The 72,089-nt window shown below is 41.1% G+C and overlaps 1 protein-coding gene across 3 annotated transcripts; it reads right to left on the bottom strand.

Annotated features, from left to right (window-relative positions):
• Positions 1-34,750: 34,750 nt before the first annotated feature.
• PIWIL4 (piwi like RNA-mediated gene silencing 4) lies at positions 34,751-71,851 on the bottom strand. 3 transcript variants are annotated; one of them, XM_087434031.1, is made up of 21 exons: positions 71,765-71,851; positions 71,218-71,220; positions 70,524-70,602; positions 68,321-68,452; positions 65,938-66,152; positions 61,489-61,610; positions 59,756-59,836; positions 58,159-58,356; positions 56,621-56,732; positions 54,270-54,393; positions 53,071-53,188; positions 50,641-50,752; positions 47,758-47,942; positions 45,609-45,681; positions 42,808-43,008; positions 41,721-41,824; positions 39,471-39,541; positions 37,932-38,085; positions 36,151-36,276; positions 35,895-36,042; positions 34,751-35,190 (listed from the first exon to the last, which is right to left on the bottom strand). In XM_087434031.1, the coding sequence occupies exons 1-21, from the start codon at positions 71,849-71,851 to the stop codon at positions 35,074-35,076; spliced, it is 2,562 nt and encodes an 853-aa protein (XP_087290157.1). In that variant the 3' UTR covers positions 34,751-35,073. The 3 variants fall into 3 exon arrangements, with proteins under 3 accessions (XP_087290157.1, XP_004427489.1, XP_087290156.1); XM_004427432.3 differs by lacking the exon at positions 71,218-71,220 and having other exon boundaries at positions 68,321-68,446; positions 70,518-70,602; XM_087434030.1 differs by lacking the exon at positions 71,218-71,220.
• Positions 71,852-72,089: the final 238 nt, after the last annotated feature.

Here is a 72,089-nt window from a genome sequence, read left to right as displayed (position 1 = left end):
AATTACTATGTTTCAGTGAAACATTTACTCATTTATTTAAAAAGATATTTGCTAAGTACCCACCATGTATTAGACACTGTCTTGGGCACTGGGGATACAAAGTTAATGGGCCAGTCCTGTCTTCCAAGGTCTCAGGATCGAGTGGAGGTCACCTATAATTCAGTGTAGTCTGTGCCGTTACTGAGGGAGGTACCGGTGCTCCAGGAGCTTGGGTAAGGTTTTATCATGCCGACCTCTACTTCTTTCTCTGTGGAAATTTCTCCCTTAGTACACAGGGAACTTCTTGAGGTCAGAGTCTGTGGCTCATTCATTTCTCTATCCCCAGTGCCCAACACAGTGCCTGGAAAAAGGTAGGAGTTCCATAAACACTGGTTGAATTGGATTGAATTAATTTTCATACAGGGAAGAAGAAAACTAGGTTAGGAAGAAGGCCATAAGACAATGGAGATTAGTTTTGCCTGGCAGTCAGGAATCCCTGGTCCACCAACTCTACCAGCAGCTCTCTGTATGTATATGGCAAGCCACTCGCCCTGTCTGGGCATTGGTGGAGAGGTTGGCCTACATAACGCCTAAGGTCTCTTCCAGTAACATGTTCCTGTAGCTGAGTGTGATGCCACAGAGGATGAATGACCATAGCCCACCCTTCACGTCCCCATGTGCCCTCCCAAGGTTGCAGTACTGGGCCAGATAGTCTGTCAGACAAAACAAGGGTGGCTGTTCCTATGTCTGTCTCCCCTATTTTCTCCCATGGAGAAGTGTAGAGTGAAAAGGGTTTCCTGAGCTCCCTTGGCAAATGCCACAGTCTTTTCGTGCAGGACAGGGCAGCCAGAGACAGGAGTAATGTGAGGAAACATTTCTAGCTCCTCTTCCCCAGGGCCTGATCTGGCTGACCTGCTCTGTCTCCCACTTCTCCAAGCTCAGACTTTACTTTCCTGTTTGAGAAAATAATGCTGTCTCTATGGCAAGCACAATGCTTGTCCCAGCTAAAGCACGGGAAGGAAGCCAATTCCCTCGCCTCGTTTGGCTAAGTGGGGCTCCTCTTTCCAGACACCCATCTCTCCGTCTCCCTGGGATCTGGACATTCTCACAAAGGCATCCAGAGAAACAAGTGGACACAGAGTCACACTCAGCTGATTAGTGGGAGGGACCTGCACCCCTGAGAGAGCACCTGCCTCCAAAAGGCTCTGTCGAAGCAAAGTCTTGGCACAAAGGCAACAAGAGATGGTGTAAAGATCCATCCAGCTCACCTCCTTTTATGGATGAAAGACTGGGCCCAAAGAGGGCCGGTGGCTCTCCTGAGGCCGCACCCTGGATCTGCAGGATAGAGCATAGAATATAATGTCACAATGAGACAACTCAGCTGGTCCCCTGGCCTGGAGCATGGCTTGATTTCATTACTGAATCACACCACCAACTTTCAGGCCCCTTTCCCATTGCAGGTCCTGCATGCAGCAGGGCCACCCGCCATCCAGCGTTCCAGGGCCAATTCTCACCCAAAACAATGAAGTCAGCTGGAGGAAGCATTTGGACCCAATTACGTATTTCCAAACATAGAACTCCAGAGGTGGGAGGAGGCAGAGGAGGCAGCCAGGGTTGTTTTTGTGGATTATGCAGTTACTGACCTAAATTTCATATGGGGGGAGGGAAAAAAAGGGAAAGAACTGCCACAGGTAACACTGACATGTTGGAGAAAGTGCTGAGGAGATGAAATGCCCAACTGGAGTCTTTGAAAATGTTGTCTGTTTTAATTGGATGTGTCTCAGAAGTAGCTGGTGGCAGGCCCATCACAGGTTCCTTTTAATCAGTGGAGCTCACATTTCCCCACTGCACCTCCACACAGAATAAAGAGCAACGGGGCAGGGGCCAAGAGGGGAGGCTGTGATTCCAATTTGAAATATGATAATTTAAGAGAAGGATTTTATTTAAAATGAAATTTCCAGGCTCCTTCTGCTTTATCCCTTAGTGAGTACATTTTTCTAAGGAGAAAGAAGCTGTTCTTCTCTTGGAGTAAGAGCCATGAGTGATTTTCCGGCCCGTTTTCTTCTCTTTTTCCAGAATGTGCATGTGTGTGTTGGTGTTCCTCATTTCCAAGGTTTCCGGAAGCAGAGTTCGCTGTTCCCCAGCCCAAGGGGCAATGTAGAGAAGAGACAGATGGATGTTTGTGGCCAGGAGTGGAGAGGAGATGCAGTACGGGCCAGGCCTTGTCATTGCAAGGACCAGGTAGGAGCAGAGCAGCCACTGGCCTGGGACTCATACCAGGGTCCAGGCCTGTGCCTTCCTCATTTAACCTCAGGATAAAGAATCTCTGACTAGGTGAGGGGCCGGGGTTGTCCCTAGTATTCCTTCATTCACTCAACAAATGTTGGTTGGACAGAGCTACTCATTGCTAAACACTGAAACTCTCACCTTATGAGCCTTAAGGGCCCTATTTCTGGCCTTAGTCAGAAGTCTAGGTCCCAAGCTCATCTTGGGACCACCCTGGAGCAGACCCAAACACTCAGGAAAGTCTCAGGACCCAGAGAGGTGCCTGGAGCCTACGAAGACCCCAGCCATGGGGCACTGTCAAAACCCTGTGGACCATCCCAGCACTGTAGGCAGGCTCTAAGTTAGACCACATCCTCAGGGCAGCCTCAGAGCCACTCGAGATTGAGAAACAGAGGCAGGGAGAGGTAAGAAGAGAGAGACGTGAGATGGAGAGAGAGTATGCTGTTAGCTACAGTGTATGACCGAGGGGCAGAGAGACTCTTTTGGGCCTGTTCCCACAGCTTAATCTGTCAGGGGGGAATTGATACCTATCTCTGGATTTCCCATGTCTGGTTCAAGGACACTCAAACCTGATTCATTCAACAGTTATTTAAATAAGTACACATGGCACGTCAGGGACCGCACCAGAATTGGTGCCCCTGCCCTTAGCGGACTCACTGACAAGGAGACAGTCAGTCATTGTGCCAACGCATTTTTGTCAAGTGCTTCCTTTGAACCAGGCCTGTTCTGGGTGATGGGGATATAGCAATACATACAGCAGGCTTTCTGCCTTGAAGGTCTCTATATTCTGTTGTGGGAAGGGGAAAGCTGACTGTAAGCATGGAAATAATACATAACACAAAACAAGAAACAAAAGAATTTCAGATATTGATAAGTGCTAAGAAGAAAAAAATAAGATAACGTGTTCAAGAGAGAGCAATGGGGTAGGGACTGCCTTAGATAAGAAGGTGGAAGAAGGCCACTCTTAGGAGTTGATAATAGAGTTGAGTGATTAGAAGGTGCCGACAGGAGGACACCAGGGGGATTAGGCATGAGGAAGAGCCAGGACAAAGGCCAAGATGCAACCTGTTTAGCATGTTTGAGGGGCAGCAAGAAGGCCAGTGTGGCTGGGACAAAGTGAATAAAGGAGGAGTCTGCAAAGATGATATCAGAGTGGGAGGCAGTGGTCAGCTCCCGGAGCCTTGATTTGATTCTATCTACGATTCTATCAAGAAGTTGAGGATCTATGTCTCCTCCCCTTGAATCCGCGACGGCTTGAACAATAGAATTCAGCAGATGAGGTGCTGTGGCAGTTTCTGGGCCTAGGTCTTAAGATACTAGTCACTTCTACATCCTGTCTCTCAGAATACTTCCTCTTAGAACCCAGGCTACGAGGAAATCCAAACAGCCCCATGGAGAGGCCCACACAGAGAGGAGCAGAGATTCTAGAACATGAGCCCCAGCTGAGCTCCTGGACAACGGGCAGTATCAACATGTCAACCATGTGAGTAGGCCATTCTAGAAGCGGATGCTTCACCCCACTCAAGACATCCAGCTGACCCCACGTGGAGCAGAGAAGTGTTGTTTCTGTGAGCCATGCCGAAATTGCAGATTCATGAGTGAAATAAATGATTGCTCTTGTTTCAAGCCACTAAGTTTTGGGGTGGTTTGTGGTGTAACAATAGATAACCAAAAGAGAAGGGAAGCCAACAGAGAGGAGGTTGGCAAACTTTTTCTGTAAAGGTCTAAACAGTAAGTATTTGGGGCCTTGCAAATCAAAGGTTCTCTGTGGCAACTACTCAACTTTGCTGTTGCAGTGCAAAAGCAGTCACTGACAATACATAGACAAATGAACATGGCTGTGTTTCAATAAAACTTTATTTATAAAAACATGTGAAGGGCCAGACAACCAACCAATTGTAGTTTGTGAGCTCCTGCACTAGAGGGTTTTAAGCAGCAGAGTGATATGCTCTCATTTAGACTTAGAAAGCTTCTGACTGCCATGTGGAGGATGGGCTGTGGGGGAGCAAAAGCAAAAGTGAGGCTGTCACCAGATGGCTTGACCTAGGGTTTTGTGCAGCAGTGGAGTGATCTGGTCGGGATCTCTATTGGAGGTGGCACTGACAGAATTGCCAAGACAGCTAATAGCCAATTGATCATTGCTTTGAGAGAAGCAAGCAAAAGGAAGCTATGGGAACTCAGAGCAGGAGCGCCCAGGCTGAGGATCAAAGCAGGCTTCCTGGAAGAGGCAACTGCTGATTAGGAACTAGTCAGGGGAAGAGCTGAAAGAATTGTCTTCCACACAAGCAGAGCAGAGCAGCCGTTCATAATGGCTAAACCTGGGGGAGTCGGGAGTGGCAGAAATTAGATAATAAAAGGTAAAGACTTGGAAGAGTGAGCAGTGGCCAGATCTTGAGAGATCCAGAGACTATCCCCTGCAAGATCAAAGATGGACTAGACTGCTGAGTTACCTGTCCTTTTCTAGAGCTTCTTCCTAGCCATTCTTCCCAACAGTTCCCAAGAGCATCTTCCCACCATGAGTTTTGAAGCTTTCACCTACAATGGGAGCTCAGATTCTCATCAGGAGCCCTGGTTGTGTGGAGGTCAGGTCCTGTCTGAGGCACTTGCTGTGTAAGGGCTGGATCACAGGTCTCTCTGAGCCTCAGTGTCCTCATTAGTAAAATGGCAATGACAATGACCTCACAGAATGGTTGTGAGGAACAAATGGGAAAATGCATATGAAAATGCTTTGCAAAACCCACAGAAATGCCAGGGTTTGTTAAGGTGACAATGCTGATTATTAAAACTCAGCATCCTGCCTCTCCTACAGGTTTCTTTTGTTGTTTTTTCCCTCCCACCACCCTCAGAACGCTTCATCCTAATGGTTTTTCTGAGTCGTCGGGGGAGCTCTTTGTTCCTAGCTCTGAGGTTCTATGGGGACATGGCCACCCCTCTCCAGCTGAGAAGAAAGCCCTATCAGCTTTGTTCACTTCCCCAAGATGTCCAGGAACCAGCCTGGATGTTTCTCAAGCAGCCCTCTACTTGGCCTTGAAGGCATCTGCTGCAGGCTGACCAGCCCGAGGAGCAGTCCCCACTGCACCTTCTTGGCACCGCCTGGAAGTCATCATCCTGCAGTCAGTCAGCCTGCTAACAAGCCTTCCTGTTTTGCTCTCAGAGAAAGCACTTTTCCCTGAGTAGAGTAAATATGGCCTTGCACTTGCTCTGCAGAGCTCACTGTCCAGCCCTCTTCATCTTGTTCTGTTTTACTGACAGCATTTCAGAGAACAATTTGGAAGGCCCGTGTGAGGGTGGCATTTCAATTCCGTGGCTCAGTGCGCAATGTGGCTTGACCGTCCACTTGAGGTGACTTAGCCCTCAATGTCCCTCCATGACCTGCAATTGTTCCAGGCTTAGCCCAGGAGCACAGTCCTGGATTCAGCGTGGACCCCAGGCCCTGAGTCTATGTCACTGCATAAGGTCTGGGATAGCTGTTCGTGGGGACTATAATGTGAATGACACCTCCTGGGGTTGACAGTGTACATCCTGTGCAGCTGTCCATGATGGTCCTGCTTACTCACTCTTACCAATGTGCTGTTTGGTAACTAATAGAACTCAGAATCTCACAGCTCTCTTGAACTGACCAGGCCTTCAGAGTTTGGCAACTTAACAGTTCTAATAGAGGAGAAGGCACAGCCTTTGCGTCAGCCTGACCCAGGTGCTAATTCCAGGACCGGGCTTACAAGCTAAGAAACATAGACAATCTCTTTGAGCCTCAGTTTGATCATGTGGGAATAACAATACTTACTTTATGGAATCATTGTGAGAATGAACATTTTACAAATAAAGACAGAATAAGGACACAGAGGTTGAGGGCTAGCTTGAACCCAGGTGTTCTGACACCAAGTGGCATGTGACAGGTAATAAATGTTGATTAACTGAGGAATCACATCAACAACAGACCTTCAGATGGTGATTCTGTGGGAATTGTATTTTATCTATGTATTTCTGAATGGTCTCCAAATTTCCAACCATGAGTATGAATTACTTTTTTTGTGTGTGTGTAAGGAAGATCAGCCCTGAGCTAACATCCATGCCAATCCTCCTCTTTCTGCTGAGGAAGACTGGCCCTGAGCTAACATCTATTGCCAATCCTCCTCCTTTTCTTCCCTTTTTCTCCCCAAAGCCCCAGTAGATAGTTGTGTGTCATAGTTGCACATGCTTCTAGTTGCTGTATGTGGGACGCGGCCTCAGCATGGCCGGACAAGCAGTGCATTGGTGCACACCTGGGATCCAAACCTGGGCCGCCAGTAGCGGAGCGCACGCAGTTAACTGCTAAGCCATGGGACTGGCCCCCTGAATTACTTTTTTAATCAAAAAAAAAATCCAAAAAACATTAGTAAATAAGTGCAAGCAAAAGAAATTAATAATGATCAGAGATGAATTAGATCATAAGAATTATATACAAATTAGGAAACTGCAAGTAATTTGGAGTCCTTCTTTGTCTAACTTTGGCACAAGTTCTTATGGTTTTTCTTCCACCTGGCTATTTCCTGCCCAAAAGGAGCTTACTCTAAGTGGAGAAAACGCTCTACAAATCCAAATGTGTGGTAAGGGCGTGATTGTGAAAGGTAAGGGGACAAAGGAGAGGCCCTGACCTGGCCTGGGAAGCTAAGAATTGGGGGGGGCAGAAAAGGGCCCGAAGAGGAATCAACGTGTGAGCTAAGCCTCCATGAGTGACCAGGAATTATCCAGGCAAAGAAGGAGGGACAGGATGCTCTGGGGACAGGGATGGCACACACAGTGGCAGGGAGCTTGGCTTTTGGATCCTGGGCAAGCTACAAACCTCTCTTGGCCTCAATCCTCTTTTCTGTAAAATGAGAAGGTCGGACCAGCTCTCTGGTTCTCAGTCCTGGCTACAGGTTAGAATCATCTAGGGCACTTAAAAAAGTACCATAGCCCAAGCTCCATCTCTTATCAATTAAATTAGAATCGCTAGGCGTGGAACTCAAGTGCTGGTATTTTTAAAGGGCCCCGGGTAATTATGAAGTGCAGCCAGGATTGTGGACCACTAGACCAGAAGGTCGCTAGGTTGCTTTCTGAGTTTTTCTCTGGCAGTATGTCTTTCAGGTTGAGATAAGCAGCTTTCCCTTTAATTTTTTTTCCTTTCACTAATAAAAATTTAACATCGTAAAACAAGTTTTTAAAAAATAGCAAATTGTTTTTTGTTTTTTTTTTAACCATTCACAATTAAAGTGGAAAGAGAGTGGTGGGAGGAAAAAAGCAACAAGGATTTGCTTCCACACTATTGGTTAACTGCTACCTGCTCATTCAGGAACATAAATGGATGGGACCTTCACTCCAGACCACTCATTTCAAGGTTACATTGGTGTTTCACCAATCTTATGGACTTGTGGCCGTTCATTCATCAAACATAGAGAAATAAGTCATGGACCCCAACACAGTGACCAGGCCTACCCTAAATGGGCCTGTGGGATACTTGGCTGTCTTAGTTTGTTGGCACTGCCATAACAAAGTACCACAAACTGAATTTTACTCTCTCACAGTTCTGGAGATGAGAAGTCGCAAATCAAAGTGTCAGCAGGGCCACACTCTCTCTGAAAGCTCTAGGAGACAATTTGTTCCATGCCTTTCTCTTGGCTTCTGCTGTTGCTGGCACTCCTAGGCTTGTAAACGCATAACCCCAATCTTTGTGGTCACTTGGTCTTTCCTCTGGGTGTGTCTGTGTTTGTGTCTCTCCTCCTCTTTAAGGACACCAGTCATATTGGATTAGGGCTCACCTGACGACCTCATCTTAACTGGATGACATCTGCAAAGATCCTATTTCCAAATAAAGTCACACTCACAGAGACTGAGGGTTAGGACCTTAACATATCTTTTGGGAGGACACAATTCAACCCATAAAACTGGCCCACTTGCGAAACTTGGTGAAGCCCTTGGGTAATTCAGAAAATCATCAGTCTAAGCAGGTGCTGACCTGAAACACGTGGTTCTTTGAATAAACTGATCAAGTAAAATGACGAACCGACTAGACACAATTTCAGTTTTCACAAAACTGAAATGGTGATAAAAGAATAAAAATGCAAGAACAACAAAAATCTGGCCCAGGTTAGTATGTGAAATCCAAACATACAAGGTAGATAAATTATGTGAGGAGCATTTTGATTTATGAAAATGTTTTACTACTTAGTCACAGACCAGCATTTAGACATCAAGTCATACTTTACAAATCACTTTCATATATACTGACTGTCTCAGATCATCTCAACAACCCTGTGACTTAGATGCTATTGATTCTTTTTACCGAGAGTGTGAGGAGGCTCCCCCGGAAGTGGGAGACCCAGGACTTCTCACAGCCCTGCAGACGCCAGGAACTCCCTCCACCCCCAAAAACCCCTTCTCAGGGTCTTGTTAAGAGTAAGCTCTCCTCATTTTATGTAACTGAATTTATGGAATGTTGATTTGTGGCTTGCTGGGAACATATCTACCATGTAAAATAAAACTTATCTCTCCTTGTGGTCCATCCTGAAGCACCGAAAAGAAGAATCAGATTCTTTTGAGGAAAAAAAAAGAGCTTGGAAAATTTCACTCAGAGCTTGGTGAATTTAGCCCATTCTCCATCAACAGTCCTGGTGGCAGACAGGCAGTATCTGTCCTCACCACCACCTAACCCCGGTCCCTTGGGTGCCCAGGCAATTACTGACTCCTTGTACTGTATAAAGCAGCAGACTGGTGGTTTTTCTACTGACATTTGATAGTAAAATTGGCATCGGGCTGGTGTGTTTGCTCTGGTTAATTTAGAAAGAGGTGAAAAAAGGATTTCATTAAGAATCAAGTTCCCACTTGGGAAACCAGTATCACAAACAAGCGCCTGCAACAATTACACTGCTCTTAATTTATTTCCCATATTCACTCTGCCTTACTCTCTTCCGTGAGGGCATTCACCACACATGTGATTGAGGCCCGGAATCACATACACTCTCTAAGGACTGGCCTTCAACGGATCCCATTGCAACATTAGGCAAACATTTGAGCACCCAATGTGTCTCCTAAAGGGAAATATGTAGTAAATAATACAGAGCAAAATCCCTGCTCTCTGATGAGAGGAAGAGAGATGATAAGCCTACTAAGTAAATATGTAACACACAGTATGTTAGTAGGCAATGGGGTCAAGGGAGAAAGGCCTTATAAACCAATGTAAGGACTTTGGCTTCTACTCGGAGAAATATGGAGGTTTTTGAACAAAGGAGGTCATAAGAGATTTTTTTAACAAAGTGACATGATCTAATTTATGTTTTAAAAGGATAATTGTGGCTACTGTTTTGAGAATAGACAGTGGGGGCTGGGGATGGGTGGCAAGAGAGAAGAAAGGAAACAGGACGATCTTGTGTAATCCAAAAGAGAAGTGAGGGTGACTTGGGCCAGGGTGGTAGCCATGGGGTGGTGAGAAGTGGCAACGTTCTGGGTCTGTGCTGAAGTTAGAGCTAACGGGAGTTTCCTGATAGATTGGATGTGAGGCGTAAAGGAAAGAAAGGAATCAATGATGACTCCAAAGCTTTTGTTCTAAGCAAGTAGAAGGTTAGAGTTGTCGTCAACTAAGATATGAAGGACTGAAAATGGAGCAGGTTTGAAGGAGAAGAAGCATTTGAGGATATTTCATGTTTGAGAAATATCTACTAGATATCCATGTGGAGATGTCTGGCAGGCATTGGAATATCACTGAGTGGAGTTCAAGAGAAGCTGTCAGCATACAGGGGCAATTTAAATCCAGGATAGTGGATAAGATCATCAAGGAGGATATAGATACAAAAGAGAATAGACCCAAGGGTCTCCCAGGCACTCACATCCATAGGCTGGAGAGATGAGGAGGAACCAGCTGAGACTGAGAAGTAGCCAGTGAGGTAGGAGGAGAACCAGGTGAGCATGGTGGCCCAGAAGCCACTCAAAGAAAGCACCTCCAGGAAGAAATGTGATCAGTTCTGCCAAATGCTATAGATGTCTGTGGACTGACTTTTGGATTTAGCAATGTGGAGGCCATAATATAGTTGATCCTTAACATTAAGGGATTTGCCTAAAGATCTGTGTCCAGAAATTTGTCATATACCATCAAGAATAATCAAATTTGCAAGTTCTTCTCTAACATAATTTTCCCCACTGTTTAAAATTTTTTTAAAGCCAAGAATAATCACCTTCTTAAATTTCTTCAGAGTCTTTATCCCTTTTCACCAAATTCAGAAATCACCAGTGCTAGTTGTATGTTCTCTGTTCCATTCTGTTGGTTTTGAACCTGGATTTGATTCCTGACTTCATTTGCTAGCTGTGTAAATGTGGGAAAAATGAGGGCCCGTGGGTTATGCTAAGGAGGTGAACTTTCCTGAATGGAAGTGACTAGAGCCACTGAATAGCTTTAAGTAGGAAGTGTCATGGCCAGATTTGTATTTTAGGGCTGTCACTAGGACAGCAGAGTGTAAAATGGTCTAGAGAGGACAGGACAGTGGGATCAGCAGCCTGTGCTGCCAACATCACTTCCAGTTCCCTCTGTGTGACATATTCCATTCCTCTTCAATCTCCATGAACATCACGCAAACTTTCTTCTATTATACACTTGGAAAAATATCCCAGTTTCAAATGCCATCACTCTATTCTCTTCCAACTATAGTCATTGGCCACATAATGACATTTCTCAACAATGGTGGTCCCATAAGATTAGTACTATACAACCTAGGTGTGTAGTAGGCTATACTGTCTAGGTTTGTGTGAGTACACTCTGTGATGTTCACACAATGACAAAATCACCTAACAATGCATTTCTTAGAATGCATCCCCATTGTTAAGCGATGCATGTCTGTATGTTGTTCCTGATCTTCCCACACACCCCTGAGAGCACTGAAATTATCCTGAGGGATTTCTTTGACCTTATTCATTAGTATTCCAATGATTTCCCCCTAAGTCCTGAATAATGGTGTCAGTTTCTCCAAAGTCAGTGACGCCCCCTGGAGTAATAGAAGAAATGAGGTTTGCCTTCTCATCACCAATCTCTTATCTTCTAAGCACGATGTGCCTGCCATTAGAAACCCAAGGCCCCAAAAATGACTCTTCTTGGGATTCAAAGAGTATAATCACCTTGAGATAATTCCTCCTGGAGTGCGGTTTTGTTGGAAGCAAAGAGCAGCAGCTTTGGAGTCAAATGTGTGTCTGTTAAGAGGCCTTGCCCCTCTATATATGTACTCTAGTACCTTCTCTTAGTCCCAGAGACAGACAAAGCTGCTTCTCCCAGCCTGCCCCTGCTGCCCTTTCCTCAGCATGCCATTGCTGAAAACAAAGATGCACTGTCCTTGGCCTAATAAATAGCTTTAGATCCTTTGGACTTTCTATTGAAGGTCAATTCCCTTCATTCTTGCCCCCACCATATTCCAACCAAATCTCAGGTATGTTCTGACTCTTTCATAACTAGACAAATGCATGGCCATTTCTAGAGATACCTAAAGTCAGCTTACAGTCCCTTCTCTGAGACCCTCTCTGAAGCTGGCAACATTGCCAACAGCCACTTCCTAGACATGGTTAAGCTTAACGAGATTTGGGGCTTCCCAAGTTTCCTATCTCCCAAGACCTTCAATATTTGGTTTCCACTGAACATCTTGTGGAAGTGCTACCTTGATTACCTGCTTTTCCTATTTCCAGAACCTTCCATAATTATATGGAGTAATAGAATTGCCAAGTTGACTTATAGAGGTCCCTCTCTCCCTTCTCCTCTTGCCTCTGGGCAGGAGAGTAATGGAACAAAGCATTTTGCCAAGAACAATAGCACACAATACCTGGCAAGTCACAAAATGCGTATTTGCATGGCTAGGAGAATGGCTTGGGAACTCACATAGTAACATAAGCAATTAACAGAGACAGGCACACCATCTCCTCTGAGGATCTGGGCCTGGGCCACAGGCGGAATTGGAGCACAGTTTGTGCATTTCCAGGTAAGTGTAATTAAAAAAAAAAGGGAAGAAAGAAGACAGTCTTTTTCTTTGTCTTCCTCAGAATGCTGTATTTGAAAGGAAAAAAAGATTATAGCTAAAGGCCAACCTCTGGCTAATATTAAGATTAGGCGACCCATCTTGATATTTGATAGAGGCTCTTACTAATATATCCTAGAAGAATAAAATATAATTGACAATAAATATAGCAAAGTTTTCACCATTAAAAGCTAGCAGATTTGTAAATTTTCAAATATGTAAGTGATTAGTGGCTGGCCTTACTGAGCAAAAGTTTTGAAGCTAATAAGAATGAGGGAGAGGGACGAGGTGAACATAACCAGGTTTCTAGCTGGAGACTCAGACATTCTTGCTCTTTAAATATCTTAAACCTTCTCTCCATAAAGCACACAGAACTCACCTTCACTCAAGTATAAATGAGTGGCAACAACTTAAAACATGTGTCTGTTTTTTGAACAAGGATCAAAACTTTAAGCTAAAAGTAGATGCACTGAATAATGGTGAGGATGTATTTGGGGCAGAGTTGGCTCAATCTTCTGTAAATCAGAAAGCATGAAATGTTGGCCACAGCATTCTCTACCTGGGAGCCTGGGTCAACCCTGAGGTGACGCCCATTTAGAGTTTCCAACTGTTTATAATTCCCTGAACGCTATCTCACACCTCCATGTCCCCTCCTCCTTCTGGTGAATCTTACTATTCTCCCTTCAAACCCAGCTCAGAGATCCCCCTCCCCCTCCTCCAACATCGTCACCTCCTCTGTATGAGCTCTGAACCTAGAACACATCTCTACTGCTGTACTCTGGACACTCTTTCATAATTTAATTGTTTACTTGCCTGTTCCCTCCACTAGCCCACAAGATCTTCAACAGAGCATTGTACCCTACAGGAGTGGCACAGAGTTGATGTTCAGAAAATACCCGTGACATTGAATTGAGTTGAAAATTGCTTGGAGCTCTCAAATCTCCCAGGGTGGGCTCTGTTCAGGCTGAGTTTCTCTGGCAGCTATTTCTAAAGCAGACTTTTTTTATTGTTGAAAATTCACTAAATTATACATTTTAGATACAGGACAAATGACTCCGGTTTTGCAAGTAAATGTCAGAGCAGTAATCTCACACATCCTGAAGCTGCCATATTTATTCTGACACATTCCAAAACAACTCTTAATTGCTTAGAAAAAAATGTGCTTCCTTTTTTCTGGACTAGCAGTCAGAAATTGCATTCAGACATGGACAGAGTGGGTCTTATCATACAGACCTTGCCAGCCATTGTCCCAGCCTTGCCACCCTGGCTGGATAGCAATTCTCGTTTATGAGAGCACCCATCCTCTCCATCCTCACTTGCAACTTAGCCCACCTAGATCTACCCTGGCTTCCTTTCATGAAAATTAATAAATAGAAATCTCATTTAAAATAAATTGGGGGGACCAGCCCCATGGCCTAGTGGTTAAGTTTGGCACACTCTGCTTTGGTGGCCTGGGTTCAGTTCCCAGGCATGGACCTACACCACCCACTGGCAGCCACACTGTGGCAGTGACTCACATACAAAAGAGAGGAAGATTGGCACAGATGTTAGCTCAGGGCGAATCTTCCTCTACAAAAAGAGGAAGACTGGCAACAGATATTAGCTCAGGGCAAATCTTCTTCAGCAAAATAAATAAATAAATAAAGTTGGGAGGTCAGAAGAGAGAACTCACACACGTGCCACTCAACTCCCACTACTTACCCCAACAGGAAAAGACTATTTTGCATGTTGGACAGGAAGTGATACTACCTACTCACTACCCCAGCAGAAGGAAGGAAGAAACTCCTCCTTGCCCAGCAACAGCTCAGCCAATGAAAGACTGCCATAACTCAGCCAATGAAAAGCCACTACACTTCAAACTCCTAGTCTGCTCCAATGGACTCTTCATTTACAACAGCCCCTCCCAATGTCATAAGAGAAGGTTTTCTGTCCTTTGTCTCTTTGGACTTGCACTATGGTTGGCCACAGACAACATGTCCCGAATTGCAGTTCTTTGCTGTACCCGAAAAAACTCCTTCTGCTGGTAAAATAAGTGGCTGTTTACTTGTTTGAGGTTAACACTTTCTAGTCTTTGTCTCACTCACTAGTCTGCATGTTTGTGTCTTATACCTCTTCAGGTCTCTCTCATCACTTTGCAAAATGATTAGCACATAGTAGATACTCAAGAAATGTTTGCTGATTTTTTGAAAATCAAGCTACTTCTTTTATGAGCCCTCAATTTCGAATTGAAATTATCTTTTTCATTATGCTAACAAGAGTGAAGAATTTTCCATTAGGCATTAAAGAGTCAAAACATACCAAAAGCATTTTGTCTTTTGAGTCTAAGCATACTGACAACATTGTCGCTATCATTCATTGAATGTTCACTCTGTGCCAGGTACTATGTTGGTTTTGAAAGCATTATCTTACTTTTCATAATAACCTATAAAATAGAGGTTTTCCTCAGTCTTTGTCATCGTTTGTGATACAGAAAGGGTGACTGAGATCCTCAACATCTTGCAGCTAAGAAATGAAAGAAGCAGGATCTGAACCCATTTCAGATTCCAAAGTCCATGTGTCTTCTACTACATCACTCTTCAACAGACATGAATTGAATGCCACCTGATTCCTTTCTTTCCAGTCTGTCACTCTCAATAGTTCCCTGACTCTTTTTACTTATAAACTCTGCCTCCCCCAGAATTTTGAGGAGAAAATTTAAGGACAATTTTTTAAAAATTCTAAATAATTCTCTATCATTGTCAAGAGCAGCAGTTGGGCTTCAGAAACTGTGGTAAGACCAACAGGCTTAACATCAATACAGTATTTTGAACATTTTATGTAACATGACATTTCCCCATTTGTATTATCTAACAAGTTATTTTTTTCCTGCCTGGGAAGAAGTTCAATGTCTTCTTCAAAGAGTCTGATCAAACAGGTGAACATCAAGTGGAAATATTTTGCCTGCTTCCTGACACTGTGGGAATCCACAACAATGGGGTATTTGAAGAGTTTTCCTGAAACTATGTTGAGGTCTGGCTGGGCTTCTTGTGTGTTCCCGCTGCTGTGTGGAATGGCCTGGTTTTGTCTTTGTGTGCAAGAAGGAGAGCAAACACAAGATGCCTAGACTGAGAGATAATGAACAGCATGGAAAGAGGGAAATCTTTGATCCCCGTTTCTCCCTCACCACCACCATACCCCGTCATGAAGCCTGTCTACTCCCCTGCATCCCCGTTGCCATTACACTCACGATAGCCTTTGCTAGGACTGTGGCAGTAGCTCCTCATGTGTGCCCCCATTTCCTTTACTTGGACTATGGCAGTAGCTTCTCATTTGTTCCCCCTGTTTCCACTCTTGCCAACTTCTGCCTCCAGCCTATTTCCTAGACAGCAGGCAGAGTGATATTTTTGAAATACAAATCTGAATGGGTGACTCCCTGGTTAAATACCGTCAAGGCTTCCCCATTCTCTTTGAATCACAGCAAAAATCTTTAACCAGAACTTTAACGCACTTTGCGGTCTGGCCCCTGTCTGCCTCCCCAGCCTCATTTTGCCCCACTCCTCCCTTTTTCTGCCTTGCGGGCATATTAACATATTTTTCTCTTCCATGAAGATGCCAGACTATTCTCTCTGTCTGGAATGCTATCCCCAGTGCCGATCTTCTCCTGGTTAACAACTTTTGGCTTTCAGATCTTAGCTTAAATGTTATTACCTCAGGAGAAGCTTTCCCAACTCTCCAAACTAGGTTAGAGATCCCTCTAATGAACTCTCTTAGAACCTTGTATATCTGCTTCAAAATCACATTTTAACTAACTAATTATTTGTTTGGTTGTTTATTTGGTGGCTCAGGACCATGCCTGCCCTGTTCTCTGCCACGTCCCCAGGACACAGCACAGCGCCTGGTGCCTGACAGACCCTCGGCACATCTTTGTGGAAGGAGTGAATGAGCGAGGGCTGGCTGTGAGGAAGCACCCGGCTTCCAGTCCCGGTTCTGCCACTCACTGAGCTGTGTGAACTTGGACAGGTCATTTAACTTCTCTGGGCCTCAATTTCCTCATCTGTAAAACAGGGGTGAGGACAGGTGCTTTGCTTCCGGGGCTACTGAGAGAACCAAATGATAAATGGAGCTTAAAGTAATTCGGAAGCTGTAGAACATTATGCAGATGTCGTGTATTATTACTATCTTACATTTGGGTTGGTTACTGGAGGGTTCAACAGCCTCAACACCCAAATCTCAAGCCTCCTCACCTTCATGGTTTCCAGAAAAGTTCTGAATGGCCAGGGGCCTGCTGGTGCCTATACCTTGTGGACTCTGGCCAATGGGAGAGTGAGCTGGGTAAAGAGGGGTGGCAGTGAGCCAGGGTTCCTCCTGCCAAAGCAGAATCTCTGTCTGATTTCTCCAGAGAGCCCTGTGTCTATAAAAAGATGAGGACAGTCCCACTGGTAAGCCTTGGGCTAGCATTTTGTGTCAGGGCCAGTAGAATTTCACACCGGCATTCCTCAAAATCTTCCTCTCCCACCTCTCTCCTCACTGCTGCCAGTGGCTGAGAGGTTCTTTATGACAAGCCATCAATTCCATAACAGTCAGAACTGAGTAATGATTTTCATAAGATTTCATTGAAGTAAAAGCCTGAAGGATGAAAAGTAAGATGTAGAGATATAGCCAATCTGACTTCTTAGAGTCCATCTAGACAATTGGATTGGAGTCATTACCAGATCAGATCTGACAGCGCTGCTTGTTGTTTAAAGGAGAAAGGTGGAAAGAGGGGGACTTGAATAAGAAACAACAACACAGCCATTCATTCGCCTTCTGTATTAGTTTTCTATTGCTGGGTAACAAATCACCAGTTTCCATAGATCAGAAGTCCAGGCGTGGTGGAACTGAGTCCTCTGCTCAGGGTCTCCCAAGTCTGTAATCAGTGTGTCAGCCCAGACTGAGGTCTCATCTTGGGTTCAGGGTCCTCTTCCAAGCTCAAAGAATTGTTGGTAGAATTCAGTTCTTTGCAGCTGTAGAACACATGCATCTTGTTTCTTCAAGGCCAACAGCAAGAATGAGTCTCTGACCCCTAGACCTTCTTTCCAGGGCTCACCTAGACCCACCCAGGAAAATCTCTCATTTGATTAACTTAAAGTCAACTGATTGAGGCCTGCCAAATCCCTTCATTTTACTATATTCTGTGGGTTAGAAGCAAGTTACAGTTCCTTCCCACAACTCAAGGGGAAGGCATTACACAAAAGCCTGGATACCAGGGATAGGAATCATGGAGGCCATCTTAAAATTCTGCCTACTACACCTTCTACTTGCTGAGCTCCTACTGTGTGTGTGTATGTGTGTGTGTGTGTGCACACACGTGTGTATAAGCAGAAATTAACTTGCTCCAATTCACCTTAGCAAAGTTAGGGTAATTGTTTTAAGGAAATAAGAATGTCTTATGGACCAAGGGTAATAATGCAGCTTGGCCTGAGGAAGAACAAGAATTAGGATGTGGAATACTATAGGGAACCCACATCTCTGTGTGCATTTGCTTCATCATTGTCTCTCTCTGTGGACCAATTTTATCTGCTCTACAATTTATGCTTTACAGTTCCTGCCACATGCTCTCAGGTAGAATCAGTCTCTTTCTCTGTCTCTGTCTCTCTCTCCTCTAGTTCTAAATTCTCAGAGAAGGAATCATCGACTAGGTGTTCATCTCTAGTGCGGTCATCTCTGGCCAGAGTGGGGAGGATGCATGCTACAAGCATAGCTGTCGCCCATGGTGACCAGGCAGAGAAGGGAGGATGGGAGTCAGGTCTCAGAGGAAGAAGCTGAGGTCCCAAAAGACGTCCCCTGCACAGTGCAAGGCATTGTCATCCGTGGCCAGTATGTGCATACTCCACATCATCTTGTACATGATTTAGCAGCAAGGCCCTTCAGTTAGCCATGAAGGGAGCAGAATGGGATATGTTTAATGGTGTCCCACAGTGGATGCCCTCTATTGCACAAGCCAGTGACCTGTTTTCAGCCAGAAGTGACTCTTCCTCTCAAAAGGAGTTTAAATCTACCCTCCATCACCACAGCACTTAGCAGAAGGGTCATCCCACAGGAAGAATACAGCAGCTGCAGAGGATGCAGGTACAGGCACAGAGGGCCCAATTTAGAGACGGAGCCACAGCAGCGTCTTACAAAAGCTGCCCTAGAAATGGCTGAGAAAGAGCATGCTTTCAGTGAGTGCAGAAAGCAAAAAAGGTCTGGGTAATCACAAGCCCTGAAGGAGGAAGGGAATGTTCCACCACAGACTGTACTGCTCATTTCTGATAAGAACAAAGTGGGACACGCTACAGATAATTCAGACAGGACCAGTAATTTAAACTCACCCGTGCTGCTTAAGAGCTCTTACCAATTCTTACTTATGAGGAATTGGTATCAGAATCCCTCGTGTGTCTTATAGTTGCTTTATATATAGTCATGTGTTGCTTAATGAAAGGATTATGTTCTGAGAAATGCGTCGTCAGGCGATTTCATTGTTGTGCAAACATCATATTGTTCTTACACAAATCTGAATGGTATAGCCTACCACATCCCTAGACTATATGGTACTAGTCTTATGGGACCACCGTGGTATGTGCGGTCCGTCATCGACGGAAATATCATTAATCAGCGCACGACTGTAAAGTATATAGTGATGCGTAAACTGAGTATGTTTCTCACCCTAGGGTGGGGGTGCATTACCGTCAAATCCTTCTATGGTTTTGGCAATGATTTCATGGATATGACACCAAAAGCACAGGCAACAAAAACAAAAATAAACAAGTGGGGCAACATCAAACTAAAGCCTCTGCACAGCAAAGGAAACAATCAACAGAGTGAAAAGGCAACCTATGGAAGGGGAGAAAATATTTTCAAATTATGGACCCAGTTTGCAACCATATAATCCGATAAGGGCTTAATCTCCAAAATATACAAGGAACTCCTACAACACAATAGTAAAAAAAACTAGTAACTCAATTAAAAAATGGGCTAAGGACTTGAATGGACATATCTCCAAAGAGGAGATACAAATGGCCAACGGGTACATGAGAAAATGCTCAGTGACACCAATCATCAGGGAAATGCAAATCAAAACCACAATGAGGTATCACCTCACACCTGTCAGGATGGTTAGTACCCTGAAAACAAAGGATAACAAGTGTTGCCGAGTATGTAGAGAAATCAGAACACTGTTTACGGGAAAGCAAAATGGTGCACTGCTATGAAAAACATTATGGACTTTCCTCAAAAAAATTAAAAATAGAACTACCGTATAACAGTAGTAGAGATAGTGCTGCACCCCAAGGGTTCGGGGAACCTCAGCATCTTAAAGTCGGGAGCTGTTACCAGAACCTGACAAGAGAGAGCCTCGTGACTGGAGCCTGCATTTCCACAGAAGGGGAGGGAGCTGGGGGAATAAATACCTAGACTCCCTCTCTACCCTCCCTCCCGCCTCTGTCCATGTTTCCTGCTGGATGAAACCAGTGGAAGCCAGAGGGCTGGGAAGCCGAGCAGAGAGGCCAGCCTCCTGGGGCATAGCGGAGTGGAGAAGGGTGGAGAATCTGGAGGGCAACAGAGAATAACCTGCATAACCCTCCATCTGGAATTCACAAATGGTAACTTCTTGTTATTTTTTCCTCTCATTTAAAAAATTAATGAATAGACCTTTACAGATGGAATTAGAAGTCTTCTTTGTTCGCCTCACCATTCCATTCTCTTCCTTCATCAGAGATAAACAGATAATCAGAGATTTCATGAATTTGGTGTATGCCTTTTGTGTCCATGTTTTGGTTTGTTTATTTTTATTACATGTATATGAATAAACACTTGACAGCATTGTTTTGGCTTTTCAAGATTTTTATATAAATGTTTTCATGTTGTGCATATAATTCTGTGACTTGCTTTTTTCATTCAATGGTGTGTTTTGGAGATATATGCGTGTTAGTATATATCAGTATATTTCCTTCATCATAACTGCTGAATAGTATTCCATCTATTTATCCATTCTGCTGATGATAGATATTTACGTTGTTTCCAATATTAACCATTGAAACCGTGCTGCAAAGAGCAACATTGTACCCTGGCTCATAGGGTCTGAACATTCTCAACTTTACTACAAATTGCCCAATTACTCTCCAGAATGGTTGTACTAATTTATATTCTCACCAGCAACCTGTGAGAGTTCCTGTTTCCCCACATCCTTGCCAACTCTTCAGTATCAGTGAATTTCGGAATTTAATTTTTGCCAACATACTAGGCGTGAAATGATATCCTGTAGTTGTTTCCATTGGCATTTTCCCAATCACTAGTGAAGGTAAGCATCTTTTTCAGAAATTTATTGGCCATTGGGTTTCCTCTTCTGTGAATTGCCTGTCTATATCCTTTGCCTACATTTTATTGAATTGTTTCTCTTTTCTGTTTTGATTTTTAAGTCTTTGTATCTTCTGGATTGTATGTTCTGTATATTGTATGCGTATAAAATGTGATTTTCAGAGTCTTCTAACTAGCTCAGGATGAGGTTTTATAAATATCTAAATCAAGATCCTAAGAGGTACAAATATCCTCAAGGAAAAGGAAAAGGCTAACCAAAGGTGAGGTGGTGTTTTCTCACATCACTTAAGGACTTCTTTTCCAAAGTACTGGAGAGTGACAGGTAAGTCTGTAAAATCCAAAGGGAACCACTACATTAAATTAGAGCTTGAGTTCTCTTCTCTACGGAGTTGCTGACCCTTGTCCCCTGGCTGCAGACACATTGCCTCATGAGGGGAAATTGTTGCTCTGTTTTCAGCGTTGGCTTTTCTGACTTGGCGATGTACTGCCTGATGAATTGATGCTGCCAGGCAGGCACATACGTGCAGCATTTTAAGCCAGTAAGGTATGTGAACTGAATCCCCCAATTCGTCTCTCAGGAACAACTGCCTGAGGACAGGGCTCTTTTTGAAAACATAAGCTCTGGTGACAAATTTTACTCAACTTAACAGAGGGCTGCACCTTGTTTTAGAAAATGCTTCTACAGGCAGCAAAATAACTCACATGTAGACCTATCAAGATGAGCCTCTGTCTGAGCAGGGTGAGGGAGATTATATCCATCTGTCATTCGTTCACCCATGTGAACTTTCCTGTGTTTCTACCTTGTGGCCCAGTACCTGAACAAAACCCTGGGCACACGGCAATGAATTAGACACAGGACCTGCTCTTGAAGATGTCACAGTGTAACAGGGAGAAGTATGTGTAAACCAGTGGTTAAAATACAGCACAGTATTGTAAAGAGGAATGTGCAGTGTTCTGGGATCATAGAAGAAGGAGGGACTAACCATTCAGCTCCTTCCAGACTCAGCTTGGGAATCATCCAGACCCCATTTCCGTATACCTCCCCTCTCTCTTCACTTTCCCCATTATGTTGGCATTGTCTGCTCCTAGGTCTCTCTCCCCAATAAGGCTTTAAGCTGGGGTTTCTCAACTTCAGCACTATTGACATTTTGTGCCAGATACACTTTTGATGGGAGGAGAGATTGTCCTGTGCATTGCAGAATGTGTAAGAGCATCCCTGGCCTCTACTGACTACATGCCAGTATCACACACACACATACACACACGCACTCAACACACACTAGTTATGACAACCAAAGATGTCCCTAGACCTTGCCAAATGTCCGCTGGGCAGCAAAATCACCCCAGTTGAGAAGCCCTGCTTTAAGCTCCTGCAGGACAGCAAGCACATTTTCTTCACGTCTGGATTCCCGGTGCCCAGGACTTGCTTTACACTGTAATCCAAAAAGAACTTTGCTTGGAGGGATGAGGAAAGGCCTTGTATTCGAAAGGCATTTGATTTGGATTTTGAAGGATAAAGAGGAATAATGTCAGTGCTCTCCTATTGAACTTTTCATGATGATGGAAATGTTCGATACCTGTACTTTCCAATACAATAGCCACTACCACAGATGGTCTTTGAGCACCTGAAAATGTGTGACCAAGGAACTGAATTTTTTATTTCATTTAGTTTTAATTACTTTGAATTTAAATTTCAAAGGCCACATGGGTCTAGAGGCTGCCATATTGGATAGCACAGCTCTCAGCATTGAACAGCCTGCCTCGGCGTAAACACCACTCACCAAATGTGAGTTTTGGTTTGGATAGTCTCCCAGATGTTCAGAAACATATTTACTTTTAGTTTCTCTGACCATTATCCAAGCCTAAAGCAATGTAGTATGGAGTAAAATGAATATCATGCTTCACTCTACAGAAGGGATAAAAGAGGCTGATCCCACCCATTATAAAGCAACCAGGGATACCATTATCGAGGGGCTTGAGGATAAAGGTTGGTGGAATTCTCTGACTCACCCAATTTATTTAAAAGCAGCCATCCATCCTTCCATCCTTTCGTGGATTTATCCCAATGACACATATTGAGAGCCTACAATATGGTCTCATTGAGATCACAAAAAATATACCAAACAGAGAGACAAGTGTGTCAACAACTAACCACAATACATTGCAAGGAGGGTGATGACAGAGTTCTTTGTGTGTACGATGAGGACACAAGGAAGGGAGATCCTAAGTGCCTGGGATGGATAGAGAAAGCTTGATAGCAGAGCTGATGCTGAGCTGAGTCTTAAAGTTGGAGAGAATGAGCTGAGTCAGTTTCCTAAACTTATCTGAACAACCACCACAAAAAAATCACCTGGAGGCCTGTTAAAAAATAAACTCTCAGGCTTCTTCCCCAAAATTCCTAGTATACAGTTTATTTAATAAGCACTTTTAGCAAGCACCCCGGGTAAATCTAGGACACAGGTGTGAGGAGGATGGGGCCAATAATTCTGACGTGCTGATAGGAACAATGTCAGATCTTAATGATGTTCCTGATATCTGACATGTGTCAATATGTCAGTTTCCCCCACTATTAATATCTTACATTAGTATGATGCATTTGTCACAATTAATGTATGAATTGATACATTATTATTAACAAAAATCTATACTTCTTCAGATTTCATTCATTAGGTATTTCCTAATATCCTTCATCTGTTCCGGGATCAGATCCAGGATACCATATTATACTTAGTTATCATGTCTCCTTAGGCTCTTCTTGGCTGTGACAGTTTCTCAGACTTCTTGTTTTTGATGACCTTGACAGTTTTGAGGAATACTAGTCAGACATTTTATAGAATGTCTTTCAATTGGGATTTATCTGATTTTTTTTTTCAAGGTTAGACTGAGATCTAAACATGCACATATCCTCAACCCAGAATTGACAGTTGTTACCATTTTGTGATATGTGATTCCTCTTTAAAAATCAAATAAAATTGAAATTATATTCTCTTTATTCAGCATCCCTATCACAGCAATCCCTGCCTCATATATGTAACCACTGTCTTAAATTTAGTGTATAACTTTCCACTTCTACTTTTTCCTTTTATATATATGTGTACATGCACACTGAATAGAACCAGGAAAATGTATGATATTTTATGTGTATTTAAAATTTTTTCCATGAATGGCATCATATACACATCATTCTGTGACTTGATTTTTTTTTACTCAACATTGTTTTTGAAAAAAGATAGAAATGTGAGGTGATGGGTGTGATAATTAAATAGATGGTGCGAATCCTTTCACAATGTATATGTATATCCAATCACCATGATGTACACTTTAAATATCTTACAATTTTATTTGTCAATTACAACTGAATAAAGCTAAAAAAAAAATGTTTTTGAGAACCATTCATATAGATCTACTAGACCTAGCTAGCTCATTTCTTTCTTTTCTTTTTTTTTTTGAGGAGGATTGGCCCTGAGCTAACATCTGTTGCCAATTTTCCTCCTTTTTTCCTTCTTTTCTCCCCAAAGTCCCATTAGATAGTTGTATGTCATAGTTGTACATCCTTCTAGTTGCTCTATGTGGGACGCTGGCTCAGCATGGCTTGATGAGCAGTGTGTAGGTCCGCGCCTGGGATCTGAACCTATGAACCTCGGGCCGCTGAAGCAGAGCATGCAAACTCAACTGCTACACCACCTGGCCAACCCATAGCTCATTTCTTTTACTGCTGTATACTATTCTATAGTATGACTGCAGTGTATTTTATCCATTCCCTTCCTGTACACATGTACAAGAGACTCTCTTAAGTACTCACCTGGAGGTGGAATTTCTGGTTTGTAGGATATGGGTCTTCTGATATAATTGTACCACTTCACACACCAGCAACAATGTTTGTTTTCCCACATACTCAACAACAATTAGCATTATCAGACTTTTAAATTTTTTCCAAACTTATGAAAGTGAAACTAAATCTCATTGGTATTTTATTTTGAATTTCCCTGATTGCAGGTGAACTTGAGAAACATCTCATATATTCATTAGTCATTTGGTTCCCTTTACTGTGAATTGCTTATTCATCTTTTTGCCCACTTTTCTATTGGGTGTTTTTGTCTTTTTTTTTATTATTAACTTGATAGTATTTTTAAAAATATATTTTGGGTAACAATCCCTTTTCTGTTGTATATGTCACCAATATATTTTTCTAGTCTGCTATTTGTCTCCTAACATTACTATTATCTCATTTGTCATTCAGAAGCTTACATTTTGAAATAGTCAAAGTTATCAATCTTTTCTTACATAATCTATGCTTTTTTGTACAATGCTTATGAAGTTTTTTCCTACCCTAATATCTTAAAAATATTCCCTATATTTCTCTCAGTTGTTACAATTTCTGTTTTTAATGTTTAGGTGGTTCATCTATGTGAAATTTCTTTTTGTTTTTTATGTAAGATGGAGATCTAATTTTCTTTCTGTAGGAAGCCCAGCTACCCAGTCCCTTTTATTGAGTATTCAGTTCATCCTTTCCTCTCTGATCTGTAATGCCAGCTCCATTAAACGACAAGTGTCCGTATAGGCAGGGAGTTGTTTTTGGAATTTCTCTCTGTTCAACTGATCTTTTATCTATGGCTCAGCCAAAGCCACTGTACTTTACTTATTATCTTCAGAATAAACTCTGATTCCTGGTGGAATAAGCATTCCCTTCTTGTTATTCTTTTTTAGAACTGTATTGGATATTTTTGGACTTTTATTCTGCCACATGAATTTTAAAATAACTTTGTAAGTTTTTTGGAAAATCATGTGAGGATTTTTATTGAAATTGCATTGAAGTTTTGGATTTATTTGGAGGAGGATTACCATCTTTACCATATTGACTCTTTCCTTTCATGAGCACAGTTTATCTATTTTTTAAGAACTTTTAATTTGTTTTTCAATACGGTTTTGAAATTTTCTCAGCAAAAAATTTTACCAAGTTTTTGTTTTATTTACTCTTAGGCATCAAATTACTTTATTGCTCAATTAGAATTTTTTTCAATTTCTTTGGGTAATACTAGCTTCTAGGAATGCTATTTGTTTTTGAAGGTAGTTTCATATGATCTATCTTGTTGAATAATTTTATTTGTTCCATAGGATTTCTTAGATTTTCTAAATAGGCAATCATACCACGAACAAATAATGATAATTTTGTCTCTTCATCTCCATTGCTTCATTGGCTGCAAGCTCTAACACAGTATTGATAATAGCTATATTATTATATATTATATTATAAGATATATTATATATAACATAATATCATTATAACACAGTATTGATAATGTGGTAGTGGATATCTTCGTCTTGTTCTTAACTTTAATGGAAAATTTAAGCACTTATTTTATAATATATGATAAACCTATTATGATATGATATAGATTTTCTTAGATGCCTTTTTTCAAGCCAAGAATGTTAAGTTTCCTTTTATTTATACTTTGTTAAGAATTGTCTTTTAAATCACAAAAGAGTACTAAGTTTTCTTGCATGCTTGGTCTGCACCTGTTGCAGTGATTATGTGGATTGTTTCTTTTAATCTAATGTGGTGAGTTACATTGATTGATTTCCTTAAGTTAGAAGTTCTGTGCATTTCTGGGATAAACCATGCTTGGTCTTATTTTTAAAAGGTATTCTATTCTGCTAAACTGGATTTTTTAATATTGTATTTGGATTTTTTACATCTATGTTTATAAGTGAGGTTGGCATGTAATTTTCTTTTTTATACTGTCTTTGGTTTTGGAATCAGATTATATTGTCTTATAAAATAAGTTGAATGGCTTTTTCTCTTTGCTCTCTGGAACTATTTGTATAAGATAGGAATTATCTGTTCCTTGACTATAGTAAAACTCAGCTGTAAATCTTTCTAGCTCTGTTTCCTTTTCAGGGAGGACATTTTTGACGACTGATGCCATCTCTTGTTATTTTGTTATTACCATATTAGCAGTAGGTAACACTTACACAGTGCCAGGCCCCTGTTCTAATCTAAGCATTTCAACAACTATTACTCATTTAATCAACACAACAGTCTTATGACCTAGGTGCAATTATTAGTTCCATTCTATGTATGAGGAAACTGAGGCAAAGAAGGGCTAGGTGGCTTGCTCAAGCTCACACAGTAATGGAGGAGCCAAAATCAAACCCAGGCAGTCTGGCTGTAGAATTTGTGCTCTTAACCACTACACTATAGTAAATTTCTCTATTTCTTTTGCAGTAAATTGTGTTAATTTACTTATTCCTGGAAAATTATACGTTTCTTTCAAATATTCAAAAATTCTTGGCACAAGGGTATTACAATCTTCACGCGATATTTTGAAACATCTACTGTACATTTTTTTATCCCTAATATTGTTTTATTTCTATCTTCTCTCTTTTTCTTCATGAGTCTTGCCAAAACTTTGTTCTACTAGTTTTTCCCCACAAAGAGCCAGAGTTTAATTATAAGATGTCTAGATTTGCTTTAAAATAATACAGTAAAGAGCATAAGAGTGACTGAGGGTATTCAAAAAACAAGATTGGCCGTAGCATGGTAACTGTTAAAGCTTGGTAAATGAGGGTTCATTACACCCTTCTCTATTTTTGTCCATGTTTGAAAATTTCCACAATAAAAAGTAAACAAAAATAAATTTAAAAATCTGATTTTCTTTTTTTTTCATAATCTATTGACTTTTTAAATTCATGCTATTTTCCACTAATATATGCTTTTATCTTTATTTCTTAATTCTTTCCTTGGGTTCTGTCTGTTCTTAGCTTTTTTTCAGTTAAACACTTACTTAAATAATTTTCAGTCTTGTTTTCCAATATGCACATTTAAGCTGCAAATTTCCCTGTAAATGTCAATTTAACTTTATCCTATGCCTTTTTTATCATGTAGTGCTCTTTTCTAATTTAAAAAAATTTCCAGTGTGATTTCCTTTAAGCTCTGAACTGTTTAGAACTGTGTCTATAAATATATCTATATGATATCAATTACTTGGAATTTGTACAAACGTGCTTTGTGCCTATTATTAAATCATATTTGCTATTTTTTCAAGTAATCTATATAAATTTCTAATCATTTTGTCTTTTTGATTAGTTTTTGAGAGACCTATGTTAAAGTCTTCTCATTTAGTTGTGGATTAAAGAAATTGGTAAATTCTGTAATTCTTTCAGTTTTATTTTGTATTTCAAAATTATTTTGTATTTCAAATACAAATTATTTTGTATTTCAAATAAATACATTTATTTTTGTATTAATCCATGGCTACTCATTTGTAATTGTTATATCTTCTTGGACCTTTTATCTTTCTACTTTTATAAATATGTAATATCCCTACTTTTAGCCTTAAATTCTGTTTTGTTTGACATCAATCTTGCTATTCCAGCTTTATTTTATTAACTCAAAGTATATCTTTTGCTATTTTTCTACTTTCAAACTTTCTGTGTTGTTTCGTTTTAGAGAGGCCTCTTATATACAATATATAGATAGATTTTTTTAGATCTAATCTCAGTCTCCAGTAATAAGTGGAACTATTTTTTTGCACATAATATATTAAGACTAATTATATTTTTGAGTGTATATACACCATCTTGTTTGGTGTTCTATTTACCATTTTTTTTCTTTACTCTTCCTTTTCTCTTTTCTTGTGCTCTATTGAATTTATCCTCTCTTCTTCCCTTCCACTGAGTCAACGTAATGGATGGTATTTTCATTCTTTTAGAAGAAACCCACAGGCATTTTAACTTTATCTTCTAATCAAATGTAAACTTAATATCTCTAACCTCTTTCCTAACCAGATAAGGACTTGAGCACACTTTAGCTTCCTTCTAAATGCTCTTATCTCACCTGTGTTACTGTTACTGTGTTACTGTTGCCCATGTTGAATTCCAACTTTTTATTAACAGGAAACAGAATTTTTTTTTTTAACAGCCAATACTAATTTAGATTTACAACATATTTTACTGATTTCTTTGCTCATCCTTGCTTTGTTCAGTGGGTTTCTTTTCTGTCTTGCTGAAATACATTCTTAAGCAGTTCTTTCAGCAAGGGTCTGTGGGCAGTAAACTGTCTTGCTATATTTGAATTTTTGAATCTATCATTCATTCTTCATAGATCATTTAGCTGAACATAGAGTTTTAGCTTCATTATTCTTTTCTCTCAGGACTTTAAAGATGGGGGGGACTCTTGTGGTGATGAACTCCCTCAGCTTTTGTTTATGTGGGAAAGCTTTTATTTCTCCATCATATCTGAAGGATAATTTCACTGGATAGAGTATTCTTGGCTAAAAGTTATCTTTAAATATTTTGAATGTATTATTCTACTCTCTCCTAGCCTGTAAGGTTTCTGCTGAGAAATCTGCTGACAGTCTGATAGGAGTTCTTTTGTAGGTTATTTTCTTCTGCCTTGCTGCCCTTAATATTTTTTCTTTGTCATTGACTTTTGCCAGTTTTACTACTATATACTTTGGAGAAGGTCTTTTTACACTGATGTAATTATGAGTTCTATTAGCTTCATTTACATGTAATTCTAGCTCTTTCTCCAGGTATGGGAAGTTCTCAGCTATTGTTTCTTTGAACAAGCTCTCTGCTCCTTTCTCCCTCCCTTCTCCCTCTGGAATACCTATAGTCCTTATGTTGCATTTCCTAATTAAGTTGGACATCTCTCAGAGAATTTCTTCATTTCTTTGTAGTCTTAGTTCTCTTTCCTCCTCCACCTGAAGCATTTCTATATTTCTGTCCTCTAAATTACTAACTCTGTCCTCCATAATATCAGCTCTGTTTTTTAAGGATTCCAGATTTTTTTTTTTAATCTCATTCATTGTGTTCTTCATCTCCAACATTTCTGATTGGCTTTTTTTAAAAAAATAGTTTCAATCTCTTTTGTGAAGAATTCCTTCTGCTCATTAATTTTATTCCTGAGTTCATTGAACTGTCTTTCTGAGTTTTCTCGTAGCTCTTTGAGTTTATGATAACTATTTTGAATTCTCTGCATTTAGATTGTAAATTTCTATAACTTCAGGATTGGTTTCTTGGTACTGTCATTTTCCTTCTGATCTAGAGTGTTAATATACTTCTTCATGCTGTTTGATGGGATGGACTTTTGCTGTCTCATAGTGGTAGTATCTGATCACGGATTCCACCTGCCATCACTGGGGGTGGGGGCAGGAACTGTGTTTTCTGAGCCTGCAATGACCCCTAGCAGTTGTGCCCATCTGTTGGAAGCTGTGCCACTTTCACTCTCTGCATCTGGCCACTGCTGCTTTACACACATGGGCGCAGGCACTCTGGCGGGGATCCCCTGTCCTGGCCAACCAGCCAAGCTGATGTCCCAAGCAGGATGGGGGGAGGAGGCACCTTTTTTCCCACCCATGCTCCCGCTCTGCACTCACTGGTTTCCCGCCTGGGCTGCTTGGCTTGGTGAGGGCGACCCCACAGTTGCTTAGCTTCCTTGACGTGGAGCATTCCCACAGTCTAGGAGGCAACTCCAAGAGCAAAAACATTTCCATGGAGGGCTGCCTTTTCCTCCTTCTCCTCTCAGAGTTGTGCACTAGTTGCCACGCAAGGTCCCACACCCTAGATTGCTGCTGCTGGGGTGGGAAACGAGATCCGCTTACTTCCTTCCAATGCCTCCTGGGGGGTCCAGCACCCCCACCTTCAGACGTATGGGTGCGTGGATCTCTCAAACGTCTCTTGTGTTGTGTGAATGTCCTCTGTTGGTTTATGAATGTCTTTTTCATTATATCTTGTGGAGTAGACTAAGGGAAGAGCTCACTTCACCATGATGCTGATGTCACTCTCCAAATTTTTTAGATAAAATAGGAAAATACTCATGCCATGTCTAATGTGAAAAATGAAGCATATAAAACTATACATATGGTGTAGCTGAAGAACTATATGAAAGTACATATCAAAGTTTTGACAGAATACCCTTCTAGGGAGTAGCTGTATTGGTAATTTTTTCTACCTCATTATACTTTTTTGTACCTTCTAAATATTCCATAATGTACATCTATTATTTTTATAATTTTAAAATTAATCACAGATTAAAAAAAACTTTCCCAATAAGTTGGAAGGAATTTGACTCAGTCATATACTCTTCAGTCATCCTCACCTCTCTCCTTTCAAAATGAGTCATTTCCTCATCTTTCTAGCAGGGGCTGTTGGATTATTCTTGGCCGGTGGGCACTGGCTCAAATCGAAAGTGAAAAGTACAAGTTAATCTGAGCAACAAAACTCAGCCATTTGACAATACTTCTCAAAGGCAGTTTCCATTTCAAGTCTGAGATCTTAAAGTGTGTTAGAAGGGTTTAAGAGTGAATTGTACCATGGAAAATTGCTAACTGAAAGCCCAATATTTCAAAGGTATGACACCTCAAGGTAAATAGTTTTCTTTTAAATTTCATGTTGTGGTTGATGGAGATTCTTAAGACTAAAAATTGGCTTATTTTTATTAAAGATTAAAAAGTAACTTGATGGTTAAAGAAATTGTGTCAGTTTAGGCCCCCCAAGAAGCAGACATGAAGACAGAATTGGACATTCAAGAGATTTATTGGGGGAAAAGCCTGTAAAGAATAAAGGTGAGATGGAGTAGGAGTAAGCAGGGAGAGCTTCAAGACCAAGATGCCAATCTGACATCTATGAAAGGAGAGAGAGAAGAAAGGAAGGATCAGCTCTAGACTAGCGGGCAATTCTGAAAAAGCCTTGGTTAAGTCAAAGCAGAGTGCTCTATTAAAGACTTCCAATAGTGGAGTTCCACTTTGGGCAGAAAGGTCTCAAATCTAGTACCTCTGCTGTGCTCAGTCAGTGGCTAAGAGCAGCCTGCGGAGAGCGTGGTCTCAACATCCACACTGTGGTGGATCCTGAAGGTGCAGCATCTGGAGGCTGTCAGCCAGCTAAGGGAGATCTGATTGGTGTGCCTCACGGCTGCCACAGAAATGTATCTAAAGCATGCTTTCTTTGAGAGTCTCCTTCCTACCCCCAAAATAGAAGCAAAACCAAAAACCTTCTGCATAAAACACCAAGTGGTAGACTGCTTATATCTAGAAAAAAAGCTTTCCCTTAAGCAGGATTGTAGAAGAATTCAGAACCCACCACAGTCCCTGGCACATTATACACATCCATGGCTATTTATTGACTAAATTATATCATTTGATTCTTTTCCTCTTGTGAGGTGCAATAATATGGCACTCTTTATTAAAGCCAGATACTTGGGATTTGATATTTCAAATCCTTACAACCACCCTACAATGTGGACATTGTTAGGTGTCTTTACGGGTGGATACACTGAGGCTCAGAGAGGTTAAATAACTTGCCCAAGGTCACATAGCTAGTAAGTGGTGGTTCTGAGATTCAAAACCAGTGTTGCCCTAGACCAGTAGTGCTCAACCCTTGGCTAACCATCCAAATCACCCAGAGAACTTTTAAAATATTCAGATAATCAGGCTTCATCTCAGACCAATTAAATCACTATTTCTGGAGGTGGGCCCAGGCATCTGTATTTTTTTAAAAAGCTTTTATGTGTGGGTAGTTCTAATGTTTCCAAGGTTTAGCACCATTGGTCTACTCCAATCTCCTCTCACACTACAGATTGGATAAGTGATTCTCAGAGAGGGGAGGTTATCGCATCCCACAGCTAAAAATGTTGGAACCAGAGCTCAGATGATTTTCCTAATCCCATGGTGCCCTCTGAGAGCTTACTTGAGGCTGACTATTCTTCCACCATCTGTCACACCACAGGGCAAAGGAGAAGGGCTCTGCTCATACAAAAGTCCTTTTGTGCCCCCTGGTGGGTTAAAACGGTAAGGAGCCATTACCTTGGGCATACTTAATAGGTCAAAGGGTAAGGAGCTCTACAGACCTATCTATGTATATTGCCTAATCCAAATGCCGCATGGAGATTTATACAGGCTGGCTGTTAGGTGTTGGCGCTTTATAGCATCCTTGTACTTGGAAGGAAGAAAACACCACCACCAACACAAAAACACAACCACTCTGGAATGGCACAGTGCCTTACTCCAAAGACTTGCGATACAGTGCCAACGCTAAACCCTATAATGCACTCCCTCATGTGGGAACTCAGGGAGAAATTTTTTAAATCTTATAGTACCTTTTACTAAGGCAGTAGATTCTTGTGGTTTACCTCACAGGTTTTGGAGTTAAACACACCCAAGGACAAATTCTAGTTCCATAATTTATTAATTTTATAAACTGGTGAGCTACATGGCATCTTTACTCCTCAGTTTTATCATCTGTAAAATGGTCATTATAGTGCCTAATTCATACAGTTGTTGTGAAGATTAAATGTGTACACAAAGTCCTTGGCACTGTGCCTGGAATGTATTAACCCCTCTCCACCCTCTTGCCCCACAAATGGTTTTCATTACTATTACTAGAATGGACCCATGTTGGGTGCATTTTTGACACGCCTGGAAAGAACTCTCAAATAGGAAAAGAATGTGTTCAGCAGCATCTTATATGATCTCTGCATTGGCGTCTGCTTCTCCTCACCCCTCAGAGTGAACCTTCAGCTCTCCACAAGCCCCTTCGCTACAGCCTTCCACAGAATCTTTCCTCTGCAAGAGGAATTTGGAACTCAGATCTTTCCTTCATCAAAATACTTTTTGCATGTAGCCATATTCTCATTCTTGGGGCACTCTCACGTGAAAAGGATGAGATGAGGGGAAACCAGCAAAGGAAACTAGGATGAGTGATCAATGCAGTAGGAGAGAGACCAGGAGAGTGTGTTATCCTAGAGGCCACACAGAGTGTCTCACAATGGAGGAAATGATCAAGTGGATCAAACGCTGTGATACGCTAGGTAAGAAGAAGACCGAGAATTGACAAATTCAGCAAAGTGGAAGTTATTGCGACCTTGACTAAAGCAATTTTGACATAGTGGTTGTGATGAAATTCTGACGGAGTAAGAAATTGCATATATCAAGCACAGACTACTCTTTTGAGAAGTTTTTCTGTAAAGAGGAGCAAAGAAATGGGGTGGTAGCTGGAGGGGGAAATTGTTTTTTTTTTTTTTAAGATGGGAGCAATAATAGCATATTTATAATGCTGATGGGAATGATTCAGCGTGAAGGGAAAACTGATGATGCAGAAGGGAGAGGGGAGAATTGCTAGAGCAGCATGCTTCATGGGTCAGGGGGAATGGGATTTAGTACACAGGTGGAAAGCCTTCCACAGGAGTACAGATAGGGTTCATTTATGACACTATAGGGGAGGAAGAAATATTCCTCTACTCTTCTAGGTTCTTATGGCTGATCTAAGAACTAAATTGATGTGAGACAGAATAACAGGAGAAAATCAAACAAACTTAATAAGATGTATACATGAGAGAATCCCAGAAAAACTGAGTAACTCACCAAAATGGCTGAAACTATCACCTTAAATACCATCTTCAGCTAAAGACAAAGGAGGATGTTGAGGGTAGTGGTTTTGAAATTCAAAGAGGAGGAAGGTAATTCACATCGAGATAGAAAAGCAAATGTTTGGTAAATAAATGTTTGCCACTACTTGCAAAGACAACAGAGACAGGGAGAGGACTCTGATCAAATGGGCTTTGCTAGGTTCCTCCCTGCCTACCACCCTAGTTCATGTTATACTATAGTTAACTGTGGTATTAGCTCCTTCCTGGAATAGGCCTTCTATCTTAAATTCTTTTAGGCAGTTGGGGGAAGGTCAAAGTTTCTTCCTGAGTCTTTTGTTCTTAAAAACAATCAAGCCAAAGAGACATATTTTGGGGTAGCAAATTCTGCTCCCCCAGGGAGGGGGGACTATACACACAGATGCCCTTAGGTGGGTAGAGGGAATGGGAGCCTGTGCAAGTGCTCTTCTGATGGAATCTGTTTTCTCAGTGCAGTAGGAAGCAAGGTCATCAAAGAGAGTAGTTGCTATTAAGTGAAATAAAGTAACGTCAAGATAGCAAGTGATATATTCGGTTTTAGAAATATAATTCAAAAAGTGATGGTGACGTGGTCTGGTGGTTGAGTCTGCTGAAAACACTTAAATGAGATTCACACGTAACTTCAAGGGAAATTCAAATAACAATAAACACATATGCAATGCTCTGAATTTTATTTTCTAACAACTATTTAAACCACTCTACAAAATGCTCTATAACATTATTTAAGAAAACTTCCATAAAATTTAGGGTGGGAATTAGACCCCCTTTACCTACCATCAAAACATCACGCAAACACTTATTTTCTTAGCGGATATTTAGCTTTGTGGAATTACTTACAAGTGATGGTACATGTTAATTCCATATACCACAATGTGAATTCACTCCAAGCATATAACTCTTTAAAATAAAACAACATAGATTTCTTTTGAACCATTTCAGATTAAGTTGTTTGGGGTTTTTTTCCCCAGAAGTTAAAACTAAGCTCGATCTCCTTTCCCCAGTCACAGCGGGGAGCTCACGGCAGATTTGTACAAAGTATACCAACTACTCCTCGGAATCCTCCTGTAGGGATGCCAATGGTTCACGTCATCACAGGTAGAAGAGAGAATTGGCTAATTCCAAACTTGGTTCTTTATGAATGCTTTGGGCCACCAGAAAGGTCAGCTTATGTGCATACTGACATGGCGCTGGGATACTGATTAAGCCCTGAGGAGGGAGAAGGATTGACAGTAATTAAGAGGACAACTTGTTCTTCAAAATGATTTTTCTTTCCCGAGTTTTTTCATCTATTAGTTACACAGACAATAGAATGTGTTTGTGAGTAAATGATACACTCAACCAACAAAGAGCAACCTTGCTCACTGGGAACTTACACTCACTGGGCAAGATGCGGTGGAGGGGCAGTCTGGCTTCTTGGTGCTGGGAGCTGGGAGCCATCATACTCAGGGCTAACCTAAGTTTCCTACGACTTGCTGTTCCGAGGGGCTCAGAGCAAATCTTGGCCTGAGACTTTGAGAGCAGCTCTTAGCCTCATGTATAGGAAAACAGAACAGAGCCATGCCTGTTCCTTTCCCACCAGACATAAATCTGAGTTGGCTTTGACTTCCTCATCTGTAACATGGAAACAACAATACCCTGATTTCCTCTTAGGCTTGCATACGATAATGTATATAATAAAGTGCTTTGGAAATTATGAATACTAATTTGTTACAATAGTTTATTTCGTTTCTATGACAGACAGAGTTTCTCCCACTGTGGACTCAAGGAGTCATTCATTCATTCATCCATTCCTCCCTTGTCAAAAGTCAGGCATTGTGGTAGGAGTAGAGATATGAAGGAAAACTGTGTGACAATTCCTGGGTAGGAACTTTGAGTATTAGGACTCACATAAGTAAACAGCTGTCACTCACCGGCCAGTTATAGTACAGGTGGCACAGTTTGAATGTAAGTCTCTGCATGTGGTCAGGCTTCAAGCTGTTGTCATCGTAGATGACATTATAGTAGGTGGGATTAACAGTTCCCTGACACGCCACCTGGCTGATCAAGTAAAAGTCATACCTGAGGGAAAAAACAGAATGAACGTGGAAAAGAAGGCAAACATAAGGCCAAACCTGAACAACACACAGTGAATGCTTTGCTAAAAATTTATTTTCTAAGAGCACTTGCCATTCAGAACGAGTTGCTTCTGAATCCACCACGGTGCCAAGTGGTGGGTTCTGTAAGGTCTGGTTCATTTCCATAAAGAATCGCAGCATGCACTTCTTCCTGACCACGACCACTGATAGTTTGGAGCTAGGAACCAGAAAGGCAAAAAATAAGATGGAGAGGAGTAAAACCAAGCCATGCAGCTTTCCATTTATCTTTTTAGGTAATTTTTAAATGGAATAAATAAATAAATTCACTCATTAGAAAAACATTACAAAAGCAAAGAAAACAAAAATTACCCCCAACCTCTCCTTCCCCAGAGACACAATTTTTTAAATTAGGGTTTGTCCTCATTTGTTGCAAAAGTGCAGTGTGTCCAGTCTTTTGGCTAGTTTACATCATTTAAAGCAGACGGGGAGAAATGTTTAATAGGGCAATGAACTTCAATTAGCACTTGCCGAATTATCCATGGAGACAAGATTATTTTTCCCATTAACAATAGTCCCCCATTTTCACCTTCACTCCTCCTCTCAATTTCTGAAAAGCAAAGGAGAACCACAAGTTCCTTTACTCCTCAAATCATCACTCCTGAATCCTGCAAAACCCACACCTGGGAGGATGGACGGATAGACCAAATAGACATTTGGGCCAAATGCCGAAGAACCAGATGATAAAGTCAGTAATCAGTCAGGCCAAGGCCAAATCCAAATATTGGCCATCATGGAAGGAGCTTCTGGGATGCAAGGGTCACTGTATTTTATTTATTTTAAGCATTTTAATTATTTAAAAAATATGTGGATGTTTTTAATTCTGAAACTTTTAAAAGTTGATATTATAGTGCAAGAAAACTAACTCCTTAGCACTGTCAGCTGCTAAATTTACTCCCTCTATCCCTAAATTGCAGACTTGTGATTCTGAATAGACACAGTCACCTGCCGTCAGTGGCGGAGGGAGCTATTTTGGCTGACAGTTTGGAGCAGCTGAAGGTGATACTGCCCCCGAGCTATTCTGCTCTCCGCCTTCTCTAACAGTCACTGATGAGGTAAGACTCTGCTCCTTTGCGGCTGGGCTCGCGGCTGCAACACTTCTGTTGCCGGTGGAGATGAGGGTGTAACCCTATAGACCAAGCGCTGTGCAGCTTGGAATAAGATGCTTTCCGAATATTTTAAGATGCCAATTTGAGATGATCATCCTCCCCCATTTTCCAGTTATAATATTTTTCTTGCACTTGCCACTTGACATAATCACTGAGGAAAATGTCGTACTGAAACGTTGAACTGAGAAATGCGACAATGGAGCAAGATGCCTGGTGTTTAAGATGGTCTGAGCTCCACACGCAGCTCAGCTCTGACAGCACTCGCTCCTTTCCGCACCTGCCGCAGACCTTCGTTGCCCAGCAGTGCCTGCTCTTCAGAGGCTTCAGCCCTGTGTGTCACTTCAGCCCTTCAATGTGAAACCACAGCTTGTTTCTTGCCCTGGCATGTTAATATGCATGAAGCGTCCTCACCTGCCAGCAGCCCTGCAGGCTTCCTGCTGAATCTCAGTGTCAGCTGCTCAGGAGGTACCTGCCTTCCTCCAGATGCCCCACCCAGGGCCCCCAAAGCTCACACCACCCAGGCTACCACCCAACTACCCTCCAATCTAGGGGAAACCATCCATCCAGCTATAGCCGCATGACGCAGAAACGGAGTGAAACTTAACTGCATGAAAAAAAAGATTTGCTGGCACATAGTAATTTTAATAGTTATGATGAATGTGCTCTACGTAATTGGGAGCGTGGGGAAATAACAATAGTTTCATACCTGGTATTTGAACATGCTTCTGTCACGCTGCTCAGCAGCTGTGGAACTTCATACTCAATAAGTGTTTTTAGCTGACCATCCCCTACACCATCACGGTACACAATTATCCGTGCTGGCAAACCATGGTTGTGTTTGTACCATCTGTTGAGTGCTCCTGCAGAATTTGGTGTTAGTAAGAAGAAAATGACTTGTCCAACGCCAACAAAGAATAAAATTCCCATATATTTCAATGTTTAAATAAGTTTGCTATTTCAAACCACTGTAAAATAGGGTAATACCTAATTTGGGTTGTATTTGCAATAATACAAAAATGGATGACTTTAGGGAACATTCCTGCATCGCTGCTATTTGAGGAATCATTACGGTTTCTATGGCATAATATATTCTTAAACTCAGCATATCTTTTTAGTAAAATTTTAATATTTAAGCAATAAATTAAAATTTAAGTCATGCAATAGACAAATTCCCAAAACCAAAGTAACACTAATTTAGTTTCTTCGAGTCTTTAAATCCTCTCAATATAGACTAGATAATTTTATGTCATTTTCTTCTCTAATGAGCATAAATATGAAAACATAAGGAAAGAATCTGGCTGTTCCTCTGAAAGCATCTCTTCACATGGACACTCAATTAGACTCCAACTCGCACTGATAATATGAACTCTGAAAGCATTTCTACCCACTCTAACTAGAAACTGCCGAAAGAGCAGAGCCTAGACAGTAACTCCTACCCAAGAGACAATTTCATAACCACTAAGAAAAAATGACTAGGTTTTGAAGTGAGGGGAAAGTAATTTGATATAATAATTTTTTTCATGTGTATATTGCACAATTGTTTTAGAAGAGTTTGTTGTCCAGGAAATTTATTTTAGTTCAACAGAAGATGATCATATATCTAAGTCCATTACCAACACATATCACCAAATTCACTTTTTTAGAAAAAAATATTTACAACCCCCCAAAGTTTATAGATGGGAAAACGCAGATGAGGAGAGGGAGTGAGTTGCACAATTTGCACTGCTAAAGAGTGGCAAAGCCAGATTTGGGCCAGGGCTGGTGAGGAGGCGGGAACCCCAGACACCTCTTTCCACTGCATCCTGCTGTGAAGAGGGCACCCTTCCTCACCTGCTGTCTTTCCCGTCTTCTCCTGTTATGCCACACTTGATCTGCCAGCATCCCTATCCCAATCCCAAAGGCTTCACTCCTATTTCTAGACCTAACACTGCTCTGTCACAATCCTTGTTCCTCCAGAGTGGGTTTCTTTTGGCCTTCAAGCTGCTTGCCAGAGCCACCAGCCACTACAAACGCTCCTTCCTCTTGGCTTTCTGTTTATCACACACAGATGACAAATGTAAATCCTACAGAATCTGACTGTTAGCCTGAGTCAGAGCACAGCCTTGGGGATCTCCAACTGGGTGACAGTGGACCCAGGCAGGCTTGAGGGGTCTGCTTCCACCCATCTGGTCTGCTATAGGCATGTGGACTTTGGGTCTGAAGGAACAGTCCTTGAAGCCCACCCCCATTGCTATATTTTTAGTACCGGTCATGAAAACTTTTAAGCAATCTGCAACATCAGTTGTTGTTCTCTGAAGGATACAGCGGGAAAACCACCTAAAGCAAGAAAAGAGGAAAAGTAAAGTTCAACTTCAAAATTTCTACTATAAACATGCATTAGTATTAAACTAGTAGAAAACAACCTGTGTCCATCAATGGATGCATGGATAAAGAAGATGTGGTATATATACACTATGGAGTATTATTCAGCCATAAAAAAGACTGAAATCTTGCTATTTGCAAAAACACAGATGGACCTTGAGGGCATTATGCTAAGTGAAATTAGTCAGACAGAGAAATACAAATACCAATGATCTCACTAATATGTGGAATTAAAAAAAATGCTCAGAGATACAGAGAACAGATTGGTGGTTGCCAAAGGTGGGGGTTGGAGGGTGGGTGAAATTGGTGAAGGGGGCCAAAAGGTACAAACTTTCTGTTATAAAATAAATGGTGACTATAGTTAATAATACTGTGTTGCATATTTTAAGGTTGCTAAGAGAATAGTTCTTAAAAGTTCTCATTACAAAAAAAAGGTTTTTTGTAATTATGTATGGTGACAGATGTTAACTAGACTTACTGTGGGGATCATTTCACAATATATACAAACATCGAATCACTACATTGTACATTTGAAACTAATATAGTGTTATATGTTAATTATACCTCAATTTAAAAAAATAAATTGACACTATGAGTAAAAATCAATGCTCATAATTTTGTATATGCTATATGATCACAATTATATTAAAAATCTCCCTTCCCCAAATGAAATTTATTGATAAGAGAAGCTAAAGCATAATGCTGGCCTCAGACATATTATCTGGGTTCAAATCCTGGCTGCCATACACACCAGCTCTGTGACTTTGCTATGTGAACCGAAGCCTCCATTTCCTCATCTGCACCAAGGAAATATACAAGTTGGTAAGGTGGTTACCACCTCATAGGGTTGTGGTAAAAATTAAATTAGACAATATATACAAAGTACTTAGCCCCATATTTGGCACATAATAAGCAAGAATAAATAGAGGCCACTATGTTATTACTATAAAGGAATTGATTAGTTTAGCAGATCTACTTCAAAATATCCAAAGATTTCTCAAGCATAAACTTCCACTTCTATAGGTGAGCCTTTTGGACTTGAAATCTTAGCATGATTAATTTACTTAGATTTCAGAAGCAAGTTCTCTGGCTAAAGTCATTAATTAAATAAAAGCATTTGGAAAATGAAGATCATGACTTGATGTTAAGTATGTGTCAACATTATTACAGTTCTCTAAATATATGCAACAGTAATGACACAATTAGGAGTGCTGCTAATAAGCTGGAAGTCCTTTATCTGCTTGATTAACGAAGTGACACACATAACAAGGATCTCACACACCCTGGAATGAAGTCGGCGGCATGCTGCTACTTTTCCTATTTCCCCCAATCACAAATATATACCTGACCACAAATTTAATGGAGTAAATCAAATACTTAAATCTAGGAAGAAAACATGTTGCAACCAGCTCCTATAGCCTCAAAACACATTGTTTAGTTACAAATATTGAAACAATTCTAAGAACTACAATTTAATAAGTACTATAAGTCGATGTTTAATGCGTTATCCCTAATCCTGCTTATGTTTTTCATAGCTGTGTGAACAACCACCACATCAAATATCTGCAAGTAATAACAATAACAATGACAATAACAAGCGGGTATTGAGCACTTACTATGGGTGGTGATGTTCTAAGCACTTTATCTTACATAATTCCTATAGATGCCCTATGAAATAGGCATCATTGTCATTCCCATTTTACAGATGACTACAATGAGGCAAGGTTAAGTAACCAGACCTCAGACACAGAGTAAGTAAGTGGCAGATCAGGATACAACTCTAGGCAATCTGATTCCAAAGCTTGACTGCTTGACCTAATGCAGGTCAAGTTCCTAGTGCCCAATACAGTGCAGATGTTCAGAAAATAAATGCACAAAAATTTCCACGTGTCCATCATTTTGGGAATATGACTGGCATACAAGCAATAGCTTGTCCCAAAGTATGCATAAAAATAGTTCTTAATGAAGCTACATATTACTCCAATATTACCAATCACATTTTTATAAGTATAATTATGACCATAAGTGTTCATATTTTAAATGAGTGAAGATTATAAGCTATTTCTTGCCGTATGGTCTTTAGTTAAACCACAAATAATAATTAAAGAATATGTTAGGGTAATTTTTAAAGTACCTGGTGATTCTGGGGTTCATACTGGCCACAAATCCAACCACTGTCATTCCCTTGTTGAATGCGTCCTTACAGACATCAATGCCGACCACCATCAGGGACTTTAACTGTAAAATTAAATTTTTCACGATATAATGGGATGAGGTATCATTTCCCCAAACAATGATTTAATATAAGGTTTTTAAAAAATGGTCTCCAGTTATTAAATTATTTAAGCTAAGTTACGTGCTGGGGAGATCAAGGACCAGGTGAGGCAGATTATTAAACCAGAAACCAAAGAGACTTGAGGTGGAAGGAAGAACACTGTACACACTTTGCTTAAGAGACTCACTGTAGTCCAAAATAGCCATCATCCTTTGTGTGGGCGGGCAAGGGCCAGCAGTGGCTCAAGAAATTCTGGGAAAGTAGTCCATTTAACCCTTACCTCTGGGCTGAAGGAATCTGAAGAGGAATTCCCTTCCCATTCTTCAGATGGCTAAGGAATCCTCACTTGGCTATGCTCCTCCAGGAAGGGGCAGCTGGGGGTAACTGTGCACATTCTGGTGATGGAAATGTCAGGGAATGGCCAACATTCCCTCATTTCTCATCCCCTCACTTCATCTCACAGTGGCCATAGTTCAGGAAAGAGAAGAGGGTGTACTCAGTTCCCCCAACAGTTTGGAGGTTCAGATCAAAGGCTCTGCCAGTTCCCCAAGCTCTGGGGAGGCCCCATCCAAGGTGCAAGGCTACTCTGAGAGTTAGCACCTGCTGAAGCAGGTGAATGTAGAGGCCACGGAACACAGATTTTCAATAGCAGCTGGAAGGCTCCAAATTAAGTCCCTCCAAGTCCATGCCAACCTAGATTCTCTTTCATGAAACAGTCTGTTATCAGCTTAACCGCAGCTCCTTGAGAACAGGGGCCACGCCTCACCTTCTCCTGGGTATCTTCACGGTGGCTTGTGTAATCCCGGAACCCAGAGCAGAGGCTCACCAAACAAACAGAGCAAATACTTCTGGTGTCATGGGAAAATCTCTCCTACTTCGATTTAATTTTAAAATTAATTAATATATTGATTGATCACTAAAAGGAAAAGAGAGACAGATTCCTCACAGGGATCTCGACAGCCCACAGCTCGCCTCCGAGTTTACAGGTCATCTGCATGGCAATCTTAGCGGTGACACTCATCAGCATGCCCTGTTTATTCAAGGTCCGGGCAAGCACACACTGGCTTGCGACTGGGCAATCTGAGCTCAAATATTTTTTAATGGAATCATAATAGCTCTTCTGATAAGAAGGCAGAATACACATTACCTAAAAGCACAAAAAAAGAGCAGAAAAGAAAATCAATTTACTTACACTTAGAAGTAGCTTTTAAAAAAAAATGGAATACATGGATTCTGCAACATCTCTTGCCATTCAATTCCCAAGGAGCAAATATTAACACGCCTATAGTTCTCTTAAATGGCCTTTAAACCACTGACAATTAATCAATGCCATTTGAAATGCCGTCTCATCAGCCATCCACTCCCCAAAGCCCCACTCCAAACCTACCCATCTCCCTTGGCTTTTCCTTCCTTCTCCTTTCTCTGCTGATTTGATTCTGTGAGTCTCCTCAAATTCCCTTCTAGCCTCGCTTTCTCCAGCTCCCTCTCCTTCTTTTCCTGTCGCTCTCCAGCGCTCATCCCCACTGCCCACTCACCCAGCTTCACCCACAAGTAAGAATTGGCTTAAACTGTGGTCTTTTTCCCATTAGGTACTAGACAACCAAAATAAAAGAAACGAACAGCAGCAAATGTTTTGTTTACTGGGACTTGAGAGTAGGGATATGGGGGGAAGGAAAATAAGGAGAAAGAAGCTTCAGCTCCCTGGTTTTTTATTTCCATCCATTTCTGTCACTGGCCCTACTTCTTATCAGGTGTTTCCCTCACAGAAGGACTTCTCCTGGCCTACCTCCATCTTCTTCCCATATTTTATTCCGTACCTTCAAAAACTTGCAAATTATAGAAGAGATAGGCACTGTCATGATTAGCAGAAGAAAATAAAGTGATTTATTTTTTTACCTGTACAAGTGTTTAAAACCATAATGTCAAGGGCTAAAATTTTTTACACATAATTATATAAAGCAGGAGAAAATATTTTCAAGTTGTCAGCAAAATTCTCTTAGGGGACTTCTTTCCTTCCATCCTATGAGTTTGGGGCCAAGCGAGGTAGGTGGCAGAACAAGGGAGCAGCCCAATAGGGACCAGGGCAAAAGAAGGCGGAGCCAAGTGAGATTGGTTACACACCAAGGGATGGAGAAGTAAGCAAACATGTGGAGAATAAGAGGAGCCCTGTTCCTCACTATCAGAGAAAGCAGGAACAAATAAGAAAAGGGGGAACACTTTCCACAGTGTTGGATGGGAACTGGAGGTATGTTTGAACATGTTTTCTATATACATTGATACATATAGTAATAAAATAGATGGAAGTGTGCGTGTATGTGTATGATAGATAGATACATAGATACATGTACATATTTCCCACCTTTGCCCATTGAGAAAATCTAGGGGCAGTGATACCCTAGTATCAAATAAGCACACTCAGTGCCCAGATCTAGGTTTCTAAATACTATTCTCTACTAAAAGGAATCAAGGCTCATTGGAGAAATATCTGATTCCAATGCTGAGGGAGGGAGGGAATGATAAAGCAAATATAAAATATTAACAATTGGGGAATCTGGGTTGAGAGTATATGGGAGTTCTTTGTACTATTCTTGCAAACTTTCTGTAAGTTTGATTTTTTTTTAGGTAAAAAATAAACGCTCTCGGGTAAGAATTCTTTTTGTTTACTATGTAACATCCTTATGGACCATGTTTTGTGTCTGAGCTAAACAAAGAGCTAAACTGCTTTGCAGGGGGGTTGAATAGGAATGTTGGGAGGTGGGATGAGTGAGCTAGGGAGGGGAGATGAGGAGATGGGGCAGGAAAGCACTGCAATACAGTGGGAGGTGAGGCCTGGGAGAAGAGTAAACACTTGCAAAAATTAGGAATGGTGGGGAGCTTTTAAGAACAGGGTAGTCAATTTTAACTTGTCTGGAATGTTGGGATGTGATGTAATCATGCCTTGGTTCCAAACCCACTGCAACGTCAGCTACACACCACACACACACACACACACACACACACACACAGAAGACACTTTGGGAAACCACAATCGCGGATGTCCCACAGGGTGATGCAATGCAGGAGGAAAGGGCACTGGTGAAAGATGAGACACACAGAGGACGGCAAGAATTCAGAGGAAGCAGGAACATGGGGCCATTGGCGACATGGAAAAACCTAAACTCTCCAAGAATCCCCTGAAACACTGGGGAGAACATGGGGTACCCCAACATTTATGGGGTAAGGTGGGAATCAATTTATCTCAAATCTTAAGTAAAAGATGACCCCCAACAAGTTGGAAATATACAGGCATCCAAGAAGCTGATATAGAGCTAACAACAAGCATTTAAAAATTAATATTAGGGGCCGGCCCTGTGGCTTAGCGGTTAAGTGCGTGCGCTCCGCTGCTGGCGGCCCGGGGTTCGGATCCCGGGCGTGCACCGGCGCTACCACTTCTCTGGCCATGCTGAGGCCGCGTCCCACATACAGCAACTAGAAGGATGTGCAGCTATGACATACAACTATCTACTGGGGCTTTGGGGGAAAAAATAAATAAATAAATAAAATTAAAAAAAAATTAATATTAGAAATCTGAAAGGGAGATAAAATATCGATTAAAATCCTAAGATTAATACTTCAGTGCTTGGGGAAATGCACAGCGATTTGCAAACATATCATGGGAGAATATGTTCCAATTCCTTCTTTCAATTTTTTCTTTTTCAAGAAAAAATAAAAATTATACATGAAACACAAAGATTATCCTATACTTACCAACTGAACATCAGGATCGATATGTTTCTGTATAGCACTAAGGAACGCAGCTGGATTTTCCTGTACTTTTATGCTACATAAAAAGATTAATTTTGAAGATATATAATTCCCTTCTTAGTAACACATATCATCAAGAATTAAAATAATACAAATGGATTTTTATAATAGACTAGGAATTTGAGAAAAAATCATTAGAAAAAAGTGAAAACCTTTGAAGCCTAAAATTGTTTCTCCCACTACAAGATACACAAGAAACATTTAACAATCATTTTTATGAGCTTAAAAAATAGTTTGGTGAAAAATGACATTTTCTCAATTGCATGGAATCCCTACAATTAATAATTCTGTTGTTCAAAACGGGGGTGAAAGTGAAGTTTTGAAATCACAAGTCTCAATATCAAGTGTCTGAAACAGGGTTCTAGTTAAACTGGGATTAAGATTTCCCCAACACTGAATCTCCAGGGGAACTTAAAAATAAATGTTTCAAAAATCATCAGGTTAATGAGACCTAGACATTCAGCTAATCTGCATGATTCAGACTAAAAGATTTTTTTTCCTTAGTGGTAGCTTGTTTGGAGCCTGGAATATTTAGCCTTAATCAATCAATCAGTCAGGAAGTACTTATCAGTTATCTGTTCTGTGCTTACACTATGTTAGGGGCCAGAGGCTACAGAAATAATTCCCACACAGAGGAATTTCCAGATCTAGTTTCTTTATGTAGAATCAGTCTCTCATACCTGTATATGATTCTATTGTCCCAATGCCCTGTGGCCTTTTAAAACTTGCCCAGCAGGTGGCAGGACCACTGTCTCCTGCTTGCTGATTTTAACCGAGCTTCACGAATGGCCTGCAGGTCTGTTAAACAACTAAATGCTTCTGACTTTTCCAGTTCAATCGCTTGCACACAGATTCAACCGCCATCTTACTGTCCATTCCTTCTAAACTCATCAGGCAAATGTTTCAGATGGGAGAAACTATGCATATAAATCTAACAGATAAATAGATACATCATGGGAAAGAAAAAGGATGGAATGAAATATGGGCTTTCAAATAAAACACGCCAAGAACAGAACGTGGGCATGGGCTTGTTTGTGGAATTCGTGTAAGAAAGAGCCTGTTACGCCAGCCCAGGGTCTGCTGACTGTGGCTTCTTTTATTAATCTTTTCCTGCTTTGTTAGCTCATGGGTTAAGAGAAATTAGAGCAGGTGTAACTCAAACCAGGCGATTTGTTAAGATTTGATAAGAGGAGAATTCTAAACTACAGTGTAAAATGAGACTTTGCGAATATCTATGGTTTTCAACAATGCTTGCACTGCCAATGTAGTTAATTAGTAACCATTTGTTTAAAGAATAACTTCCCACCCTGCCAATTAGGATATTTGCACCTCCACTATAACAAAGAAAAAGAAGTATTTATTGCTCTTACCAAGCATATGAAGCTCAATAAAATGAGGCATGACTAACTTTATGACTTTTCTAAAGCAAAACAATATCCAGTTTTCAGTGTGATTGTGTGATATATGTACGGATCCCTTACTGAACTGGAAGCAATGTATTTATCTTTCTCATCCCCAGCAACTGGCATAGTATCTAGCATATAGTAGATGTTCAATAAATATATGCAAAGACTAAATAAATGACCTTGGTTTTATCAAAAAACTACCTAAATGACTAATCTTATGCTAAGTAACAGAATCAGAAAAGCTTATTTCAGATCTATTTTTACATTAAATTTCAAAGCATAAAATTTATCAAATAAGTCAGGAAATGCACCTTTTATTTTTTTAATATCCTGCTTTTTGTTAAGTTTCATAAATAACTGATAGAAAAGAACTAAGGAAAAGAAGTTAGGACTACAATAGATGGATTTACCAAGGGTTTATACCCCAACTAGTACTGAAAAGATTTTGAAGTAATGAGACTACTGCTTAAAAAACTGTGAAAAAGGTTTTACAAAGACCAACAACATTTTAACTGAATGAAAATTTAATCATTACAAAATCTACTTGTAACTATTTTCTTGGCACATTAGGAATATTTACAGAGATAAAGAAGCTTTTATAGCTACATCAGCCATTATTTCCTATCTTCTAACCAAACCAAATTAATATATGAAAAAGGCTAGGATGATTTTCAGTATATTCTTACATTTTGGGGTAGTCCACATTAAATCCCATGGAACTTCCAACTCTTCTCAAGCAGGTCAGAAAGTTCTCGGTCACATTTTCAGCTATCTTACTACAAATGACCAACCATTTATTCAGAGACTGTGCACTTAACATCTTGCAAGTTCGCATATCCTTGAACCAATCAGCAGCAGACGCAGGTTGACACTGAGAAAATAATGATCACAAAAGGATTGAATGCATTTATTCAGAGAGCAATTAAATAAAGACAGTGTGGAGATGGTCCATGTTTGTCATAACAGAACTATCTAGTATAGTGTGCTAGTCACAGACTTAAAACACTGATACAAGCAGGGCATATCTGAACAGGATACAAGTGCTTCCTGGAGCGGAGGCATCTGAGCACCATCCCAGGGCAGCCAGATCCGTGGGCAAGTCCCTTTACTCATGGGCCTCCGCGGTGGGCAAAGAAAGGTGTCTGGTTCAAAGATCTCTAGGTTCCCTTCCAGCTCTAAGAATCTCTGACCTTTATTATGAATGGCTCAGGCGAGTGGGCTGTCCCATTGGGTCTCTTTACTTTAGGCATCTAGATATCTCAAACAGAAAATGTTGATTATTGATACTCTAGATCATCACACTAAAACTAACAAACCCTACAGGACACTTAATAATATACATTACGTCAGGAGTGGCTACATCTAGGAGCAAAGATGAGGCCAGGACACAAATTCCTTCCTCACTTTTGGAAGGTTCCCCAGGCGACCAGGAAAAACAAGCTCCCTGCACTGAAGAGGGGAGACTTTAGACTGGTCACTAGCCCTCTGCTTAGATCCATGGACTGGAATCCAGTGGAAACATCCTTGGTGTGGCAAGCTGGGAACAGCCACTGCTCGAATTAAAAAGGACCGCACTGTAATCTAATCTTGCTACTCCAAGTGCTGTCTTGTAGCAGCATGATTATTTCCTGAGAGCTTGTTAGAAATGCAGAGTCCCATCCCAGACCCACTGAATCAGAAGCTGCATGCTAACAAGTTCCCAAGTGATTCATCTGTACATTCATGTTTAAGAAGCACCACAATCCCCTTGTTTTACAGACTCCGAAGCTGTGGCTGAGAGAGGTCATGGAGCCAGTTGGTGGCAGTGACAAGTTTAGAATGTTGGTCTTCTTGACATGTAATCAGGGCACTTTCCACCAAGCACTCTGACTTCCAACCACCAGCCACCCTCACAGCGCCTTGCCATCAGGTGGCCAGGTAGGATCTCAGCTCCACGAGGTGACCTTAGCCTGAAAATGATGGGGAAGGGCTAGCCCTCCATAGATGGTATTCTGGAGCCAAGGTTCATTCTTTTCTATTACAGCCAATATGGGGAGAACCACAGCCCTCACCTATACTCCTACCGGCTGTCATCTGATGGGCTAGCAGGAGACCCAGGACAAATGCCCAAGGCCCACTCTGAGGCCTGTGAACCTTTAGTTTACTCAGTTCTTAGAACCCAATTTCAGAAAAGCAGTATTTGCCAAGAAGCCCATGACACAGCAGCCACCACCACCTCTAGGGGGCCGGTTTTCCATATTAGTGCCTCTTCTCCTATGAAGACCTGTTTCCATGTCACAAAAAACTCTGATAAATGTGACTTTACTTATAGACGTAATGAAACAGATCATTTCAAATATCATTAAGTCCCACTTCATATGTGGAACTGAAACTGAGCTTCTCTGTATTGACTCCTGACCAAGATCCTAATGGGGGCCTACATTCTAGTACTTTACAAAGTGTTTTATTTTCAAAAGTAGTTTTTCTCAGCTTCTCCAATAAGGGTTTTGGTAATTTGGATGGATTATCAAAAGAAATGAGGAAAAAAATCCCTATTCTGCCAACATGAAACATTCGTTGCTTGATTATATTAGTTTAGACATGTCGGTTTATTCTATCAAATAAAGACAAGAAGAGAGCCTTTAAAAATGACATGACGGGCCAGCCCCGTGGCGTAGTGGTTAAGTTCCTGCGCTCTGCTTTGGTGGCCTGGGGTTCGAAGGTTCGGATCCGGGGCGCCGAGCGACACACCGCTTGTCAAGCCATGCTGTGGCAGCGTCCCATATAAAGTAGAGGAAGATGGGCATGGATGTTAGCCCAGGGCCAATCTTCTTTAGCAAAAAGAGGAAGACTGGCAATGGATGTTAGCTCAGGGCTGATCTTCCTCACAAAAATAAATAAATAAATAAAAATGACATGAAATGTAACTGGCTTTAAAAATGGACAAAACAGAAGGGAAAAGGAGAAAAATAATGCAAAATTTTCGCATACAATAGGTTTGTTTCTTCAGTTGAAGCCCAAAAGAGGTAATGATATATCTCTTCAGGTTTCAGAATGCCTCTTTTCCTGAGTGCTACGGCTGGGATGGGTTATATGCAAATTTTTTCATGTTTATGCCAGTTGAGCAGCATTTTACTTTGGAATATTAACTCTGGAAGAACTGACACAGCAACTAAAAACCCAACTCTGGTATCAGGAAATACAATCTATTGCAAGTAACCTTCACCAGTTAATAGAATCTTCTCTGGTACTATAGTTTTTGTTTTTTTTTAAGTGACGTAAGAGAGGCACAACACCCAATAATAGGTGGGCATGTTTTCATTGCAATGGTTTGAAATACCATCTTCTAACGCATCTTTAAATGACAACACACTGCGCTAACCTGAATCGTGTTTGCTGGGTGCTGCTAAGCCTGCACAAGTGCACACGGATCGGAGGGAACCTCAAGGCTGCAGACTAAGGGAGGGCGGGGACATGGCCATGGAGAAGCCAAATGAAGACTGCAAGCCCACTAGTCACCCTGGCAAATGATCAAACTTACGCATATTCAAGTAAATACTTTTAAATGAAACTAAAATCACAGCACTTACTACTTGGTCTCGCACTAATATTTTTTCTGACGGCACAACCCGGCCAGTCAAAGACATCTGGCATCCAAAACGCAGCCCCCAGGTCTCCAGCTCAAAACGAGCATCCTTGTTTCTGTTGATAGATTTGAATTTTAAATCATTCAAGTGCTTATTTTCTAAATAATTTTAATCATTAGAGATGGAATTCTAAGTTCCTGAATTATTCAGGGGCTGATTTTCTTTAGGCTTTCTGATTTCTATTTCTACTATCACTTTTTTTTTCCCTGCTGAAAAGCATTATGGGACAACTGCACTCATTTGGACCATGCCAGGTGGGAAAAGGCTTCCAGCGTGGCACGTCAGTCGGTTAGCAAAATGGGCCTTTAAGCCGGACAGATCTGGATTTAACTGCTAGCACTAACATATAATATGTGACCTTGGACAAACTCTTAAATCTTTTAAAGCCTTGGGTTTCCTTATTGGCAAAAGGTAGGGATAACAAAACCAGCTGCTTCATAGGGTTGATATAAAGATTAAATATGACAATACACGGAAAGGACTGCCACACTGCCCGGCACATGCTACGTGCTAAATAAATGTGAAATATTATTCCTGATAATAAACTTGTTCATAAAGAGATATTTTGGAGTCTCCGGATGTAGAGATGTCTTCTGGGAATATTTGAATTTGTTGGCTTGGGAGTGGATGAGGGTGATAAAGGAACGGAACATAAGGACTTAGGCTTCAGAAGGATAGGGCGGTAGGAAGACTATGAGCAGAATATTAGTATTAGCAATAATAACAGTACTTTATATTTGTATAGTACTTTTAAGTTTATAAATTAGTAAACTTTAATCATAGTTTATGTATTATCTCATTGGATTATGATACATGATAATCTCCATCAAGCTGTAAGCTCCTTTCAGGGAGCAACCTCACTGACTTTGTCTCCTGGTCTCTATTACAGTAGCCGGCACATGGTAAGCGAGATGCTCACAAAGGAGACTGATGAGATTCTTGTTTTTCTTTGCCCATTAAAGCTTCCATTCTCTCTTTAGGGGAGCTTAAGTCTCTTTACCTCTGTCTTTCCATAACAGCTCATTATTTCCATCTATTAATGTTATGTCTGGTCTGGTCACATTAAATACTTTGAATTATTTCGCTTCAGATACCATCTGCCCAAGACGAGATGGGTGAGGCAAACACTGGACAGGAAACTGGGCTGAAGCAAATGGGACTACTGACAGGTGGCAGGTAGAAGCGTCAGGAAGACGTAGCCACAGCTTGGTATAACAGGAGAGAACCAGGAGGCTTTTCTCAAGTAAGCATGTCTGGGGAATGTCCAGAATAAGTGACATAAAGTGTAGCCATAAAATGGAAAACTATGAAACCACTAGCACAATACTAGAGGTGCAAACTTATCATATGGAAATGATCAAGAAAAAGCAAGTTACAAAACATGATATCCAGCACTATGTCATTTTCCTGAAAAGAACATGATCATATACATTTGAGAATATCTGAAAGAAGACACACCATTCAGTTATGATTCATTCATTTCTTAAACAAATATTTACTGAGTAGACACACACACACGTCTTTCTTTTTGCTTATGTAAATTTTCAAATTCCTTCATGAGCTGGTATTACTTCAAAAAAAACACTTTTGTAAAGGAAAAAAGATCATTCTACAACAGTATTGTTCAGTAAAAATATAAAGCAAGCCACATATATCATTTTAAATTTTCTAGTAGCTGCATTAAAAAAAGCATAAAGTAACAAAGTTATTTTTAAAATATATATTATTTAACCCAATATATCCAAAATATGATCATTTCAAGATGTGGCACTAGCCACACTTCAAGTGCCCACTAGTCACATGAGGCTACAGTACTGGACAGCAAAGCTCTAGGCAGTGAGAACGGAGAAGCTCATCACAGGTTACAGCAAACTGTTATCAACGAGGGCAGGGACGCAGTCTGAGAATCAGATGGGCCGAACCAAAGCGTACAAAGGTATTCCTAAGTTTAAAGAACACATAGTGGGGCTTCCTAATGATCAGTGTGCTGAGGCCACTATATTAAGATCTGAACGTTCTTGACCCTGAATACTGGGGGCCTGGACTGGCTGATTTTTTTAATGACATCCCTTTTATTCATTCAAAATTTTATCCAGAATGTCAACGTTTTAAATGGATGAGAGCAGAGCCATCTAGTTGAAGTGAGGTGGTACTTCTGCCAGTGTGACCTCCAACCACCTCCCTTCGACCTATAGTCCTGAGGCATCTTGGATGAACCTCTGGCTCTGGGCAACCCAATTCAAAGGTGCCATGTTCTGAGTCAATAGAGATGAGACATTTTCATCAAGGAATGAAGCGTTTTACAGATTATCCAATTCTATAAACTAGGCCCTAGGCAGGGTACACTCTGGTCCCAGCAAGGCATCTCAGTACCTCTGGATGTCATCAGCAAGCCTGGCTAGGCGCTGCTGCCTTTCCAGAGGACTGAGACGCATTCCTTCAGCCACAGCCTTCATCAGTTGGAAATCAGAGGTTGCCTCGTCAGTCAGTCCTATTAAATGTAAACGAAAACCAAGTGAAAAAGTGAACCGTATGCAATGGATCCCCAGCCCAACTCAGGTGCAGTGTAAGCTTTTCACTTAAACTGAACTGGATTTAGCATCTGGACAGCACTGTCTAACAGACATGCAAGCCATACATGTCATTTAAAATTTTCTAGTAGCCATGTTAAAAAAAGCCAAAAAGAAACAGAAGAAATTACATAAATAGTATTTATTTATATTTAACTCAATATACACAAAATATTATCATTTTAACATATAATTAATCTAAAAATTTATTAGTAAGTTATTTTCCCTTTTTCCATATGTATTAAGTCTTAGAAATCCAGACTGTATTTTACACTTACAGCATATCTCCATTCAGTCCCTCAGTCGCGCTAGTCACATTTCAAGTGCTCAATAAATGCATGTGGCTAGGGCTACCATATGGGACTTCGCAGACCTGGAATATCAGAATACTACTAAGAATGAACATCCCTCCCTTCAAGGATTATATGCTTATTAATTTTTCTAATTGCAAAATAAATATATACACATCATAACTGATTCGAGCAATAGAGAAAAAAGTAAAAAGTAGAAAGTCTTCCCTCCTTAGTCCCACTGTTAATCAAATGAACATGATTAAAAGTACTGGATACAGTTACTCAGATTCTACTGTATAGTGAGACTACCTTCTGGAAGCTCATGCAAAAAGAAAATAAGGATCGTTTTGGCACCACTCAAACAATATACCTGAAGAAAATCAAAGTTATATCGCTCCCTATACTGGTGAAGTTCAAAAAATGGCGAAGAGCAGCTTGGTTTTAGGAAAGTTTCTGGGGGCCTATATTACATCAACATAAAAAATAGAATATACGAGATAAAGGAAATAGATAACTGACTGTGCCAAGCAATTTCCAAAGGGCACTGCATCCTCCCACTTTCTCTATCAAATAAATTACTTAACAGGCCCATCCCCCATGGGTTAAATCAACGCTCTGGCGCTCAGCTAACTTAAGGAGGCTCTGCCCACTGCTAAGTATCAGGAGCCCATGACCAGGAGCCTGAGAGAGTATAAAACATAAACATTACCTGTAAGAAAGCAGAGCTCGGGTATCAGGTGGGCCATCCGAACCTCAGCGTTATCATTGCTCCTGCTTTTCAACAGACTAACAAGCACTGGCTGATTTAGGTCAGATAAAGTAATATTGTATTGCTACAGAATGCAAGGTTAATGAAGGAAAAGTTAATATGGAAACACTGTAAAACGAGCATCCTTGCTTATAAGCACCAAGTAATCCCAAAATGAATATACAAGCAAATCTTTTCAATGAAGGAAAAAAAAAAATCCCATGGTTACCTACTCATTTCTACTTCCTTCCCAGGCTCTATATTTTATATCTGAGGGCCAGTTTTATGATTTTAATTATCTTTTATAATGCAACACCATTTAAAAAAAATCATTTCCCTGCTCTCTTCTGGGTTTCATCCAGAGTCAGACTAGCCTCCAGCTGGCTCCATAATTAGTGCAATGACCCCACTGGAGCCAACTCAATGCCAGCATTTCCACTACTGATGGCTGAGGCAGACTCGTTCAGTGCTTACATTGCACCGTGAAGGCAGATAGATGACTCTCCTTTACAGACGACACTCCAGGTTTCATGATTTGTCCAAGGTCACACAGCTAGTGCCAGGACTGTCTTACCCAGAGCTTATGTTCCAACCAGATTTCTGGGCAGCATTTCAGAAAGGTCTCTCTGGTGGCAGTAAGGATGACAGATCCTTTATGGCCTCCACAAGGAGGCCATAAATCCCGGAGGAAATCCCCAAGACAGGAACCCGTGGGTGGTTCTCCATTAATGCAGTGAATAGGGCTGGAGAGGGGGATGAGTTCCAGGGAGAATTCAAGGATAACGGAGGTGGAACTCATCTTGAACGAGGAAGTGAGGGTGAAGAGGAGGAAGGAAGCAAAATGATTTCCTGAGAGGCAGAATTTCCAAGGAGAAACGGGAGTGGGAAAGACAATGAATGCAGTATGAATTAGGTTAGTTTGACAGGGCTGCAGGATATTCATGCAAATGTTGTCTGAAAATGGAGATGAGCGTGTAATTTAGGAATGAGGGCAAAGCAAAAATATTATATTTGAATGATCTCAAAATCTGCAGGAAGATCCTATAGGAGGGAACCATGATGAATAACAGCGTTTAACATTTGGGGGAAAGGATGGGAGAAAACGTCAAAGGAGGCTGAGAAAAAACAACCTGAAATGTAGTGGCAAACCACCAGAGACACAGAAGACAGCAGTTCAGCCACATGGGAGTGGTCACTATGTCAAATGCCACTGAAAGCCCCTTAGGATGAGATCAGTAGCTGGATTTGACCTTTAGACAGCTGTCTCCACAGGAGCAGATAAGGATATCAGACTGCTGAGGCTTCAGGAAGGAAAAATTGAAGAGGTCCTTGGAGCCAGTGTAGATGACCTTCTAAAGAAATGAGCTACTAAGGAGAAAAAGGAAATAGTTTTTCTTGAAGGTGTGGAAAGGTCAAGGAAGGCTTTTTGCTGCTGTTTGTTTTTGTTTTTAAAACATCTGTGAGATTTCGGAGACCTGAATATGATTGTACATTAAAGAGAAGGAGCCTCTGAAAGTAACTGAAGATGGAAGGTGGGGTCAGGGGTAATGGTGATAACTGTGAATCAAGCTCCCAGAGGCAGCAGGAGATTCCATCAATAAATGTTTGAGTATCTACTATGTACAAGCTCTGTGCTAGCCCTGGGTATCCAGAAATAAAGAGCTCAAATTTCAGGAAGGGTGTCAGACCATTTGTGTCCTGCCAGTGATAATTTGATGTAGCTAAGTGCAGGGAGGGGAGCCCTGGGGAGAGCATCATGGGGCTCCCCTAAGGGTTGACAGCTGAGTTGAGTTTTGAAGGGTGTTTAGTGATTGGCTGGCTGTGAAGGGTGTCCAGGAGGAGGAAGCAACATGCAAGAAAATGCAGAGGGGAGTAACTGACTCAATGAACCACAAACAGTGAGCAGAAGGTACAAAGTAAACAGAAGTGGTAAGAAATCAGGCTCAAGAGGCAAGGAAGGGCCAGATCATAAAAGGTCTTGGAAACTCTGCCCAGGAGCTTAGATCTGGCTCCTAATCCTAAGGCAATGGGGAGCCATGGAAATATTTTAAGCAGGTAAGTGATATTATCAGATAGGCTTTTAAGGAAGCTTACTCAGACTACAGGAAGAAGGACAACAGGAAAAAGGGATGAGAGTCTGAGCCAAGCTAGAGACAGTGGGGATGGAGGGGAAGGGACAAGGCAGAGAATGATGTCAGAGGAGGCAGACTCCGTCTGACAATTTGGGGGACTTGTTGGACTTGGAAAGGAATGGGGGAGACTTCTCTGAGTTAAGGGGAAGGAAGATGAGGATGAAGGAAAAAAAGTCCTACCTGCTTGTAGTAATCCACATAGGTGATCTCTGCCCCATCCCGCTTCTGAAAGGTGTGCGTGGGCTTCACTGACCAGTCGATGTCATCGATGCGATAGGTTTTGTTATTGTATCTGGTAAATGCAAGAAATCTTTAATTTTTTTGTCCAAATCATACAAGATAAGTGACTATTTCACTACACTTTTAATTCAAAGTATTAGGCTCCAGAATTTCAGAAGTTATGAAAGACAGTAACCAAGAATAGTCACTTTTTAAAAAATGATCAGCTCTTATCTGAGAAGAGCACTAATTAACTCTTCAGTAAACAGGAAGACCTCAGTATTCCAATAAAACCAGTGGGAAAGTCATTAGATCACAATCTGTTTTTCTCATGGACACACTAACTTTAGGTAAATCATTCTTAAATGTTCAAGGGCCAAACCATTGTTCAAAACTTTCCCATCAGCTTCTGGTGTCACACAGATGTTTTGAGGTCCCAGATAGTTTTTCTGACAAAAAGCACAAAAGAAGGCTGATCAACCATGCAATTCTGGTATCCTGCTTCATCTTCCATTTAGGGCTGGCCCTCAGCAAAACTGCCAAGCAGCTCAGCTAAGATCACTCTAAGCTCATTATCCCCTTCAGCACTGTGTGGCCTGGGATATGTCTCACCCTGCCCCAGCCTGGGGCCACAAACCTCCTCATCGGGTTTCTCCAGGGCTCGTGGTTCCCTGCAAGGTGACTTTGAAATAGCCTTGATCATGACAGGAAGATAAGAGAGCGGCCTTCTCATTCCAAGTCGTGTGGAATTCAACCAGTCCCACCTCTCTGCTATATAACCCAGAAAAGCAACTTTCAGTGGAAATTCCAAGCCAGACTAGGAGAAGGCTAGCAGGTCCTCTAAAAGAAGTATCCGTGGACTAGCAGCCCTATATGGTAAGTTTTTAGTACTCTGGAAGTCACCTAATCTGCCCGTCTTTAATGCAGTTCAATGTGCATTGAGGGCCAATTATACATAGACAATCCTAGAGGCTTGACAGGTCTCAGCCTTAAAGACCTGATAATCTTATAGAGAAGGTGAAAAATGGCCTAATGTTCTGTCCTATAATGTTATAAAATAAAATAGCTGTAAAAAGGTGGCTATAAGCAACGTGCTATGCGAGCAGCATAGGGGAGGGAACCAAATAATTCCAACTGGGTGGACACGTGGAGGTTCAGAAAAGCAGTAACATTTGAGCTGGGCTTGGCGGAAATAGAAATTTAAAAGGCAGAATTAGGGGTGGGGAATCCAGGCAGAGGCACTGAAGCAGCAAAGGGCAGACTTTTGGGGCTGGGGGTACAGCAAGAGATAATGCAGGACCACATCTAATTGTGGACGGTCCAGAATGCCACTCGGGGAAGTCTGAACTCTAGACAATTGCTCAGGGCCGGGTTTTCTGACAGGTGAGTGAACTGATCAGATGTGTGCTCAGGCCAATACCCCGGTGCTGATTCCTGTTCCCAAGTACGATAAATTATTCATTCTCTGGAGAAAAGTTCATTTAAATGCGGACTCTTACCTTGTAAGGACAATGAGCCCAATCAGCTGTTTTTCACACGTCTGGGTAAAGCAGGACATGCCAGTTCTCAGGCAGAGACCAGTCATGAATTCCAAAACAGTCTCATGCCGGAGGACTTTATAACTCACATCAGCACTAAATAGGAGCCTGCTTTCAAAGTGTGATATAGAAATGGCAAACCCAGGCCAAAGGGACAACCTTAAAAAAACAAATAAATATTTAGAAATAAATAAAAATTTAAAAATAAATATTTTAAATGTTATATCAGAAAAACAATACACATTTTTAAATGATGGTTCTACATTCCAAGTCTCTAGATTTTTACGAAATAATTTTTTCTTTAGTCTGATTTCTTCCAGTTGCTGACTAAAAACTTTAGCTACTTCCAGCTGTCTTTAAACATATATTTAAGATAAAATATATTCTCTGTAGAGCAGGATTTCTCAGTCTTGGCACTACCAACATTGTGGACTGGATAATTCTTTGTGAAGGGCTGTTCTGTACATTGTACGATGCTTAGCAGCATCCCTGGCCTCTACCCACTGGATGCCAGTAGCAGACCCCAGCTGTGACAACCAAAAATGTCTACAGACATTGCCAAATGTCCCCTGGGGGGCAAAACTGCCCTTGGTTGAGAACCACAGCTATAGGATCAATATGGAGTGATCTGTTCCAGCATGAAAACATCTAGGTTCAGAAAAGCACATTGATTCAATGTGAAGACAGTGGATAGACTTAATAATGAGTCTATTACGAAATAAACTAAGTGATATCATGCACAGACATACAAGAGAAACTGTAGCAGAGGCTACAGCTCCTTTCCACGTTTATGAATGTCACAGACTGAAGTCCTGAATAAGAAAAATTTACGGAAGTAGCATGAAAAAATAAATATTTAAAAAAAATCATTTCAGTTTATATTTTGTGGCCTCCATGCACCGTGATACTAAGCCAGCCTTCAGAACAAGCACATGCACTGAGCACCAACTCCAGCTCAGCACAACACTGGACTTACCAGAACTTCTAACCCAGGTAGAGAGATAAGTGACAGGGATGAATAGGATGCTTTACATAGATCACTCTGACATACTTAATTAACATACAGAAACCTTACCATTTTTCCTCCACCTGGCAGAAAGCCAAACACCCTGCCCCATTTTCTATCTTTTATGCACTTCTCCCTTTGTTTACGTATCTGCCTTTGGGTTACCGGTTGCCTCTCTGTCTTTGGCTTGACCGCATATTTTGGAGAGCTGAGAAACCACCAGTTCAAGACATAGCTGCCCACTTTCCCTGAAGCATCTACTTCCCCTAAAGCAGAATAAGCTTTCATTATTACTCATTACACACAGAAAATTCAGTGTCTGAATTCCTTCTACTATTTATGATAAGGATCTAGCATACTAACATGAGAAAACAGGCTGCTAGCTTTACGGTGACATTCACCATTCTATTAAAAAACTTGAAAATTAAAAAAATCCATTATTTTTCATACCACAGAGTCTCTCAGGAGGCATAGTAGTATAATATTACATCATAAATTATGTTGCTCACATTGTAGCAATTTCAGAGTAACAGAAAACATAAATAAACCTACTTGTGCTGGGGAATTTCCACTGGCTCGGAAGGCTTATAGAAGTTCCGTCCAATTTGGTACATGGACAACTTTTTTAAGATCCTGCAAGTATACATTTTTTTAATCTTTGGTAAACATCAGTCAATGACAGTGTAATTCTAAGTTTGTACTCATGCTGAACATGATAAAAATATGCAGAAAGTATAGAACTCTCATTCTTACAGCACTAGAAGGCTTAGATACTAAATACACATATGAGTGTATATCTAAGAACTATCACTTCTTCATATTTGAGAATGATACAACTGAAATTATTTTTACCTGTCTGGGTTCAACCGCAATGATAAATATGTGGTCACTTACCAGTTATGACTGTGGTTCAAACATTCTGGTTAGTGTGGACGGGGTGAGGCAGGCCATGTCTGAAGGCTCTTCTGGCCTCTTCCCTATTTTGAGGTGAGGAGGCTGTTTCTAATAAGGCTACTCGAGCACCCCAGATCCTACCAAATAACATGCCTGCCTCCTCAGCAGCTAACCTGGTCACCTTTGGAAGTTGACACATCACTGATCTGAGGCTGTCCAGTGCATGGGGGAAACGTGAGAGTTTCGAGTCAGAAAACAGGGGTTCCAACTGCATGATTCTGGCTACCAAATGTCACTGAGCCTCAGCCTCCTTATCTGTAAAATGGGGATTTTAATAGTACCTTCCTCAGGGCCCTTGAGTGAGGATCAAGTAAGATCAGACACAAGTGAAAAAGCTTTGTAACTGAAAAGCACCCTCCAAATGTTAGCTGACTGAAGAGTCCCCTCGCAGGAGGGCACATGTAAGACTGGCTTCTGAAGAGCATTATGCAACACTGAGTTGAGGCCCAGATATGATCTAAAGACACTCAGCAAGACGTCTGACCAGAATTAGGAAATCATGTGTTTGTGTAGAGGAAGTTCCTTTATGAGCCCTACTCAGCAAAACCCCAAACTCCCCTGTCCTCATCCTCTCCAGAGGCCTCTGTTGAGTGAAGGGCTCGAATCCTAGGTTCTTTAACAGACCATCTTACTGATCCACACCAGTAGCATGGAAAACAGTGGTTCTCAAGCTTTCTTGTACCCATGTGTCTCCTGGGAAGCTTGCTAAAAACATAGATTTTCAGGCCCCACTTATGAAATTCTATCTACTGGGTCTAGTGAGGGGCTGGGGAATCTGCATTTTATCGATTTCCACCCAACCTCTCCCAGAGATGACTTTGAAGCAAACGATCCTCAGATCACTTTGATTTCCTTCTGCTCCCCCGGGTGCATATGGGCAAGGAAAGAGGGCTGTGGGCTGGGGGAGAGCAGGAAGCAGATGGCATCAGCCTTTACCCTTAAAATACAATAGCTAGGAGAAGAACAAATCCTTCGGTTCACTAGCCCAGACGTACTCAACTTTTAAGTCTGGGAGTGGAGGGTGGGAGGGGGTACAGAAAAAGAAGAGAAGGAAAAAGGCACCCTCTCTGCTACCACTGAGATACCACAACCCTTGATTCCTTTGTCTCAACTCAAATAATACTGGATAACAATGACTGGTACCAGTTAGAGGCTGTGATGGTCTGTGATGCACATTATTGCACAAGTACATGCAAGTACATGGAAAATTGCCCTAAAGATGACATTGTTTCTGGCACACTGCCTACAAAATGGTTGATAATGTTAATACCCAGGCTCATTGCTGAAAGGCATCATTAGCCTAAATTAAATTCACATTTAAGGCATCTTACTTTTTGAAGATTATACTGAAGACCTGGATGCACACGGGAGAACTTGCTGGCAGCTCCCTTGTCAGAGTGATGGTCATCTTTACAGTCTCACCTCTTTGAGTTTCACTTGACAATTCTGTGACCTGGGAAAAGAAGTACTTAATATGCACGCTACACATTATCTCCAAGTGTGCAAAATGTAGATATGGTGAAGCCATCACAATTTAATATGCATTAACAAAAACAAAACTGCAGGTGTTAGTACGTGAGTAATAATCTAATCAACACATTATGTTTGGAGGGGATTTTTTCTCTGTGTCTTGCTAACACTAGAAAAGCAACACATCTCTCTACTCTCTAACTTCTTAACGGAGAATCAAAACCAGACTCAGTGTTCAAAGATTCAGTCCAAAGAGAATTCCAGAGTAGTGGTTCTTGACTTTTTTGGGGGGGAGAAGGGGATGGGAGACAAATTGTTTTAAGAGTCTGATAAAAGTTATAGACATTCTCCCAAGAAAATTTCACATATGTTTATACCACAATGACACACAGAAGGTACCCATTTTCAGGGAGTTCATGGATATCCAGAAGCCTATTAGTGGACTGTCCTGCCCATCCCGGGTTCATGGATTTCAGAATACAGCCTCTCAAAAGTTTATTCATAAAACAGAAGAGCTGAGAAGAAGAGAGGAAGAAAGCAAAGGAGAAGGGAAAGTATATGTGGGGAGAGAGAGGAGAAAATGCTAGAAGTTTAAACAGATCAGAAATCTGATTTAATTAATTTTTGAAAGGTCCAGAGAAATCCCTAAGGTTCTTATAATCTGGAACAATGTTCTAACAATATAATGAATGCAAAAATAGCTGGTATAGCAAATTCTTGCTATACCAGCTGCCCAACTAAATTTAAAGCTCCTTAGACCAGACACGGCTTGGTACAGATTTTTGGAATAAATGAACAAATCAGTCAATAAAAATCAATGATCAAGGATTTTTCAAAATGTAAGGAATTAGAAGAGGTCAGTTCATTAGCAAGCATTTATGTATTTTACCCCTTCTTTCTATAGTTAAATTGTAGCTTTAACCACTTTTAGGCTGAACCAAGAATGTAGAGCAGGAATGGCTCATTGCAGGGAAATGAAGAAAAAAGGGTCCTTTCACAGGGGATGAAATATTTCATTGAGGTGATTTCCGGCTTCAGATAAAATTGTGTAGAAGTCAGAAGTGGAGAGCTAGAGCAAGAGCTCCTCAACTTCTGGGAGAAGGCTAGCAGGCAGGAGAGACGGGGGGCTCTCAAACTGCTGCAGGGATTTCAGGACAAAGGCTAAGACAACAAAGGCGGTTGGAGTAGGGGGTCGGGGGTGCGAGCGGGCAGCACATGGTCCATGCTCAGACCTCTATGCAGGAACTGCATTCCTAACAGCCACCTAAGAGCAAACTCATCAGCGTCTCCTGCACCTCCCCACCAAACACCAACTCCTCCTCACTTCCCGTGCCTTCCTCAGACTGAGCCTTCAGTTCTCCTCCATCGACCAGCTAATCGGTTGGCAAGTGTCAGCACTTCTATGCCAGCAATGTCTCTATAATCTATTTCAGCTGTTCCAATACCATTATTTACCACAGAGCTTACGAGCACGTGATTTGAAATTGGACAGACCCTGGCCCCTGGCTCCTGCAGCCTGTGTGATATGGAGCAAGTTACTTCAACTCTTGAAGACCATTCCCCATCTCTAAAGTGGGAGCGAGTTGTGAAGATTAAATGAGATAATTCAAGGATCTCATCCCTATCTGTAGCAGCACTTTGTTCAAGCCCTTTTGAAATCCTGCCCAGACTATTCCAGTGGCACTTTATTAATCTTTCCACTTTCTCCTGTCAACCACTCAACAGGATGTAATCAGAGTAACCGTAATTAAACCAGCTACCAAAGGCGTCAGTGGTTCTTGGAGGACAGTCCCTATTCCTCAGCAGGACATTTAAAGTTCTCCACCTTTGAAGCCACAACTTCCATTCATTCCCGGCTAAGCAGGAATGAGCAGAAGCTTCTAAAATATGCCCCTCACTCCCTATCCTTGTGCCTTTGCTCCTTCCAGTCCTGTTTAGTAATCTCCCCTGACCCCATCGCCACCCCCTTCATTGATCTAAATGCTATCCAAGAAATGAATTATCACTCCCGCTGAAGTATCCTGCTGGGAAGGATCTTTCCTTTCATCAAGCTCTGTATGAAAACCTTGGGCAAGATACTTAACTTCTCTAAGGCCCCAGGGGTGATGAGAGGATTAAATGAGATCATGCATATAAAGACCCTGGCAGAATGAGTGCTCAACAAGTGTAATCTGGTAGGATAATAGTAGCAGTGGTGGTAGGTGGGACATAAAGTATAGATCTGCTCATCTCAAGAGAGATGTGCTGGGGCTAATCCAGAGGACAACCAAGCACAGCACCTAACACCTAGTAAGTGCTCAGTGAATGTTAGCATAATAAAACTACTAAGTACTATTATGGCACTTATTTCACTCTCCCTTGCGCTGCACAACTTCGGTTCTAAATTGAAATTTTTTTGATAACAAGAACCTTGTTTTATTTATCCTTGTCTCCTCCATGGTGGCATCATCCTGCCAGGTACACAGTAGGCTCTTTATACTTGTAGAATGAATGCATAAGAGTGGCAAATGGATGTGACCAGTGATAGTAATCCAGGTCATGGCCACAGATGCACAGATGGGGTCTGGAAGACAGAGGAAGGCCAGGAGGCAGCAGAACAGAACTTCTAGAGCTGCACTATTTACAAGTACAAGAAATAGTGGAAAACCTCTTTCAACTACGATAAGCAACCTGTGAAGTGTGTACGGGATGCATGGGAGTGCAGGACTAAGCCTTAGTCAATATTAAGACCAGAATAAAAAGGTGACAATGGCAATATCTTCATTAGGACACTATTTCTTTTTACCATTTCTTTTTCACTGTCACTGGGTGACAGGTCATTCATATGTTAATAAGGAATAAGACAACACTATTCCATCTAGACCTAGCATCAACTGTGCCTGGGAAACGAAATCAACTGGCCTTTGTCACACCATGTTTTTACTATCTATTTATTTACCTGCCTCCTCATCAGATTCCAGCCCCAACAATAAGGTGTGTGGTACATACTACATGCTCATTTTGAATGAGAAGTGAGTAATATTAACTTATTCCTAGCATCTGTAGAGTACAACTTCACTTTGATTAGGTACAATTGAAGGAAGCTGGGCCATTCAAGGGAGGTACATCATAACAATTTCAATATATCAAAATTTCCAAATTGTTACTACAGATTTATCTACAAGAACAAGAGGATCTTAAATGATAACAATACACTTGAAATATATCATCTAAGCACGAGAGGCCATATTAGCATGCTATCAACATCTGGTCATAGGACAAAATACTGAGGGATCAATAAGGACTTAATAATCAATAAATGATCAATAAAAATGTGTCTAAATTTACAGATCTAGATTTTCCATGCCTTTAAATTTAATCCTGTAGTATAATTTTAAAGTTCCATATCCAGATGAAATAATCACTCAAGTAGGGCCTATAAAGGTCTCATAAAAGGATAAAGTCCCCAAGAGTGTTCAGAAATGCATTTCTTGAGGAATTCACAGAGATTTATGTGGAGTCTAGAAATCTGCATTTATGCTATTGGTACCATCCTGTTCAAAATGTTGAACTAATGATTAAGCTTTCCAAGGGACAGGCATCAAGTTTTAATCCAATGCTCTGTTTTAATTTTTCATACAGAAACTGGTTCTTTTTTCCTTCTAGTAATTTTAATATTGCTTTAGAAGAAAGAATATGATAAAAACATCAATACCAATATCTTTATTTTAGGACTGAAAATGTTGAAGGTGTAAAAAAATGGATAAAGGAATATGAATCATGAAATTGCCATATTCAATGGCCGCACCACTAAAAAATATCCTTAAGACTGATATCAATAACTCATATTTCATATAGTGGAACAGCTCATAAAAGAAATGACAGTTTCAGAGTCAGAGACTGAGGTAAAGTTACTTGTACACTCAGGCACAATTGTGCAGGGGCAAGAAAAGGAGAGTAAATTTAAAGCTTTGAAGCCACAGGCTAAATGGTGTTCCTTAATGTCTTGCCTATTTTGGGAAAAGTTTAAAAAGGATGTCTATTTCAAGGACACTTTGCCTAAAAAAAAATAGTAGTTGAAAAAGCAGTGTTTGTACTACAGATCTTATTTTTACAATGCCAGACCATCAGCTTCTTAATTAAGAAATCAATACTGATGAGGTCTTAATTAGGAAGTCTTTTTTCTCGCGGGCATGGGAACAGGAAAGAGGACAAGAATGAGCAAAACGCTTATTCCAACTGTCATGAAAATCAGCTAACTTCTTAAATATATATGGATGAGTATAAATATATGCATACACTTGTGCATATAAAAAGTAACCATACTATACCTTTTCTTCTAGCTTTTGTGAGAGAAAAAGGATGACACCGTCGAATGCTTTTGCTTTGTTGGAAAGTTCCCTATGACTATAAAGCAAAGCAATTCTCAGCCTTCGAGATTCTAAATCTGGAATATATGTCACATGATACTGGTACAGCTGCCAGTCCTGGGGCAAATCTAAATTAAAGAGATTTGTGGCCAGCTTCACAGGTATTCCACTGGAACCTGAAGAGGACAAATAAAAAACATTTTTTTAACCAAAAAAAACTCCACACCACGTCCATGTTAATCACGTCATTTAAAAAATTTATTTGCATAGGCATAGTTGTTGCTGTAAAGCAAGGATTCTTGTTCAGTGACAAAAGACTCTAATAACCCTCAGCCAGATAACTTTATGGAGTCCTGTAAACACATGTTGGGAGTTAAAAAGAAATCATATGTAAAGCAGGCCTCATAAGAACATAAGCACAGACACTGACATTCTTGTCCCTGGGAGAAAAGAAGCATCTGAATTCAACTACCCTAGGACTCCTTCCAAAGTGTGCCTTCCAGCTCTGCTTCTGTGCAATTCAAATCAGCTCGAGTAATATTTTCAGAAGCTGCTCTGAAATCATATTGCTCTCAGATTATGAAGAAACTAGTTCTTACTATGAATCACAACCCCTAACCTCTTAGAAATCCAGACAATCAAAAGTTAACCATACTTTTGAAAATTCTGAAACAGTCCAGTGGTTAGACCGTTCTACAAGTCCCAGAGAAGGCCCTCAGAGACTGAGGGGAGGACTGGGGAGAGAGGAAGAAATTACACATCTTTCCTGTGTGAAAACAGACAGGGTCTCCTGGCTTCTTCTTCTTTTTTTTTTTTATGAGGAAGATTGGCCCTGAGCTAACATCTGCCAATCCTCCTCTTTTTGCTGAGGAAGACTGGCCCTGGGCTAACATCCATGCCCATCTTCCTCCACTTTATATGGGACGCCGCCACAGCATGGCTTGACAAGCAGTGCGTCCGTGTGCGCCTGGGATCCGAACCGGCGAACCCCGGGCCGCTACATCGGAGCGTGTGCACTTAACCGCTTGCACCACCGGGCCAGCCCCACCTGGTTTCTATTTTTTGCAGGCACATGGAGACCATGTGTGCTTCCAGGAATTCCACTCTCTACAGAATTTTTTATTCACCTCTTCAAAGTCTAACTCAGACTTTCAGAGATGGCCACAATGTAGGTGGTCAGCACTCAAGATGGCATAAGCGCCCTCCAGGACAGAATCTAGGAGGGCACAAAGGAAGTACCTTTCACCTCTCTTTGTAGGACTCATCCAGTGTTTGTCGTACAGAAAAGAATTATATCAAATAGGCACTAATTTGCTTTTTTCACGGAGGAAGTGGAAACATGAGCCCCGGAGGTGCTGGGGAAGAAAAAGTATCATGTGTGCCTTAGTATTTCCCCAGCTTTGATCTTTGGTATACACATGGTAGGAGCAAGGAATCAATGTGCTATTTTAATTAAAGAAAAGCTTTCTTTTGTTCTTCCAGATCCTGAGGAAATGGCAATGTAGTTTAGCTGCTCATATTAACGGACAAAGAGAAGTCATCCTAGAATGTCAGAGCTGGCAATACCCTTCGAGATCATCTACACTAGTGTTTTCAAACTGTAGTCATGATCCATTAGCGCTGCAGGTATGAAAGTAAGTGAGGTGAACCATCATGTTTCATGAAAAGACTAGAATACATCAGAATGCACAGGAGTACCTTGCCCAAGTAAGGGCAAGCATTGTTTCATGAAACTTTGTTTCAACTATCCTTGGGTAGTATGTGTATGCTGGATAACAATATTTCTATTTCTTACTTTGCTGGTTTTTAAAAGTTTGAAAAAGACTGATCTGCATCAGTGAGTCTTAACTTCTGGGAGGGTGTCACAAAGCCTTTTGAGAATCCAATGAAAACAACAGACCTACTTCCCTGAAAATGTGTATGTCCACAATTCTGGGTGCAATTTCAGGGATGAGCCTGGAATTTGGGTAAAGAATTCCTGAAACAGGCCATATCTTTCTTTTTATAGCTGAAACTAGAAAGGTTACTATTCCCCATATAGGAAAAGGGTTGGGAAAGAGACAAAGCACCTTTTTTGACCCCTAACCCAGGTGTAAAGAAAAATGTTTTCAACAAGTGAAATGTAGTTTTAAAGAAAATGTTATTATCTCTATTAATAAAAGAGAGAATTAAGGTTAAAATATCTAGTGTCTAGATAATGCCTTGAACATAGCAGTCAGACCACACTGACCATAGATGGTCAATAAATATCTTTTAAGATAATATATGAACTTGTTTGTTTTAGATGTAGGAATTAAAGCTTTTGAGGCAACATTGAAAAGTAAGTAACGTGAAGACTGGGTACCTGTTTTGCAATCTTTCACATGGGCCAATTTCTCTCTAGTATAGACAGCCAAATCCATGAAATCCTGTCTGATTTTCCCACCTCTTTCCATGAAGGTACTTCCAGCATCACCAGAGGATATGCCATCTTCAGCTAAAATATGAAGAGAACACCATAATGTCTCATATTTCATTATAGTCATATTGTTTACAGCTACTATGTCAAAAACGCATCTAGAAGCATAACTCTGATTTTTGTGGTCTTAATAAAACTGGCCCACATTGCTGAAAACAATCATGACTATATAGCAGTCTTCAGCCTAAAAACTGAAAACTGTGGAGGAAACATGGCACGTTTTGTTAGAAATAACAGACTCTGAGTTAGTCCTACCTCTTCAAATATTTTGGATTGTTCTGATTCTCCCCTCGGCTAAGGAGAAAGCTCTATCTCCCTATGTCCCGCTCCACACCCATTTACGGAAGGTAGCTCTCCCTCCTTCAGCTCTTGTGTAACACTCTGAAGAGTTACAAACCAAGATTGTCACACCAACTTCTGCACAGATTGGGGCTGAATTCTCTCATCTTTCCTAACCACAAGAAGAGAAATGCCCAGAACACTGCCATCAGTTTGTATGCTAGATCATTCCCCGGAGAAAGAAAGCAAGCGTTTTACTTTGGAGAATATCACTTACTGTTAGGTTCTAGAAAGTACGAAATTAAAAATAAAAGTTTCCAAATGAATATTTTCTGTTCAAACGAGTACAAAGAGACGTTGATTTTTTGGATACAACTTTGGCACTTTGAAGATAATGTGAAAATATAAAAATACAGACTACTACTACAAAGTAATATGACTAATAGTATGATGAATCTCCAGGACTCCGACTCGACCACTGTCCTCAGTACAGTCACTGCATGCAACTACCCGAAATGGCACTACCACTTGCTCAAAACTGCCCTCTGTATCTTTCTCAGTGGAGTCTGAATCCCCCAGCAAAATCACAAAATTTATTTAATTTTTAAAAATTCAATTATCCTCACAAGATTATTCATAACATTCACCGCTCTTGGTTTCAAAAGATGTTTGGTGGTTTCTAAAAATTCAATCTACCATAGAATGGTAGTTGCCAGGGACTAGGGGGAGGGGGGTAGGAGGAGTTATGGTTTAACGAGTACGAAGTTTCAGTTCTGCAAGACGAAAAAAGTTCTAGAGATGGATGGCGATGATGGTTGCACAACAATGTGAACGTTCTTAATGACACTGGATTGTAAACTTAAAAACGGTTAAAATGGTAAACTTTATGTTATGCATATTTCACAATTTTAAAAAATAAGTAAAAATTCAATCTATCCTCAAAGGATGAAGGGTTTCCATTACTTGCTAGTGACTAGAATGTGCAGCAAATGTGGAAAGAAATTCCCAAAGAGAAGTTAGGATAACATTTGAATGGTGGCAGTAGTGCTGGAATTATAAGACGATACATTTCTACTGTTCAAGCCACGCTGTCTATGGTACTTTGTCACAGCAACCCTAGCAAACTCGTGCACTGGGCACGCCAACTAGCACTCTGTGATAGTAGCTACCTGCAGAAGCATGTTGACAAGTATTCTGAGGCCAAATCTGGATTTGCAGGGAAAAGAACTACCATCAAATGGTAATGTCTACCGCGGGCGGGAAAGGAAGGAGAGAGAAGTGGCAGCAGGTGTGCCAGATTTCCACCATCCCTGCAAGGCAATGGTACTGCCATTTATATGTCATAAAGAGTCTTAAAATATTTTTTCAAAATTATTCAGTGAACAGAAAGAATCAGAAACACTGGCTTCTTCTCTTTTTTTTTTTTTTTTTTATTGATGTTTTAATGGTTTCTAACATTGTGAAATTTTGGGTTGTATATTTTTGTTTGTCCATCACCATATATATGACTCCCTTCACCCCTTGTGCCCACCCCCCACCCCCACTGCCCCTGGTAACCACAGTCCAGTTTTCTCTGTCCATGAGAAACACTGGCTTCTTAATGTCTGTGGATTCCCAACTGCCAAGCACAATAAGGAAATTCAGTGGCAGGCTCTGCGTTTGGGAGTCCCAAAGAAACACAACAAACACACGGGGATCCTTCAAGAAAAGGAAAATGGGATGCTCAAGAAGTCACATAAGGCTTAGTAGAGTCCCTCCTGTTCCATTCAGATGGAATGGAACTGAACAGAACAGACTGAGTTGCACTTACATTCCTGTGAAATCCTGCTTGTTCCCATACAACCACTGCCAGAGGATGCTTCATTGTTACTAAGATCAAAAGATGTAGGCTAAAATGGGAAAAAAAATTTTGGTCAAATTTAAGACGTCGTCATAAATCAAAAGGTTATCACAAAATAAGAACCGTAACATGTCCTAAGTCATTAGATTACCATGAGCTAATGTTAACAGGTAAAACACTTAAGAGATGATGAGAAGAGATTGCCCATTCTAGTAAAAAGCATAAGGATAAGCTATAGTTTTCCCCATTCATCAAACTTTGATTTTAGTACCAACTGTGAGCCAGATACAGCTTTAGACCCTGGAGGTGTAAAGAGGCAGAGATATGATCCTTGTACTCAGGGAGCTCATCAGAGAGAAGGTGGTACAGATGAGCCTGGACCTCATGCTTCCACGGCCCACAGACATGGGGCCTCCAACGTGAACATGTCTGTAGCAAGGAAATAAATTGAGCCCAGAGGACCTGGGTCACCAGCTCAGATGATGACTCTCCTGAATAAACTGGTCCAAGATTAGTTCACATAATAGTTGAAGGAAACCATTAATCTTTTTTCTTTTCACAGTAACTACTTCTCTTTATTCAAGATGGAATATATCTTGGCCTGCTAAAAAATAGATGAGGTCAAGAGAAGACCTCTTCATGAGAGTAAAGGCATAAAGACCACAGACTACTTGCTTGAGTACTTTTGGTCTAAGAGATTGCTCCACCCACTAAGAGTACATAACTTCACCCAAAAGTTGTCGATTTGCCGGTCAATTCAATCTAGTTGCCTGAGCCTGGCAAGGAGCCCTACCCACAGGGGTTGCTCAAGAATCAGTGGCTGACTCTAAACCACAGCTGTGTTTGAAATCATTTATTTTTCTATATTAATTAGCGAGACGAACCATATTAGATTGTCTACTATATAACGGTACTATTAAGGTACAGTAATTTTTATCAGGAGACTTAAAACCGAACCAAGTAATTCAAACTCAGCAAGTAGAAAAGAATGACACTTGCCTCCAATTTTCAGTCCTCTTTATGGTCAAAATATCTACAATAATAACTTAAGGGAAAAATGTGAGAAACGCTGGAAAGACTCAAAGTTGATAGAGAAGATAACCCACTACTTCCTAGCAGAGACGAAGAGCTACATGCACAGGAGGACGGTGTCCAAGAAGGACACAAAGGTAGGAGAGAGCGAGACAAGGTCAGCTAAGCGTTCTACGCACCCGCGGCGAGGCCTGGGTGCGCCCCACTTCCGCGGCTCTGGGGCTGCGGGCGATGCCTCGTGCCCTCACGCGGGCCCGTCCACTCATGTTCCCGAGGAGCCCAGAGTCACTCGAAAGGCAGCAAAGTGTCAATTAGGGTGTTTTTGCTTTGGCATCCAAACGGGAGGCAGTGGAGGACATGGATCTCTGACTCCCCGGCTGGAAACGCAGCCGAGGCTCACGCGTGGGTGGAGACGCTGCGCACAGCCCGCGGGGTTCCGGCGGGGGTGGGGCGAGGGGGAGTTTGGGGGCCGGGAGGGGGCAGGGAGGGAGGAGGAAGGGCAGG

This window comes from Ceratotherium simum, chromosome 7 (assembly GCF_057802395.1).
Source record: "Ceratotherium simum simum isolate JZ-2026a chromosome 7, ASM5780239v1, whole genome shotgun sequence".
In the NCBI taxonomy this organism is placed as follows: Eukaryota; Metazoa; Chordata; class Mammalia; order Perissodactyla; family Rhinocerotidae; genus Ceratotherium; species Ceratotherium simum.
The sequence above is the reverse complement of the archived record's forward strand: the minus strand, read 5'-3'. Positions and strand labels throughout refer to the sequence as shown.

What these genes read in the sequence shown, in the direction of transcription:
- PIWIL4 (XM_087434031.1), bottom strand. Translation starts at nt 71,851, where the DNA reads ATGAGTGGACGGGCCCGCGTGAGGGCACGAGGCATCGCCCGCAGCCCC. An exon ending in AAGCAGGATTTCACAGGAAT is followed by an intron (nt 68,453 to 70,523) that starts GTAAGTGCAACT and finishes TTCATATTTTAG; the next exon opens with CTGAAGATGGCATATCCTCT. An exon ending in ACCTGTACTATAACTGGCCG is followed by an intron (nt 35,191 to 35,894) that starts GTGAGTGACAGC and finishes CTCCCTCCTCAG; the next exon opens with GGCTTAATCAGTATCCCAGC.